This window comes from Symphalangus syndactylus, chromosome 20 (genome assembly GCF_028878055.3).
Source record: "Symphalangus syndactylus isolate Jambi chromosome 20, NHGRI_mSymSyn1-v2.1_pri, whole genome shotgun sequence".
In the NCBI taxonomy this organism is placed as follows: Eukaryota; Metazoa; Chordata; class Mammalia; order Primates; family Hylobatidae; genus Symphalangus; species Symphalangus syndactylus.
Window position 1 is genome coordinate 23,272,987 of NC_072442.2, and position 69,058 is coordinate 23,342,044.

Genomic DNA, 69,058 nt, shown 5'->3' on the forward strand with positions numbered 1-69,058 from the left:
ATTTTAAAAACCATACAACAAATTTATTTTGCTATAAGTAAACATGTATGTAGGCAAATGAAAAAAGTCTGGAAGCAGAAGGATATATACTAAATGCAGAGTGATGTTACCTTAGGGATGAGGGAGTAGGGCACAAGGATGGTTTTTGTTATATCTGTTCTTTCTCTTTTTTTGAGACAGAGTCTAGCTCTGTCACCTGGCTGGAGTTCAGAGTCGCTATCTCAGCTCACTGCAACCTCCGCCTCCCAGGTTCAAGCGATTCTCCTGCCTTAGCCTCCCGAGTAGCTGGGATTACAGGCATGCGCTGCCACGCCCATCTAATTTTTGTGTTTTTAGTAGAAATGGAGTTTCACCTTATTGGCCAGCATGTTCTCTATCTCCTGATCTCGTGATCAGCCTGCCTCGGCCTCCCAAAGTGCTGAGATTACAGGCGTGAGCCACCGCACCTATATTTTTAATGTATAAAAATGCAATAGGCCGTCTCTACTAAAAAAATGCAAAAAATTAGCTGGGCGTGGTGGCAAGCATCTGTAGTCCCAGCTACTCAGGAGGCTGAGGTAGGAGAATGGCATGAACCTGGAAGGTGGAGCTTGCAGTGAGCTGAGATCACACCACTGCACTCCAGCCTGGGAGACAGAGCGAGACTCCATCTCAAAAAAGAAGAGAGAGAGAAAAAAAAAAAAAAAAAATATATATATATATATATATATATATATATATATATATATATATATATAGAAAATCATGGGCTGGGTGCGGTGGCTCATGCCTGTAATCTCAACACTTTGGGAAGCCAAAGCGGGAGGATCTCTTGAGCCCAGGAGTTCCAGACCAGCCTAAGCAACATAGGGAGACCCTGTCTCCACAAAAAATAAAAAATTAGGTGGGTGTGGTGGCATGCACCTGTGGTCCTAGCTAATTGGGAGGCTGAGGTGGGAGGATCACTTGGGCCTGGGAGGTGGAGGCTGCAGTGAGCCATGATTGTGCCACTGCACTCCAGCCAGGGAGATACAGTAAGACCCTTTCTCTGAAAAATGAAAAGAAGAAAATAAAAGAATATAACCATGTATTACTTGTATAATAAAAAATAAATTTAAATTGCCTCTTATTTTAAAGACAGTGTACCAAATTTAATTTAAAAATAACCATAGGATTGCAAACAACAGAGGTTGATTTGGGGTATGGAGGGGAAATGTCTTTTCTCAGAGGTACCAACCTGAAAATTCTGGACCAAAAATGGCCTTACAATACAGATAGTTTTTTGTCATATTTGGAGAGAATATATTCACAGGTTCCCAGTCCAACTGTATGCTTTCCATATATTTGCATCAATGTAAGAAATATAGTTCCCTTGAAAATGTCTGTGAAGAAACAGTTTATATCCTTGAATAGGTAGGAAAAGAATAAACAGGATAAGTAAAAGTATCTTGGCAACCTTGTGGGAAATATTTAGACATAGAAAATAACACCTGCTTTCTAATTTCCAGAGGTATAAACTTCCCAGTTTGCACAATTCATCAAGAAATAATGTGGAGCCACTGGCACAAATGATGAGGCATCTCCCCAAAGCATAACTTCCTATCTGTCCAATCTCTTGGACAGATAATGGCAGTTAATTACTTTGAATGCCTTTGCCTAGACTGTACTCCCATTTGTTTTCTATTTAACAAATTATAGCTACACTTTAAGCCCCAAGTAAGTTTTAGCTTATTGATGTAGCTTTCCCTGATCTCCACACCTCAAGGATCACAGATTCTGGCGAATTCTAGCACCAATGGTCTGCATTATCTTGTAGTACTTCATTATATATACCTCCTTTTTATGCCTATTCTCTTTCTTCCCTCCTATCATTTTCATGTTCTGAAGACAGTATCATACTTGGCCCAGGGTTGACCGAAAATGACTGCTACATATAGAAAGTCAGGGACAAAGATGAGTTCTGGACATAACTAAAGGACTGAGTAATCATGTTGGCAGCCAACACTCCCACATATGCTAGGCACCGATTTAAGTAATACATGTATTCACCCACTTAAATCTCACAACAATCCTATGGCATGGTAAGGAGCATAATCCCGTTTAAAGATGAGGAAATTGAGTCACAGAGAAGAATAACTTGCTCAGGGTAACCAAGCTAATAAATGACAGGCCTGCGTTCAAACCCAGGCAGCCTGGCTACAGAATCAACTCTTAACCACTTAGAGCATCATCACTGAGATGGCAAGAGGGACAGGCTGCTGTAAAGAGGGTGAAGTGAAAATGGGAGGAGAGACGCTGTTAAGCAATGATGTGATGGGGCTAAAGGAAAGTGGATAAGAAAAGGATTAAGAGCAATCACAAGTAAAAGACCAGAGAAGGGGCCTAACAGTAAAGGAGAACCAGGAGAAGGAAGAATTGACAAGCAAGGTGAAAGCAAAAAGTCAGTTGTCAGTTCAGTTTGGTGAGATAAAGGAGGCCCAGGAAGGCCTCCACGAAAAGGCTGTCAAGTCAGGCAAGATACAGAGAACAATTGAGGAAAGATGATTCTTACAAGATGGTGAAGGTGTCATTGTAGGTGCTGGGGTCTGCTACAGGCACTTGGTGGAGCCTCTGCTTTGGGCTGAGATCAATACATGACAGTGTCTCATCTCTGCAGGTACAGAGCTCACATATGTTGGTGCCTGTAGAGGCCTTCTGTTCCTTTTGTGCAGTTAAAGCCTTATTTTGGGCATAACTTTCAGACTGCACCAGTGAATTCTGAGTAGGTTCCAGTTCGGAAGGTGAAAGTGTGATTTCGGTCAGCTTTCAATGCTGAGTCTGAACTTGGTCTGGATGTGGAGCTGTAGTCTTGTCCAGGCCTGCAGAATGTTCAGTCTCTGTAGTGGGTTCTGGAGTTAGGGCGAGCCCCAGGTCTCAAGGCTGAGTTGAGGTCTCCTCCATGGTTGGAGAAGTTTTAACCTCTGTAGTAGGTTCTGCAGTTATGGTAAGCTCCAGGTCCAAAGACTGAACTGTGAATTGAGTCAGGTTTGGATGCTGAGCCTGGTTCTTGTCTGGAGGTGGATGTGTCACCTCAGGATGCTTTGGAGGAGCAGCTGTAGTCATCAGGGCTGTAGAAGGGCAGAGCTTGATCCTGGCTTGGTGTTGGGATGGGTATCTGATGAAAATACACAGGCGGTTGAGCTACAAACTCCTTAGGTAGCTCTGGAGGCCGAGTTGGGCTCTTCTGCATGGTTGGAGAAGGTTCAACCTCCATAGAGGATTCAACTTCCATAGAGTTAAGGTAAGTTCCAGACCCAAAGGTTGAACTGTGACTTGAATCACGTTTGAATGTAGAGTCTGAACCTGGTGTAGATGTGGAAGTGTCATCTCAGGGTGCTTTGGAGGAACTATAGTCTTTTCAAGGGGTGTAGAATGTTCAACCTCTGTAGTGGGTTCTGGAGTTACGGTAAGTCCACCAGGTCCAGAGGTTGAACTGTAACGCTAGGTGACATTGGATGCTGAGCTTGATCCTGACCTGGTGTTAGAAGACTCATCTCTTGATATACTGGAGGTTGGGGTACAACTTCCTTAGGAGGCTGAGTTGGGGTCTCCTGCATGGTTGGAGAAAGTTCAATTTCTGTAGTGGATTCTGGAGTGATGATAAACCCCAGGTCCAAAAGTTGAAGTGTGACACTGGCCAGTGTTGAATACTGAGCTTCATCCCGACCTTGTGTTGGAACTGTCACCTCATAATGTTGGAAGTTGAGCTACAACCTCCATAGGTGGTTCTGGAAGTTGATTTGAGTTCTCCATGGTTGGAGGAAATATACCCTCTGTAGTAGGTTGTGGAGTTGTGGTAAGCTTCAGATCCAAATTTAAACTGGGACCTCAGTTAGGTTTATGTGCTGAGCCTGCACATGGTCTGGAGTTGGAAGAGTCACTTCAGGGTGTTTTGGAGGAACTGCAGTTTTCCTCAGGGTTGTCAAATGCTCAGCCTCCTTCGTGGATACTGGAGTTATGGTAAGCCCTAGGTCTAAAGGTCGAAATGTGACACTGGGTGATAATGGATACTGAGCTTGGTCCTGCCTTGCTGTTGAAATTATCATCTCATAATGCATTGGAGGTTGAGCTGCAACCTGCTTAGGTGGCTCTGAAAGCTGACCTGGGACCATCTGCTGGCTTGAAAGTTCTATATTTCTGGGGGGCTCTGAAGCCTGAACTGTGGCCTCCTGCTGCTTTGGAGAAGGCTCTGCCTCCTTAGGGGGTATGGAGTCTGAGCTGGAAAGTTTTGCTGAGTTAGAGAGGGTTCCACTTGCTGAGGGAGCTGTGGAGGCAAAGATGGGCTATCTGCTGGACTGGAGAGGGTTCTACCACGATAGAGGGCTCTGAAGACTGAGCAGGGACTGCCTGCTGGACTGGAGAAGATTCTACCCTTTTAAGTGGCTCTAAAATCTGAGTTGGGGCCTGCTGTAGGACTGGAGATAGTTCAACCTTCTCAGGTGGCTCTGATGGCTGAGCTGGTATCTCCTGCTTTGGTGGAGGACTGACCTCTTTCGTGGACTTCAGAGGATGACCTGAGGCTTCCTGCTGGGTTGTAGATGGTTCAACCTCCTTAACAGGCTCTGTTGGCTCAGCTGGAAACTCTCGCTGGACTGCAGAAGGTTCTACCTCCTTAGGGGGATTTGGAGTCTGAGCTGTAGCCTCTTGCTGGGCTGAAGATTCACTCTCTTCAGGAGACTCCAGAGGTAGGAAAGGGGAATCAGGCTGGGCTAGAGAAAAGTCAGTCTGCTCACTGGAAATAGGAGGGTTGTCCTGCTGGACTGGAGAAGGTTCAACCTCTATAGTGACTGCTGTAGGTATGGTAAACTCTACATCCACATTTTTACCGTGATTTTAGGCAAAGTTGAATTATTTCTGAATATTGAAGACAGATCTTCAGGTGAAAAATTCCATCTCATCATTCAATGGACTTACAATGTCTGAGGAGAGCTGAGCTGGAGACCAAGTTGTGGGCTTTTGAGCAAGTGGAGAAAGTTCATCATTTTCAGGGGTAGTTAACTGCTGAATGATAATCTCTTGCTCATCTTTCAAATGGTTAAACTTCTCAGGGGACATTAAGGAGTGAGCTTGATGGTGACCTGGAAAACTGTTACCTCATAATGTTTTCAAGGCTGAGCTGGAATCTTCTGCTGGGTTGGAGAAAATTCAACCTCCCAGGAGACTCAGGAGGCTGGGCTGACTGCTCATGCTCACCGGGAAAAGGATCAGTCTCCACAGGAGAACATGGAGGCTCAGTTGGGGCCTCCTCTTGGGTTGTGGAAGTTTCCACCTCCTCTGCAGGCTAGGTTGGGGCCTCCTGCTGGACTGGAGAAGATTCGTTATCCTTTGTAGGCTCTGAAGTTACGCTAATCTCTACATCCACAGGCTTAACTGTAATGCTTGGCAAGGTATAATGAGCTCCATCCTCACCCTGAGGTCAAATTGTCACCCATGATTCGGTGGAGTTTGAACTGCACTCTCCATAGAAGACTCTGGAGGCTGAACTGGGGTCTCCTGCTGGGTCTGAGAAGGTTCAACCTCCCCAGGAAACTCAGAAGGCTGAGCTGGCTGCTCCTGCTTACTGGAGGAAGGTTCAGCTGCCACAGGAGGACCTGGAGGCTCAGCCGGAGTCACTTGCTGGGTTGCTGAAGATGTAATCTCCTCAGGGTGCTCTGGTGTCTGAGCTGGGGCCTCTAATTGGGTTGAGGAAGAGTCTACCTCCTCGGGTTTCTCTGGAGGCTGAGCTGTGGGTCGTTCTACTCAATTTTGACAATACCTGTAACTATGCCTTTGCCTAGACTGTACTCCTATTTTTTCTTATTTAACAAGTTATAGCTAATTTTTAAGCCCCAGGTAAAGTTTTAATTTACTGATGCAGCTTCCCCTGACCTCCATAATTCAAGGATCACAGATTCTGGTGAATTCTAGCACTGATGGTCTGCATTATGTTTTGGTACTTTATTATTTACACCTCCATTTTTATGCTTATTCTTTTTCTTCTATCATTTTCATGTTCCGGAGACAGTGTCATACTTGTCCCTGGGTTGGACACAAAATGGGTGCTACACATAGAAAGTCAGGGACAAAATGAGTTCTGGACATAACTAAAGAGCTAAGTAACCATGTTAACAGCCACCACTCCTACATATACTAGGCAGTGATGCAAGTATCACAGGTATTCACTCACCTAAATTTCACAACAATCCTATGAAATGTTAACTAGCATAATCCCCAGTTTAAAGATGAGGAAACTGAGTCACAGAGAAGAATAACTTGTTCAGGGTAACCAAGCTAACAAATGACAGACCGGGGTTCAAACCCAGTAACCTGGCTTCAGAATCAACTCTTAACCACCTAGAGCACTATCACTGAGATGGAGAGACAGACTGCTGTAAAGAGGGTGAAGTGCACATAGGAGGAGAGCAGCAGTTAAGCAAATGATGTGATGGGGCTAAAGAAAAATGGATAAGAAAAGGATTAAGAGCAATCACAAGTAAAAGATCAGAGAAGGGTCCTAACAGTAAAGGAGAGTGAAGAGAAGGAAGAGATGACAGGCAAAAGCAGAAAGTCAGTTGTCCATGTGGTTTGGTGAGATAAAGAAGGTCCAGGAAGGCCTCCAGGAAAAAGCTGCCATGTCAGGCAAGACACAGAGAACAACTGAGGAAAGGTGATTCTTACAAGATGATGAAGGTGCCATTGTAGGTGCTGAGCTCTGGCACAGGCACTTGGTGGAGCCTCTGCTTTGGGCTGATGTCAATACATGACAGTGTCTTATCTCCGCAGGTACAGAGATCACATATGTTGGTGCTTGTGGAAGCCTTCTGTTTCTCTTGTGCAGTTAAAGCCTTATTTTGGGCATAACTTTCAGACTGAACCAATGAATCCTGAGTAGGTTCTAGTTGAAAGGTGGACCTCTGACTTCCGTCAGGTTTTGATGCTGAGTCTGACCCTGGTCTGGACGTGGAGCTGTAGTCTTGTCCAGGGCTGTAGAATGTTCAATGTCTGTATGGGGTCTAGAGTTATGGCAAGCCCCAGGTCTGGAGGCTGAGTTGAGGTCTCCTCTGTGGTTGGAAAAGGTTCACCCCCGTAGTAGGTTTTGTATTTATGGTAAGTTCCAAGTCCAAAAGTTGATCTGTGACTTGGGTCTGGTTTGAATGCTGAGCATTGACCCTTGTCTCGTGGTGGAAGTGTCACCTTAGGGTGCTTTGGCAGAGAAGCTGTAGTCATCATGGCTCTAGAAGGTTCAACCTTTGTAGTGAATTGTGGAGTAATGGTAAGCCCCAGATCCAAAGGTTGAACTGTGACACTGGGTGATGTTGGATGATTAGCTTGATCCTGGCCTTGTGTTGGAACAGACATCTCATAATAATACCCAGGAGGGTGAATTACAACCTCCTTAGGTAGCCCTGGAGGCTGAGTTGGGGTCTTATCCATGGTTGAAGAAGGTTCAACCTCCATAGAGTATTCTGGAGTTAAGTTTCAGATCCAAAGGTTGAAATGTGACTTGAGTCAGGTTTGAATGCTAAGTCTGAACCTGGTGTGGATGTGGAAGTGTCACCTCAGGGTGCTTTGGAGGAATTATAGTCTTCTTCAGGGGTGTAGAATGTTCAACCTCTGTAGTGGGTTCTGGAGTTATGGTAAGTCCCAGGTCCAGAAATTTAACTGTAATCATGGGTGATATTCAATGCTGAGGTTGATCCTGACCTGGTGTTGAAATTGTTACCTCTTGAAATACTGGAGTTAAGGTATAACTTCCTGAGGATGCTGAGTTGCGGTCTCCTGAATGGCTGGAGAAAGTTCAACCTCTGTAGTGGATTCTGGAGCGATGGTAAGCCCCAGGTCCAAAGGTTGAAGTGTGACACTGGCCAGTGTTGAATGCTGAGCTTGATCCTGACCTTGTATTGGAACTGTCACCTCATAATGAGCTGGAGGTTGAGTTACAACCTCCATAGGTGGCTCTGGAAGCTGAGTTGAATTCTCCATGGTTGGAGAAAATATACCCTCTGTATAGGTTGTTGATTCGTGGCAAATTTCAGATCCAAAGGTTGCACTGTGGCCTCAGGTTTGTGTGCTAAGCCTGCACATGGTCTGAAGGTGGAAGGGTCACCTCAGGGTGTTTTGGAGGAGCTGTAGTCATCCTCAGCATTATATAATGATCAGCCCCCATAGTGGGTTCTGGAGTTATGGTAAGCTCCAGGTGTAAAGGTTGAAATGTGACACTGGGTGACAGTGGATACTGAGCTTGGTCTTGGCCTGCTGTTGGAATTGTCATCTCATAATGTTGGATACTGAGCTTGGTCCTGGCTTGCTGTTACAATTGTCATCTCATAATGCATTAGAGGTTGAGCTGCAACCCCCTTAGGGGGCTCTGGAAGCTGAGCTGGGACCATCTGCTGACTTGAAGGTTCTGCCTCCTTAGGAGGCTCCGGAGCCTGAACTGTGGCCTCCTGCTGAGCTGGAGAAGGTTTTGTCTCCATAGGGGGCTCTGGAGTCTGAGTTGGAACCTCCTGCTGAGTCAGAAATGGTTCCACCTCCTGAGGGAGATTTGGAGGCAAAGATGGGGCCATCTGCTCTGTCAAAGAGGATTCTACCACCATAGGGGGCTCTGAAGACTGAGCAGGCACTGTCTACTGGACTAGAGAGGATTCTACCTCTTCAGGTGGCTCTAAAAGCTGAGTTGAGACCTGCTGTAGGACTGAAGATGGTTTGACCTTCTCAGGTGGCTGATGGCTGAGCTGGTATCTCCAGCTATGGTGGACTGACCTCTGCAGTGGACTTTGGAGGATGACCTGAGGCTTCCTGCTGGGTTGCAGATGGTTCAACCTCCTTAGGGAGCTCTGGTGCCTCAGCTGGGGACTCTTGCTGGACTGGAGAAAATTCCACCCCTTTAGGGGAATCTGGGGTCTGAGCTGTGGCCTCTTGCTGTGATGGAGATTCAATCTTTTCAGGAGAATCCAGAGGTGGGGAAGGGGTATCATGCTGTTGGAGAAAAGTCAGCCTACTTAGTGGGAATAGGAGGATTGTCCTGCTGGACTGGGGAAGGTTCAACCTCCATAGTGACTTCTGTAGGTATGGTGAGGTCCATATCCATATTTTTAACTGTGGTATTAGGGAAAGTTGAATTATTTCTGAATATTCAAGATAGATCTAGAGGTGAAAATACCATCTCATCATTCAATGACCTTACAAAGTCTGAGGAGAGCTGAGTTGGAGACTGAGTTTTGGGCTCTTGAGGGACTGGAGGAAGTTCATCATTTTCAGGGGTATTTAGCTGCTGAGTAATCATTTCTTGCTGGTCTTTCAAATGCTGAAATTGCTAAAGGAACATTGAGGACTGAGCTGGGGCCCTGTGTTTGGTTAAAATTTCAACCTGTTAGGTGAACTCTGGAGTCATGGTTACCATGTGATCCACAGGTTTCACAGTGTCATTGTGCAATGTTGGAGGCTGAATTTGATCATGACTTACAGAAACTGTTACCTCATGATGCGCTGGAGATTAGCTACAACTTCATTAGGGATCTCTGAAGGCTAAGCTGGGGCCTATTGCTGTGTTAGAGAAGACTCAACCTCCTCAGGCATCTGTGGATACTCAGCAGCAGCCTTCTGCTGGGCTGGAGAGAGGTTCTCATCTTTAATAGCTGGAGATTGAACTGAAGTCTCCTGTTGAACTGGTAAAGTCACCTTCTGATGACTATGGAGGCAGAGTTGGGCCCCCGTGCTGGGTCGTGTAAGGTTCCACGTCATTAACTGGCCCTGAGAGCTGAGCTGTAGCCTCCTGGTGGATTGGAGAAGTTCCCACCTCTGCAGTAGGCTCTGTTGCTGTGGTGAGCTGTATAACTGGAGGCTTAACAGTGACATTGGGCAAATCTGAATGCTGAGCTCGATGGTGACCTGGAGGTGAAACTGTTACTTCATGATGTTCTGGAGGCTGAGCTGGGGTCTTGTGCTGGGCTGGAGAAGATTCAACCTCCCCTGAAGACTCAGAAGTCTGAGCTGTCTCTTCTTGCTCACTCGGGGGAGATTCATCCTCCACAGGACTTGGAAGCTCAGTTAAATCCTGTTGGTTTGCAGAAGTTTCCACTCCCTCTGGAGGCTGGGTTGGGACCTCCTGCTGGGCTGCAGAATATTTAATCTCTTTGATAGGTTCTGAAGTTATGGTAATCTCTACATCCACAGGTTTAACTGTCATGTTGTAAAATGAGCTTGATTCTCACCCTGAGTTTGAACTGTCACCTCATGATTCAGTGCAGTTTGATCTGCACTCTCCATAGAGGACTTTGGAGGCTGAGCGGTGGCCTCCTGCTGGGTCCGGGAAGGTTCAACCTCCCCAGGAAACTCAGAAGGCTGATCTGGCTGTTCCTGCTTACTTGGAGAAGGTTTGGCCTCCACAGGAGGAACTGGAGGCTCAGCTGGGTTTCCTTGCTGGGTTACAGATGGCTTCGTCTCCTCAGGGTGGTCTGGTGTCTGAGCTGGGTCCTCTAATTGAGGTTGAGGAAGGGTCCATCTCCTCGGGATGCTCTGGAGGCTGAGCTGCGGCTTGTTCCTGGCTTGATGTAAGTTCCTTACCTGGCTGTTGAATTACTGTAAGCTCCACATCCACAGGTTTGACTGTGACATTGGGCAAGTGTGAGTGCTGAGCTTCACTCCAACTTTTAATGGAACATTTACCTGATGATGTATTGATGGCTGAGCTACAGTCTCTTGAGACAGGTAGCTGCTGTGCTGGGGCCTCCTGCTCTGTTGAAGAGTGGAGCCCCTTAAGGGACTGTGAAGGCAGAGCTGGGGCCTCCTGCTGGGTTGAAGAAGGTTCTACCTCCTCAGGGAGCTATGGAAGCTGCACTGGGGCTTTTTGCTGGAGTGAAGATGACTGGATCTGTTCAAGGGTCTCTGGATTTTGAGTTTCAGGCTCTAGATGGAATTGAGAGCCCAACTTGCTCAGAGGGCCCTGGAGGCTCATCTGAGTTCACCTGGAGTTCTGGAGACAGGCTTCCCAGATATTGTATATCCATACTTGAATCTAAATGCTCATCCTGTAAAGTTTGTTTCTGATGCTGAGGTTTTGATATAAATCGGTGTGGAATTTCAACAAAAACCTTAGCAAGCCTCTGATGCTTAGCTAGATCTTTCTTCAGGTTTTTGGGCGAAACACTAATCTTCATTGCTTTTGAATTCTGACTATCTAGAGGTGGAACAAGTATTTCATATGCCTGATCATCTGCAGCCTGATCTAGACCTACAGTTTGAACCTTACTTTTGAGGCAAAGAGGCCGAGCTAGCATCTGGTTCTGATCCCAGTCTAGCATTGCAACCAACTCTGGGAGCCTTTCTTGTGAGTCAGCTTATCATCCTGGTGTGCAGCAGCGAACTTCTCTGGCCCCAGGGACAGCTCTCCAGCTGAATCCGTGTCCAGAAATGGAACCAAAGTCTCAGTCGGTTGCTGAGGTGAGGCTGACATCTGGGTAGGAGTACCCCAGGTTATCAAAGCCCCCCGGGTCTGTATGGGGGTGGGGGTGGATAAGCGCATGGGGGAGATTCCGGGAGGGGGGATCAGAGGAGCGCCAAGACCAGGGCTCAGTTGGCCTCAGGGGGTCAGAGGTCAGCTGGAGTGGGCCCTGGACCCACTCGAGAGGCTGAGCCTCCTGGACTAGTAGCCACAGTAGTTGTCACGTGAGGAGGGGCCATAGGAACCAGAGACGCAGCCAGTATATGACATACGTTGGCGTCCCGCACTGAGTGGAAACCATTATGGCAGCCCCCAGACGCCCGCACCCCTAGCAACCTCGTGCCCCTAGCAACCGCGGCCCCACCTTGTCCGTTATTTACGATATCTTTATCTAGGCAACCTTTATCAAAGTTCCGTTCCAGATCCGCTCATCACCAGGGCGATCTTATCCCACAATCCTACCCAAGCCTCCCTTCCCGCTCCACCAGAACACCCCTTCCCTCCCCTTCACCAGGAAAGATTTGGGCGGCTGACCCAGGTGGTTCCAGGACTCACTCCTGCAGCCTATAGTGGTGGGGCAGGGTGGGGTAGGGTCATGGCAAAGCTTCCCAAGGCGACCTCGCCTGGGGATATTCAGAAATGCTAGTCAAGTTCTGGCAGCCTGAACTCTTCCTCCTCCAAGCTGAAATCCGAGAGATACTCTTCCTCCTCTTGGCCATACTGCTTCCAGGGAGAGCAACGGACCTGCAAAATGTACGCTAGTTAGGGTGGCAGGCAGAACGCACATTACGGTCATTCATTCCAAAATGTTGCCATTTTTGCTAAACTTTCCATATCCTTTGTTGCATGTTTGATAATTCACCACTCTATTAGATAGGGTCTCCCAGGGAATAAATGAGGACTCCAAATTTTCTGTATGAGGGGTTTTGGGAGGTGGGCAATTCAGTCTGGGAGAGAAGTCTGAACTGTCATCCTGCCTTGACTTAACACAGCCATTACCCTAGAAATTACAGCGCCACTCTTCAGAGGTCTACCCTGTGTGCACACATGGAGAAGAGGCTTAGGTTGTTCAAGTCAGCATGTTAAATAATTTCCTGAAATGCGACTCTAAGTAGAACCCAGCTGACTTCCTCCATAGCCATTGTTACCTATTTTATTACTCATTGTCTGGCACAATCACCAGCATGTGAACTCTAAGAAGGTGCTTCATCTTATGCCAGTGCCTAGCATAGGTATATGGTGCAGATTAATGGTTTTACAATGGAAGGGATTCCAAGACTTGCCTCATTTAGGGATGGATCTATTGTTATAATCAGATTTCTGAAATCAGTGCTTTCTCTCACATTTCACAGGAAGCCAGACTTCTTAAAGCTTGAAGTTTCCTTGATGGGTTTTATTTAAATTGAATTAAAATAACTATTTTACAGGGAAAAACTTCAAAACACTTTGCAACTTTGGGGTGAAAGTTAAATAAAACACTCTAGCCCCAAATTAAGTTCCTACTGAAATAAAACACTTTTGCTACTTTTTAAAAAAACATTCCATATGTAGTAAATAATGACTGCTTTCTTTCAGAGATTAATTTAGAAACTTAATCCCTATTTAAGAGCTTTCATATACAGTCATGCGTTGCTTGCCATGTGAGGAGAAGCTTGAGAAATATGTCATTAGGTGATTTCACCCTTGTGCTAACATCATAGCATATACTTCCACAAACCTACATGGTATAGCCTACAGCACACCTAGGCTACATGGTATGGCCTATGGCTCCTAGGCTATAAACCTGTACTGTATGTTACTATAGTGAATACTGAAGGCAATTGTAACATAATGGCAGGTATTTGTGTATGTAAAATGGAAAATGTACAGTAAAAATACTGTTTAAAAGATAAAAAATGGTATAGCTGTATAGGGATAGCTCCACTATACTCTTATGGAACCACCATCATATATGTGGTCTATTGTTGACCAAAACATCATTTTGCAGCACATGATTGTAGTTGATTTACAGAAAGATCTCAGCAAAATATTCTACCCAAGATATATGGGAGATATTGAGATCCAGGTAATAAACTGTATTTGAAAGGCATTATCGTTTTCGAAAGCTGTAGCACAATCATTCTTAAGGCCGGTTACTTTCTCCCCATATCTCTGGGATCCTGTTTGAAGAAAGTTCTAAAAAGGCCTGTGTTCAAGCAGCCTTGCATCCCTAACTCCTGGGGGAAGACTAATCCCTCTCCTGTGTCCACAACTGTAGTAATACTCTAATAGTCCTCAGTTCTGCTCTCCAAACTTCAAGTAAGGGGTCAGAGCCAAAGGTCAAGACTTCAGGAAAAGCCCCAGAAATGCTCTGCACTCAAAAGTAGTATCAGTTTCACATTTTCCTAAGAATGAAACAAATTATCCTCTAAATTATGCTGCTTTTTTTGAATTATGGTTACACTGGCTATGTTACCCCTAAGTTTTTATCTTCACCTACTTGAATTAAACCGTGTAGTTCTTCTTCACATCTGACATCTACGATGTCTTCACTGGGTCTGTACTCCACAGCTATTTTACCACTTTCTGAAATAAAGTTAGTGAGGATCAATTCAGAATCTTTTTCATTCTAAAACTTCCTGCATATAATGGTAGCACCCCATGATGAAATATTCTTTTGGTTTCTAAAAGCAGAAAATAAGAGCATTTTCCTGGAAGTTTCCTTATCTCCTCATCTCACACTTCAGTTTTTTTCTTTCCTTTTTTTTTTTTTTTTCTTTAGAAGACAGGGTCTTACTCTGTTACCCAGGCTGGAGTGCAATGGCACTGTCATAGCTCACTGCAGCCTGGAATTCCTGGTATCAAGTGATCCCCCTGGCTCAGCCTCCAGAGTAGCAGGGACTACAGGTACACACCACTGTCCCCGCCTAATTTTTTTTTTAGAGACATGGTCTTGCTTTGTTGCCCAGGCTGGTCTCGAACTCCTGGCTTTAAGTGGTCTTCCTGCCTTGGCCTCCCAAAATGCTGAGATTACAGGTGTGAGTCACCATGTCTGGCCTCACACCTCAGTTTTTAACATATGTATGAAATATCAACTATATTCGGTACAAAGGACTTTATGATCTTACAGATAGGAACTAAGGAATAACATAAGAAATAAAAAATGTGGGAACCAAAATGTTCAATCATAATATGACTAAATCGTAAGGCATCAGATGGGAGTCAAAGCAAGTTCAAATTTAGAATAGAGACCACTGGGCTAGTAGACACTTCACATTAGAAGCAAGGGCCAGGTGTCTACTCCCTTTGAACCAAAATTCGTTCCACCAGATACAATGAACAAAGCTTCTGAGAGAGAGAACATTTGAATATTTTATTGGCAGACACAGGCCCACATACCCTTATAGACAATAGAACTACCTTCAAGGCAAACCAGAGCCATAAGGCTTTTGGTCTAAGAAGTTTTCAGTGTGTGCAAGAGAGGTAACAACCCACACACTTCGTTTGGTTCTTAAAGGTTGTTACTCAGACTTGACAGTTGATGACCAACGAAGTAAGACTTTCACTAGAAGGGCTGTTGCCCAGGTTGGAAAGCTGAGAGCAATCAAGGCCACCCCCTACAAGCAAATAAAGGTCTGTGGTAACTTAATTAGGACCTCTCAGTCTCTAAGACTTTAGGGCTGTGAAGCCGAAGAGCAACTCTGTTCAGGGACTCTTTGCTAATCATCAGGCTTCCTTTGGGCACAGCCTGTAAGATTCGTGCCACTGTTGAACTCAATAGGGAATACAAGCAATGGCATTCAATAGCATGACCAATTCCAAGGCTCACAGCAAAGCAGCTGATTGTTGTATAAGAATCATACTTGCCCAATGTGTCAGTGCCAGAAATGAAAGCTGAAATCGAATTCTTGATTCAGGAAACATAATCTAATAAACTCTTCAGCAGAGAGTTTATTTATTCAGAGAGAAATCAATAATGACAATAATAGTTAGTATGTCTGCTTATCTTGTAAGTGTAGTTCCGAGTTTTTACATTTGTCATCTCATTTACTCTTACAATACCCTCCATAAGGCTGACTGAATTACTAACCCCAGTTTGTAGATGAAGAGACTGCAGCTTAGAAATATTAAGTATATTCAAATCTCTCTGGCTATAAGACCTAAAATTGCATTAAAAAATCTTTTTTTTTTTTTCTTTGAGATGGAGTCTCGCTCTGTCAACCAGGCTGGAGTGCAGTGGCGCGATCTCAGCTCACTGTAAGCTCCACCTCCCAGGTTCACGCCATTCTCCTGCCTCAGCCTCCCGAGTAGCTGGGACTACAGGCGCCCACCACTATGCCCGGCTAATTTTTTTGTATTTTTAGTAGAGATGGGGTTTCATCGTGTTAGCCAGGATGGTCTTGATCTCCTGACCTCGTGATCTACCCTTCTCGGCCTCCCAAAGTTTTGGTATTACAGGCGTGAGCCACTGCACCTGGCCTAATTGCATTAAAAATTTAAGAGACAAGAGTTAGGACTCAAATCCATGCATCCAAAACTTATCATCACTATTCTGTATGATAGGCAAGCAATTAAAGAAGACCTGGCTTAAACATTTTCTGTGGGAACTGAGGCAAGTCCTTTCACATCTGTAAACTAGGGACAATATTTGCTGTCATTTTTTTTCACAAATGTCACACAGAACAAATTTGAGCCTGTTGCTGTGAAATAATTTAGCAAATGAAAGCATACTATAGAGTGCTTTAGATATCAATATTTTTATCCAGTTAACTTTTCAAAATGAGTTTATTTGCTCATTGAAACTGAAGTACTTCAAGGATGATCAAGAGAGTCTTACCTAGAACAACAATCAACAGTTTCTGGAATGCGTCTGACAAAGCCTTCTGAATAGCAAGCTTCTGGGCTGTCTTCCTTTTCATAAGGAATGATAACGGTCCTAAATCCAACCAAAACAAATGGATTTAAGATGCCTATTTGAATGATAATTGCTATATGTTTCAAAAGTAAAAAAGCATCCATGGTTCTTAGCTCATAACCTTCATGATTAAGGGCAGACAGCACAAGGGTAGGGTTGAATGGCTCTGTTATAGGTACATCCTGGCAGGGCCCATTTTTACTACCTCCATCTAGTAGGGAGATAAGAGCCAAGAAGTACTAGAAGGTAGATAAGAGCCAAGAACCTGGCACATGTCTCACATCACCCAGATATTTCAAATTGATTAGTTAAGGCTACACTCCTACAGACCCTACCCTATGCATCAAGGGCTGGAATCACTCCTCGAAAAAGGTTTGGTTGGCTGGACGTGGTGACTCATGCCTGTAATCCCAGCACTTGGGGAGGCTGAGGCAGGTGGAGGCCAGGAGTTCAAGAACAGCCTGGTCAATGTGGTGAAACTTGAGGCCAGGAGTTCAAAAACAGCCTAGCCAACATGGTGAAACCCTGTCTCTACTAAAAATGCAAAAATCAGCCAGGTGTGGTGGCACACATGTGTAATCCCAGCTACCTGGGAGTCTGAGGCACAAGAATAGCTTGAACCAGGAGGCGGAGGTTGCAGTGAGCTGAGATCATGCCACTGCACTCCAGCCTGGGCGACAGAGTGAGACTGTCTCAAAAAAAAAAAAGGCTAGGTGTGGTGGCTCACGCCTGTAATCCCAGCACTTTGGGAGGCCAAGGTCGGCAGATAACTTCAGGTCAGGAGTTTGAGAGCAGCCTGGGCAACATGGTGAAACCCTGTCTCTAATAAAAATACAACCACAAGAAAATAGCCAGGTGTGGTGGTAGGCACCTGTAACCCCAGCTACTTGGGAGGCTGAGGCAGGAGAATCGCTTGAACCTGGGAGGTGGAGGTTGCTGTGAGCCGAGATCACGCCAGTGCACTTCAGCCTGGGCGACTGAGTGAGACTCCATCTCAAAAAAGAAAAAACTTTGGTACAGATAATCTGGCTCCTCCCTGGGCATCACCCCCGGGAGCCCACTCCACTCCATTAGCCTACAGCCCTGCCTCTGACTTCCAACCCTAAGCCTGATGGCCATGAATACTAAAAAAATACTCAACATCAGTATCAATTGAGTACCCTTTCTAGGTATCTATATTAGACTCTTTTTCTGCTGAAACCCTTTTATGAGTAAAAAAAAGAACCGAATGTTTACACAAAAGTTTATGTAAATCTAGGCCGGGCGCGGTGCCTCACGCTTGTAATCCCAGCACTTTGGGAGGCCGAGGCGGGCGGATCACGAGGTCAGCAGATCGAGACCATGGTGAAACCCCGTCTCTACTAAAAATACAAAAAATTAGCCGGGCGTGGTGGCGGGCGCCTGTAGTCCCAGCTACTCGGAGAGGCTGAGGCAGGAGAATGGCGTGAACCCGGGAGGCGGAGCTTGCAGTGAGCCGAGATCGCGCCACTGCACTCCAGCCTGGGTGACAGAGCGAGACTCCGTCTCAAAAAAAAAAAAGTTTATGTAAATCTTTAGATGATGACCTGGCATGGTGGCTCATGCCTATAACCCCAGCAACTTGGGATCCTGAGGCAAGAGGATCACTTGAGGCCAGGAGTTGGAGACCAGGTGGGACAACACAGAAAGACCCCATCTCTAAAAATAATAATAATAATTAGCCAGGTGTGGTGGTGCACACCTATAGTCCTGGCTACAGGAGGATCCCTTGAGCCCAGAAGTTGGAGGTTACAGTGAGCTATGATCATGCTACTGCATTCTAGCCTGGGCAACAGAGCAAGATCCTGTCTCTAAAAAATAATAAATAAAAAGAAAAATCTTTAGATGGTTTTGCTGGGATAACCAAGAGCTACAAGAGACACGTATTTGAAGGGCTATTTTAGTTCGAAGCAGGTTCTTAACCAAAAACTGTAAAAACATTACTTCCTTCTTCCTCCTAAGCTTCTGGGCAGGAAGTCAGCTGTACAATTTTAAATTTAAAGGTTCAATCTGGTATTGCCTACAGTAAAACCCTATATTGCAAGACAGAAAAACTCTGCCCAGGACTTCAGTAGCTCAGAGAGGGAAGGGCTTGATATGTATCTGAAAAGATAAGTTTTGGAAAGTAAGAAAAAAAGAAAGATCCTTTCCACTCCAAATCCCTATCCTCCTCCACTCCCAGTGAAAACAGACCTTCCTCCACCTTATCCATAGGCTCCTCCACCAAGCCAGTGCCAGGACTCCTGCAATCATAGGATGGCAACACCACCTCTAAAGCACAGAAGAACTTCAGGCTTTGCTTCGGAAGTGGCACCATGCTATCTTCATTTTCCCTTTCTTCAAGGTCAGAAAGCTCCTGAAGCTGTAAGGATATTTAATGTAAGGTCCTTCCTAGGATCTTAATGTAGGCTTCAAAATGTTTTGTTATTAAAAGTAAAAACTTGGCCGGGCGTGGTGGTTCACGCCTATAATCCCAGTACTTTGGGAGGCCGAAGTGGGCGGATCATGAGGTCAAGAGATTGAGACCATCCTGGCCAACATGGTGAAACCCCATCTCTACTAAAAATACAAAAATTAGCCAGGCATGGTGGTGGGCTCCTGTAGTCCCAGCTACTTGGGAGGCTGAGGCAGGAGAATTGCATGTACCCAGGAGGCAGATATTGCAGTGAGCTGAGATAGCGCCACTGCACTCCAGCCTGGCGACAGAGCGAGACTGTCTCAAAAAAAAAAAAAAAAAAAAAACCCAATAAAAAAAAGAAAACCCAAAAAACAACTACACTCCAGTCATTCAAGCTAACAGTTGAGGTGTCCTATGGCTTCAAAATCAAGTTAGATTTGCAAATGAATTGCTAGATAGAGACAACCATTTTTTATTATATGCCACAAAAACAGAGGAGAAAATTATGGATACCACCATCCGAGTGACTGAGATTATTAATTCTAGGTAGCAGGCCAATTCAGACATGTCAATTTATCCTTAACGATAGAGGCCTCTCACATCTCCTCCCTACAATCCAGTTCAATACTTCTGTCCAAAATCTAGGATTTCAATGTTGAAAGGAGAGTGTGGTTAGTGAAAAAAAATCTACAAGGTTTACCTTGATGATCCTTTTGGACCACCCATTGAAACCAAAGTAGTAATTTGCCAGTTCTTGGCATTGGGAACTGTTCAGGGCAAGGGCTTGATGTTGAACTGCCTTATGTCTGGTGCCAAGACAAACCTAAAATCATAAGAGATAGACCTATAAATATCACAACCGCTAGAGATTTTATTTTGGATACATCTGAGATTTGTCAATACCAAGTGTGCAATGAAAAATTGTTTCGGTCTTCCCATTTAGTAGTATCTGCTTGAGAATATGACCTGAATATAGACAAGATGAACCCACCACCCATCCCCCTCCCCAAGTTACTAACTCGTTAAAAGATGAAATAACACCGGGTGCAGTCGCTCACGCTTGTAATCCCAGCACTTTGGGAGGCTGAGGCAGGTGGATCACAAGGTCAGGATATTGAGACCATCCTGGCTAACATAGTGAAACCCTGTCTCTACTAAAAATACTAAAAATTAGCCAGGCATGGTGGCACATGCCTGTAGTCCCAGCTACTCGGGAGGCTGAGGCAGGGGAATCGCTTGAACCTGGGAGGCAGAGGTTGCAGTGAGCCAAGATGGTGCCACTGCACTCCACCCTAGGCGACAGAGTGAGACTCTGTCTCAAAAAAAAAAAAAAAAGGAAATACAAATACTTCTATAAACTTTACAAGCAACTGAAGCAACTAGAGGTTTATCTACATTTATATGCTTCTTTGAGAACACAAATATCTACTGAGTGTTAATTCTTAAAACATTTTATCCATTTTTGTGGATTTCTTACATCACAAGTTCTTTCCTATATGTCTATTTCGTTTTTAAGTGTAGTATATTATATTCATGAAATTCAAATGATACAAATAAAGTCAAATTTACTTGTATTAGAAATTAATAAGAATTAACAGTAAAGTTTTTTTTTTTGTTTTTTTTTTTTTGAGACGGAGTCTCGCTCTGTCGCCCAGGCTGGAGTGTAGTGGCGTGATCTCAGCTCACTGCAAGCTCCGCCTGCCAGGTTCACGCCATTCTCCTGCCTCAGCCTCCCGAGTAGTTGGGACTACAGGCGCCTGCCACCACGCCCAGCTAATTTTTTGTATTTTTTAGTAGAGACGGGGTTTCACCATGTTAGCTAGAATGGTCTTGATCTCCTGACCTTGTGATCCGCCTGCCTTGGCCTCCCAAAGTGCTGGGTTTACAGGCGTGAGCCACCGCGCTCAACCATAAAGTTAATTCTTTATTGATTTGTTTATGCACCTTCCTCTATCACTGGTTTATAAGCTCCTTAAGTCCCAGATGAAACCATGGCTTATTCTTTTTTCATTTCCAGAACAAAGCATAGTTCTTGGCATATAATAGAGCACAGATGATCTGTCGATTGAATGAATAAAACAATGAGCAAGTAAAAAATGAAATTACTTTCTCCAACTGAAAAGAAGGAGAAATGCCTGTTGGGAAAGAGAAATGAAGACCAATTTTTAAACGTTGAGTGCTACTGGTGAGACCGGCCTGTATCATGAGTCACAGTGGAGCCTTTCTGGACAACCAGGAAGCTTCAGAAAAACTCTGAGCCCCTGGGTGGCACAGACAGCTGTCAGCTTGGATAACCTTGCCACAGTTCTTGGCAGCAACCATTTTCCTTCATTTCACCAAAAAAAAAAAACCCAAAAAACCCTCTTGGCCGGGTGCGATAGCTCACACCTGTAATCCCGGCACTTTGGGAGGCTGAGGCGGGCAGATCACTTGAGGTCAGGAGTTCAAGACCAGCCTGGCCAACATGGAGAAATCTTGTCTCTACCAAAAATACAAAAATTAGCTGGGCATGGTGGTGCATGCCTGTAATCTCAGCTACTCTAGAGGCTGAGGCAGGAGAATCAGTTAAACCTGGGAGGCAGAGGCTGCAGTGAGCTGAGATCATGCCATTGCACTCCAGCCTGGGTGACAGAGCAAGACTCCATCTCAAAAAACAAAACAAAAAAAACAACAACAAAAAAAACAAAAACCCAAAAAGCAAAAACAAAACCCTCTCAGGTGCCTTAGGCCTTTCCTTGATTTTATTTTAAAACATTATGGCTGGGCGCGGTGGCTCACGCTTGTAATCCCAGCACTTTGGGAGGCCGAGGCGGGTGGATCACGAGGTCAGGAGATCGAGACCACGGTGAAACCCCGTCTCTACTAAAAATACAAAAAAAAATTAGCCGGGCATGGTGGCGGGCGCCTGTAGTCCCAGCTACTCGGAGAGGCTGAGGCAGGAGAATGGTGTGAACCCGGGAGGCGGAGCTTGCAGTGAGCGGAGATCGCGCCACTGCACTCCAGCCTGGGCGACAGAGCGAGACTCCGTCTCAAAAAAAAAAAAAAAAAAAAATTATTCTCTTTTCTGTATTTAGAAGGGCAAAAAAGACAGGAACTAAGTGTATGTGCTAAAGTAGAAAAGAACACTTAAACTAGATTATAGTGGGGGGTGAGTAGTAGCCAAAAGCTTTGAGTTTAGTAATAAATCTAGTATGAGCGCCCTCTCTTCTCACCTACCTATTGAGTTGTAGAACATTTCCTTCATTACTGTCTCAGTGATAGGCTTTATGCTGTGAAATTCTCAAAACCTAAAGCTTATGAAATGGTCTCAATGTCCAAAGAGCACTAAAAACTCATTACTTGCAAAATGATACCAAGTAAATATTTCATAATCTTAGTTGTACCTTTATAATATTTGAGTGGCTATGTGAAATGGTCACAGGTTAGAAACAGACCATAGTTCAAAAGTTAAATAATATCTCACAGGTAATCAGTTCAGTCACAGGAAGTGGAACCAGGATTGAAGAGGGTGTTGAACAGGCTACCGAAGTGGGAGTAGTATACCTGGAGTCATTACTAAGCAGAGTTCTCAGATTTGATCAAGGTTAATTCAATGAGGAATGGAATATAGACAAGAATAGGCAGCAAGATTAGTAGGAAGCAGTCAGATCAAGTAGCCAATCAGGAATTCAAACGGTCCTTGAAAAGGGAAAGGTGACTGAATTGAGGCATACAATGAGATATCATTCTGTGGCTCTGGGAAAGTAAAATTGGTTGGCATGTTAATATGGAATAGGGTTTCTACAATGCCGCTTAAAAATGTTCCCATCCTCTCAGAACTGAAGGGAGTTTCAAATAGGCAGTTTGTGAGCCATGGTGAGCATGATGATGATGATGATATGATGATGATGATACAGTCTCCTTTATGTAACAGCTGGCAGAAAACCTGGTCACACCCACACATTTTAAATTCACATAAAAGTAAGTACATAGGCTGGGCACGGTGGCTCACGCCTGTAATCCCAGCACTTTGGGAGGCCAAGGCGGGTGTATCACCTGAGTTCAGGAGTTCGAGACCAGCCTGACCAACATGGAGAAACCCTGTCTCTACCAAAAATACAAAATCAGCCAGGCGTGGTGGTGCATGCCTGTAATCCCTGCTACTTGAGAGGCTGAGGCAGGAGAATTGCTTGAACCCAAGAGGCAGAGGTTGTGGTGAGCTGAGATCACACCATTGCACTCCAGCCTGGGCAAGAAGAGCAAAACTCCATCTTAAAAAAAAAAAAAAAAGTAAATATATAATACATGGCTGGGCGCGGTGGCTCACACCTGCAGTCCCAGCACTTTGGGAGGCTGAGGCGGGTGGATCACTTGAGGTCAGGAATTCAAGACCAGACTGGCCAACATGGCGAAACCCCATCTCTACTAAAATACAAAAATTAGCCAAGTATGGTTGCAGGCGCCTGTAGTCCCAGCTACTCAGGAGGTTGAGGCAGGAGAATCGCTTCAACCCGGAAGGCAAAGGTTGCAGTGAGCCAAGATCATGCCACTGCTCTCCAGCCTGGGTGACAAAATGAGACTCCATCTCAAAAAATAAAAATAAAAAGTAAATATAGCTGGGCATGGTGGCCTGTACCTAGCTACTTAAGAGGCTGAGGCAGGAGGACTGCTTGAGGCCAGGATTTAGAGACCAGCCTGGGCAACACAGGGATACTCTTGTCTCTAAAAAAATTAAAAAGTAAATATAAGCAGAAGTCTTCTGGCGAAGATTTCATTCATTCACTCATTTTTTAGAGATAGGGTTTCCCTCTGTGGCCCAGGTAGGAGTGCAGTGATGCAATTATTACTCACTGCACCCTCAAACTCCTGGGCTCAAGCGATCCTCCCACCTCAGTCTCCCAAGTAGCTGGGACTACACGTGCATGCCACATCTGGCTGATATTTAATTTTTTATTTTTCTTTCTTTTTTTGAGATGGAGTCTCACTCTGTCACCCAGGCTAGAGTGCAGTGGCACAATCTCGGCTCACTGCAGCCTCTACCTCCTGGGTTCAAGTAATTCTCATGCTTCAGCCTCCCGAGTAGCTGGGACTACAGGCGCATGCCACCATGCCCGGCTAGTTTTTGTATTTTTAGTACAGATGGAGTTTTGCTATGTTGCCCAGGCTGGTCTCAAACTGCTGGCCTCAAGTGATCCGCCCACCTCGATCTCCCAAAGTGCTGGGATTACAGGCATGAGCCACGGTGCCCAGCCTTATCTTTACATTCTTTTATAGAGATGGGGTCTCACTTTGTTGCCCAAGCTGAGATTTCTTAAAAAGGGACAGCATAAAGTCACATGAGGTTTACCATCAGTAGGTTTTAGTTCAATCTCAAGTTTCCATAATTCTTGTCAGGAACCTTAAACAAGTCCCTCAACCATCTTGAGTTTGAGTTTCTTCATCTAAAAAACCCAGAGAACTGGAAGATTAGTGTGGCAATGCATCTGAAAATATTCTGTAAACCAGAGTGCTAGACAAATGCCAACCTATTATTGAATTCAGCACTTCATTTCAGCGGAGCTAGGAATTCCATATTTGGACCCACCTTGACTGGAGAGTTCTGAAAAAGCTGCTTCCGGTCGCATGCCTTTTGGGCTCTGTGGGCAGCCCTTGCAGAATAAAACTTAATGACGGCATAGAAACCAGGATGGGCCACTGCAGCATTTGGGAAGACCCGGACTGAATACAGAAGGCCAAACTGGGAAAATGCTGTGAACAGAGAATGCTGTGGGGGTGGGACAAGTAAGTGCATGCAGTCTCACGCCCAGAAAACAAAACCGCACATGCCCTCATATTCCCCAAACCCCTCTTCGCGAAGGATGCGATTCAACACACTTCTCACTTAACAGGTTTTCCTCTTAAAATCCTAAACTTTAAGAAGCACTGGAAGGTAAAACGTGCTGACAGTGGAGAGATCCCTCTCTGGGACTCTAAAAATCTGTTGGGGTCGTTAGTTGTCAGTTGGGATCCCCTTTAGAATTAAGAGTCCTTCAGCGGAGGCTGAGCCAGGTGAGGGTCTGAGGCAGGACTCCGGCACTGCCAGTCAGCGGGTGGGCAGCTTTCTCCATCCCTCCCTCCATCCTGGCCCCGGCTCACATGCAAAGCCTCGGCCGTGGGTCCGGAGCTCAGCTCCCACACTAACAAGGTTTTGTCACTCTCAGTGGGAACCGCAAAAGGTACCAACTCCGCCATCCTCCCTTCACCGCACCTGCGCGGCTAACCGTCGCCCCAGCACTGCGCCTGCGCAAGGCACGCCCGCGCTTTTTTTAAAAAGAGGCGCATGCGAGGGGCGGGGCCGGGGCTCGGATCGCTCCCTCGCCCCTCCTTCCTAGGGCCGGCCTCTGAGTCTTTTCCCCTCCTCCAGCCACAGCCCCAAGATCCCTGAGTTTAGAGCTTCCGTTCAATGCATGTTTAGCGTAAAGTCCCAAAATAGGCTGACAGGATGGAAGGGCAGGGACATGTTTATAGCAGCCAGCTTCATCTTCACTCCTGAAGGAGATTAGGGTACTAAGTATTAGCACTATCTACTGAGCGTGTAGGAAATAACCACGAAAGATGCAATCTTTTGACTTGAGGTTTTTTTAAGAGTTTAAAATTGCAAATAAAAGTATAACTCACTAGGCCGGGCGCGGTGGCTCACGCTTGTAATCCCAGCACTTTGGGAGGCCGAGGCGGGCGGATCACGAGGTCAGGAGATCGAGACCACGGTGAAACCACGTCTCTACTAAAAATACAAAAAATTAGCCGGGCGTGGTGGCGGGCGCCTGTAGTCCCAGCTACTCGGAGAGGCTGAGGCAGGACAATGGCATGAACCCAGGAGGCGGAGCTTGCAGTGAGCCGAGATTGCGCCACTGCACTCCAGCCTGGGCGACAGAGCCAGACTCCGTCTCAAAAAAAAAAAAAAAAAAATGTATAACTCACTAAACCGTTAACAGTCTGGCATGAAATCCTTAAAAAGAATTCCCTGGTTGTCCTACGTCCTTCTGGTGAATCGTATATGTGTACTCGTGGGAGTCAGATGATGTGAGAGGTTGGAGGTACGAGTGAGAAGGATAGATTAATTTTGAAAAAAGAAAAACAAACCAACAAACAAAACCACAAAGAATAAGTCCAAATAGGGCACCAGCATTGGAGCTGATGGTGTCTGAGAAGGGTAGGTGTCATAATCAGCTACATGGTGGAGGAGTGTAATTAACTGGTGGGTTCATCATACCCACTACCCAGAAAAGCTGATTTACTGAGACAGTGTTATTGAAGTAGAGAAAGAGTTTCATAAGCACAGAACCAGTGAAATAGAAGACTGGAGTTTTACTATTACTCAACTTAGCCTCCCTGAAAATTTGGAAGCTGGTGTTTTTTAAAGGGTAATTTGGCAGTCAGGGGGCCAGGGAATAGGAAATGCTGACTGGTTGGGTCAAGGATGAAATCATAGAGAGTCAGAGCTTGTGTTCTTGTGCTGAGTGAATTCCTGGTTGGGGGCCGCAAGAGCAGATGAGCCAGTTTGCCCATCTGAGTGGTGCCAGCTGGTCCATCAGAATAAAGGGTCTGAAAAATATCTAGAACGTCAATATTCGGTTTTACAATAGTAACGTTGAAAGGAGTTAGTTAGCTTGGACACAAAGCAAGGGAAGGGTCCCCGGAGAGATCCCGGCCCACAGGGTCAGTGCCTTACCCCCACATAACATAAAAAGCAGCCTGGGAAAAAATTCAGGCTACTGGCACCCATAAGGGAACTAGCATAGGAACTAGCATAGAACTAGCATGTGCCTGGAGACATGCCCACGGCTGCACAGATGGAAAAGCCTCTGGCCCATTTGGATAAAAGCTTGCACAAAACTTCAGCTCACTCAGACAAAAGAACAAGGCCTGGCATAGAAATGCCTTTGTCCTTTGTATAGTCAGTTGACTTCCAGGATGAAGTTGCTTCTACTTTTGTGGGCATGGGCATAGTGGGCTCTGGTGGGTTCCAGTGGGCACTCTACTTTCCTTTTTGGACTCTAAGTCCAGCCTCTATGAGTCATCACTTCAGCCCCTGATATGTCTTTGGCCAAGCTAAGCAGCATCTAAGAATCATCATTGCAGCTCCTGACTGGTCCTGGGCCAAGGCTCCTTGCCAAGCTGTGTTCTCCAAGACAGCTGGCGGACTAAGCACATTGCTTCCCCTTTGCAGTCCATAAAGACCCCAGCCTCACAGGGGACACCCCTTCTGGCCCCCACGCTCTGCTGGCAGAGAGCTTTCTTCTTTCGCTGATTAAACTTTCGCTGTAACCCCACCTTTGTGGGGCGCCGGGCAGAGGCGCTCCTCACTTCTTCCTGGACGGGGCGGCCGGGCAGAGGCGCTCCTCACTTCCCAGACGATGGGTGGCCGGGCAGAGGCGCTCCTCACATCCCAGACGGGGTGGCCGGGCAGAGGCGCTCCTCACTTCCCAGACGGTGGGTGGCCGGGCAGAGGCGCTCCTCACTTCTTCCTGGATGGGGCGGCCGGGCAGAGGCCTGAGCCATAATTTCTAATCTTATGGTTAATTTGTTAGTTTTACAAAGGAGATCTAATTCCCAAGCAGGGAGGTGGTTGTTTCAGGAAGGGACTATTATCTTTGTTTCAGAGTTAAACAGCAAAAATTCCTCTCATAGTTAGCTTGGCCTGTGTCCAGGAATGAGCAAGGGCAGCTTGGAGGTTAGAAGCAAAATGGAATCAGTTAGGTCAGATTTGTCATAATTTTTATAAAGGCAGTTTCAGTAACACAAGAAATAAAGCGAGTCCTACTACTGTTTATTTTAATCCTAGAATGTCAGAGCCAGAAGAGACCCTGCAGGACAAATCTCTTGTGGTTTCCGAATAATGATCCTCAGACTCATGCTGTGATAAAGTTTTCACCCCTACTCTACAAAATGAGGACAATATGGAAAATATAATCAGGTTTTTTATAATTTCATAAAATAAAATAGATTCCACTCCATTCTTCTATAAGTATGACCTCCCTATAATGTTGATACTAAAAATTTTTCTATGAAAAGATGCTAATAGAGGATAGTTGCTTTAATGCCCTTACTTGGACATTAAAATTAAAAATTAGAAATCTCAGCTGGGCCTGGTGGCTCACGTCCGTAATGCCAGCACTTGGGAGGCCGAGGCAGATGGATTACTTGAGGTCAGGAGTTTGAGACCAGGCTGGCCAACATGGTGAAACCCTGTCTCTACTAAAAATACAAAATAGCTGGGCAAGGTGACTCATGCCTGTAATTCCAGCATTTTGGGAGGCTGAGGTGGGTGGATCACCTGAGGTCAAAAGTTCGAGACCAGCCTAGCCAACATGGTGAAACCCCGTCTCTACTAAAAATATAAAAATTAGCCGGGTGTGGTCTTGGGCGCCTGTAATCCCAGCTACTGGGGAGGCTGAGGCAGGATAATTGCTTGAACCCAGGAGGCGGAGGTTGCAGTGAGTGGAGATCATGCCACTGCACTCCAGCCTGGGTGACAGAGTGAGACTCCATTTCAAAAAAAAAAAAAGTTAGCTAGGTGTAGTAGCACACACTTGTAGTCCCACCTACTTCGAGCCTGAGGTAGGAGAATTGCTTGAGCTTGGGAGTTGGAGGTTGCAGTGAGCCAAGATCCTGCCATTGCATTCCAGCCTGGGCTACACAGTGAGACTCTGTCTCAAAAAAAAAAAAAATTAAGAAATCTCAGGTTTAATTATTTTTTACATTTTATCACCTGTGAAATACAAAAGTCTGGCAACTACTGAATAGTCAAATCCCTCCTTCTATAGTAGAAATCCCGGGCTGGGCGCGGTGGCTCACGCCTGTAATCCCAGCACTTTGGGAGGCCGAGGCAGGCGGATCACGAGGTCAGGAGATCGAGACCATCCTGGCTAACACGGTGAAACCCCGTCTCTACTAAAAATACAAAAATTAGCCAGGCGAGGTGGCAGGCGCCTGTAGTCCCAGCTACGCGGGAGGCTGAGGCAGGAGAATGGCGTGAACCCCGGGGGGCGGAGCCTGCAGTGAGCAGAGATCGCACCACTGCACTCCAGCCTGGGTGAAAGAGCAAGACTCTGTCTCAAAAAAAAAAAGAAATCCCTCCTTCTATAGTAGAAATCCCTCCTTCTGTAGTAGAAATCCCTCCTTCTGTAGTAGAAATCCCTCCTTCTGTAGTAGAAATCCCTCCTTCTGTAGTAGAAATCCCTCCTTCTGTAGTAGAAATCCCTCCTTCTGTAGTAGAAATCCCTCCTTCTGTAGTAGAAATCCCTCCTTCTGTAGTAGAAATCCCTCCTTCTGTAGTAGAAATCCCTCCTTCTGTAGTAGAAATCCCTCCTTCTATAGTTAAGGCTCAGTGGTAGAGAAATAAGTGGTCCAAGATAAAACCCCAGTTTGGTCAGACACTGCTGGCGGTGACTATGTGTAGGACATTCCTTTAACTGTCTCTTTTCTGATTTTGCCTTTTCTTTAAGCATGTTCTACTCCACATGAGCACCCTCCAGGCAAACCAGATCCTGTCCAGAGCAGCTTTTTTAATCATCTAGATCCTAGCTTATTCCCCCAAAGCACCCCCAAATTATTGGTATCTGCCACTATTTCTCCATCCCATCACTACTTTCCCCACATCAATACCAGACCCCACCCATTGCCTACTTCTGAGTTTTCTCTTTTACTTCAAAAATTGTTCTTTGGAGAAATTACTTGGATGCTGATACTGTTTCGAAGCAATAATTATGGATTTTATTATACATTTAATTACCTATTGTAATGTTTGTGGATGTCTCTGCTTCTCCACCTAGATTATGAACACCTAAAGAGCAATAGTTGTGTTTTCTCTTCCTTCTAGTACCTAGTACACTCCCACTGTCTTAGGCACTCAAATATATGTAGACTAATGAATAAATGGACACAGTCTTTGCAGAGTGAGTGCTTTAATATTTTGATAAATATAGAGATTTCTTTATTGTGCTCCTCAGTTTACAAATGACAGACATGAACCAGGGGACTGGGTCCAGATGGGAGTAAGGAGGAAGCCAAGAAAATCATTTATCCTTAGGGCTCTGGTCAGTTTTAGTTGTAAATGAGAAGGGAAGAAAATAACACGAAGTTGAGGCAGTAGGAAGAAGAAATGAAGAATCCCTGAGTGAGGACAGGAGTCTGGGAATGACTCCACGGTGCACCCGCACCCTGTTTCATCTCAGGCGGCATCCTGTCAGCCAGTAGGAGAGTGGCCGGCCTGAACAGTGCAACCTCCATTCTACCCTGTGGAGAAAAAAGACATGGTTCTCGCCTCACACTCAGTAACTCCTCCACACACATGACCCAGTTCGTGGTGAGTCTCGCATGTGGAGCATCGCCCAGAATCCCCGTCATTGCTAGCCCTCTGGTCTGTCCTCCACTGTCCCCTCTGACGAATCCTGTAAAACTCTCTCATCTCTGGTGTTTGCCTGCTTCCCTGGATCAACGTTTCTACATTTTAAAATCTTCATATCTCCCTGAAGGGGTAAGCACTGTTTTATAGGGCTGAGAGTTACTTATTAAAAAAAAAAAAAAAAAAGTCCCAGGTACAACCATTGATTCTCCCTCCAGAAGGGATCAGCATAATGATCGCTGTCAATTCTTTTCTGTGGTGTTTTGAGTATGCAAGGGATTTGACTCCTTCCACGGTCGCCTACAGAGGCAGCCATTTGTGTTACTTATATATCTAGTTTGAAGCTCAGAAAAGGTGACTATCTGAATGTCCACCGTTGGTGAGCTCACAGCTTTGTGGGTGTCTGCCCAGCTGATGAACGCCACATTTTTGCTGTTGTTGTCGTTTTTTGTTTCTTTTTTTGAGACGGATTCTTTGTCGCCCAGGCTGGAGTGCAGTGGCGCGATCTCAGCTCACTGCAACCTCTGGCACCGGGTTCAAGCAATTCTCCTGCCTCAGCCTCCCAAGCAGCTTGCCTTAAGGAGCATGGACGCAAAGCAAGGGAACGGTCCCCAGAGAGATCCCGGCCCACAGGGTCAGTGCCTCATCCCCACATAACATAAAAAGCAGCCTGGGACAGGCGTCCACCACCACACCCGGCTAATTTTTGTATTTTTTAGTAGAGACAAGGTTTCACCATATTGCCCAGGCTGGTCTCGAACTCCTGACTTTGGGATCCACCCAACTCAGCCTCCCAAAGTGCTGGGATTACAGGAGTGAGCCACCGCGCCTGGGAGTCACTTTTTTTTTTTCTTTTTTTTTAAACTAAAGTCTCACTCTGCCGCCCAGGCTGCAGTGCAGTGGCGTGATCTCGGCTCACTGCAGCCTCCACCTCCCAGGTTCAAGCGATTCTTCTGCCCCAGCCTCCCGAGTAGCTGGGACAACAGGTATGCGCCACCATGACCGACTAATTTTTTGTATTTTTAATAGAGACGGGGTTTCACCATGTTGGCCAGGCTGGTCTCGAACTCCTGACCTCAAGTGATCCACCAGCCTCGGCTTCCCAAATGCTGGGATTACAGGCTTGAGCCACCATGCCCGGTCCACAATTTTAATTAAAAAAAATTGTCAATTATGGCCACAGGGCCCATGCAGCAGCCATAATTGTATTGCTTAACTCCTCCCATCCCTACAGTTGATTGGACCAAGGAGGCACACGTGGTCCAAGTGGAACCAATCAGATTCTCTATCCCAGGAACTTGGACCGGGACTGAGCCTAGCCAGTCCCTGTGGTTGCTTAGGACTTTCGCCCATTAACTTTGCAGCACCCTTTGTCCTTTAGACTGTGGAGCAGAGAAAGTTAGTCTGCAGAGAGAGTAGTGAAGCAAATGCACCAAGAGAAGCTGAAACCTGCTATGGAAAGCTTGCTGAAAATTTCCAGCCCTGGGTCCATGCTCTTCCTGAGGCCCAGCTGCAGCCCTTGAGTGGGCTCAGTGAGACATCTGGGCCTCCCAGAATAAATTTCCCCCAGCTAGCTCAAGTTGTTTTCTGTTACTGCAACCAGAAGAGTTTTGTTTAATACAATATCATAGAAGAACCAGATCTCGGAGTTCCAAGCCCGTCCACTATCCTACATCTTTCTAGATACTGCAAGCACATGCCCGTGAGTCCTTGCCTACTGCCCTTTTCTCTGTCACGCCCTCCTTCGTGGGACTCTGCCCGCTGAGTCCCACCGTGTCCTCCTCACCAGTTGTTCATCCCCCGTGCACCGGACACAATCCTTTTTGCGCAGTGGATGCCTGCAAGAAGGTTGGGATTCAGCAGATCTGAAAGGGAGGAAGAGAAAACCTGTGAGGGCACAGAAGACAGTCCCAAAGATGGGGCAGACACCAGCCCTCCCTGGACAGGCCTATGCCACCTAGGGGCTTCCAGTTGAGGCAAAGGCTCTCTCCCAGGGTCCCATTTAGACATCCCTACAATGGCTGCTAGAGGTTGGAGGTGAAAGGGGGTGTGGGCAGAAGGGGCAAGAGGCCTGAGATTTGGGCCTGTTCACTACTATTCTTCCTAACCAGAGTAGTTGGTGGTTCACTCAAAGTTTGTGGGAGGTTTCTAGGAAGAGGAAATGCGAAAACACCACAGAGGTATGTCCCACCTAGTGAGCGGGGGTCTTCAGGTGAGGAGCCCAGGGACATTAGTCAGTGTGCAAAGGCAGAGGTGAGGGGCAGAGTCATGGGCCCTGTCGAGCCTCCTGGATCAGCTCTGAGGAAGGGAGTTTGCACTTGGCCTTTGGTCAGATCATTAGCTGAAGATGGTACTCCAGAATGGTTAAGAGCCTGTGAGGCCACTAGTCTGGTATTCAATGCTGGTTCTCTTTCTGAGTTTGCTGTTTTGTAAAGTGGGGATCAAAAATGGTTTCTACTGCATGAAAGTTGGATGAAATAAGCTAAATACTTAAAGGGCTTAGTGTATAATATTCTCTCAATAAACATTGGCTGCTGCAACTGTTCTACTACTACCAGCTGTGTACGGAGCCTTCCTGGATCCTACTCAGGGACTCTATAGAATCTCCTAACTGGATGGGCATTAGGGAAACTACTCCAGCCCTCTGCTCAGTAAAGGGATTCCCTGATTTTTTGAACCATATCTCTGGGGCCATTCCCAGGCTGTGTGTGGGAAGAGAAGTTCTGTGAGCAGAGCCTGGTTGCCGCTCTCTTCTCTCCCACCCTGGGGCCCTGGCCAGACCTTGACAGTCTACGTGGCAAAGGTTTTCTGAGTAACTCTTATAATCGTTGCACCAGTAGTGGCTGTTGATCTGGAAGAGGCCATAGTCAAAGCTTCCATCTGCATTTTCATTGATCTTTGATATGTTGAACTTGCTTTCCACAAAAGCCAGGCACAGCCCTTAGAGTAGGGAGAAGAAGGTCAGGATTTAGAGGGGACCAAGCTGAGTGAGAAGGGAGATGGAGGAGAAAGGCAGGCAAGGTATCAGACAAAAGGAACAAGGCCTGGGAGGCAAGATAGGACTAGAGGGCTTGAAACCTCCATTGACTTGCCCTCTTATCCTGTGGTCCATCCACCCACTCATAAGTACAACCACTCATCTGTCCATCTATACATGTGTTTTGCACTTACTGAGCACCTACTGTGTGCCAGGAACTGTGCAAAGCCCAGTGAGGGACATTTCAGTTGGGTCAAACACAGATGCTGCCTTCAAGGGGCCTATATTACAAGCTTAAAAATATGTACCTAAGGCCGGGCGCGGTGGCTTAAGCCTGTAATCCTAGCACTTTGGGAGGCTGAGGCGGGCGGATCACGAGGTCAGGAGATCGAGACCATCCTGGCTAACACGGTGAAACCCTGTCTCTACTAAAAATACAAAAATTAGCTGGGCTTGGTGATGGGTGCCTGTAGTCCTAGCTACTGGGGAGGCTGAGGCAGGAGAATGGTGTGAACCCAGGAGGCGGAGCTTGCAGTGAGCCAAGATTGCGCCACTGCACTCCAGCCTGGGTGACAGAGCGAGACTCTGTCTAAAAAAAAAAAAAAAAAAGGTACCTAAAAAACCCTACAAAGCAAGATAAAAGGACAAAAGTGTGTTGCAAGACAGGTGCACACAAATCCTGGGCAAAAGGGAGATATCCCTTCCATGCAGGAGGAGAAAGCCTTTGTACTAGCTGTCCCCTCTGCCTGGAGTGTTCTTCCCCCAGACATTTGGTGCTGCTCAATGTCACCTCCTCAGAGAGGCCTTCCCTGACTTCCCCATCTAAACAGTGTCACCATTGCTCCCCCTGCTTTATTGTTCTTCATAGCATTGATCACCACCAGGCAGTACGTTATGAGTGTGTTTGTTGCTGCTCTCTTCCCCTAGGATGTGAACATTACAAGGGAAGGGAATTTGTTTATCTCTACATCCCCAGCGCCTAAAACGTAATAAGTGCTCAGAAAATAACTTGAGTGAATACAGCGTGTTGGGAAAGGCTTTTTTGAAGGGGGCTGCTTTTTGAACTTGGCTTTGAAAGATGAACAGGAGAGAAAGAAGCTGGCCGTATAGGACATGACTAGGAGAGGAGGAGAAATGGCAGGGGAGGGGCCGATGGTACTCACAGTCACTCAGGGAGTAACCCTCAAACCCATCCAAGTCCTCCAGCTGCAGCACCTGGGCCAAGTCACAGCGACTGATGAGGCTGGCCTGATTTAGGGCAAGAAAGCTGCTGACCAAGTAGATGAGTAGCACCTTTGTCATCCTTGGAGGGGAGGAGGTGCAGCTGAGGGCTGACGGTTCTTAGGGTCTTGCAGACTTTCTGCTGTTCTTCTCTGAGATCCTGGGGAATCTGGAGAAGGCAGCCAGATTTCCTTACTCACTCACTGCTCCAACCTGGCTGTTTCCAATCTCTTTTCTCTTGTTTATTATTTTATAGATTTTTATTTATCATGGAAAATTAAACATTTAAAAAAGGAAAGAGAATAGTATCATGAACCTCCATACACCCACTTCTGAGCTTCAACATTTAAAAACCAAGGCCAATCTTTCTTTGTTGTTGTTTTTTAGTTTTTTATTTTTTAGAGATGGGGGTCTCACTCTGTTGACCAGGCTGGTCTTGAACTCCTGGCCTCAAATGATCCTCCCATCTCAGCCTCCCAAAGTGCTGGGATTATAGGTATGAGCCACCACACCTGGCCAATCTCATTTCATCCATAGGTCCTCTTATATGGGCACCCAGCTATGGGTAGTATTTGGATATTGGGATGGGGAGTGAGGTTGGCAAAGGAGATTACTGAAGACTATCTTCACCAGCATATGTGTGTATGTATCTGAGCATGTGCTTTTAGAAGGAGGGCCAGGACACTGGGTGAAAATATTTTAGAATATTTTCATCAATCCAAAACAAAACCCTGCACCCATTTAGCAGTCACTGCCCATCACCCTCCTCCCAACCCCTGGCAACCACTAATCTACTTTCTGTCTCTATGGATTTGCCTCTTCTGGACATTTCATACACATGGAGTTACATAAAATATGGCATTTGTATCTGGCTTCTTTCACTCAGCATAATGTTTTCAAGGTTCATTCAGGTTTGGAGCACATAATGATACTTCATTCCTTTCTATGGTTGAATAATATTCCATTGTATGAATAGACCATACTTTGTCTATCCATTCATTAGTTGATGGACATTTGGGTTGTTTCTATTTTTGGCTATCATGAATAATGCTACTATGAACATTCACATACTAGTTTTTGTGTGGATATATGTTTTTATTTCTTTGGAGTAGAGTTGCTGGGTCATGGGGTAACCTTAGGCTTAAGCTTATGAGGCCTACCAGATTTCCAAGGTGGCTGCACCATTTTGCATTCCCATCAGCAGTGTATGAAGGTTCCAATTTCTCTACATCCTCGCCAACGCTTGTTATTATCTGTCTTCTTGACAAAAGGTACCCTAGTGGGTATGAACTGGTATCACCCTGTTGTTTTAATTTGCATTTCCCAGATGGCTACGGATGTTGATCATCTTTTTATGTGCTTATTGGCCATTGTGTATCTTTGGGAAAATGTCTATGCGGAACCTTTGCCCAGTTTCAAATTGAGTTGTCTTTTTATTACTGAGTGGGAAGAGTTCTTTATATATTCTGGATACTAGACCAGCATCAGATATATGGCAGATATTTTTTCCCATTCTGTGGGTTGCCTTTCACTTTCTTGGTGGTGTTCTTTGAGGCCCCAAAGTTTTTAATTTTGATGATGTGCAGTTTATCTATTTGTCCTTTTGTTGCGTGTGCTTTTGGTGTCATATCTAAGAAACCATTGCATACTGGTTTCCACCGTAATCTGGGACAATTAGACCATCAAAATAAATGACACTAACAGATTATACATTAAATGCAATAGGAATCCATGAGCCCGTAATAATAATAAATTGACAAAAAGATACATAGTGTGGAGCTGAAACAGAGACCTCTTCCTGACAATAAAAGGCCAATCGATAAGTGTGGAGGAAGTCACGGAGTTGAAAAATAATCACCATTTTGCAACCATCATAGATTGATTTGAGAATGAATCATCATTGCATGCTAAATCTGAGGTGGCGGGAAGACTGCTGAAGAACTGGATATATCCATGATCTTATAGGGTCTCCCCACAGATTGCTTATTAGTTGCACAGGAAGAAAAAACAAAACAGTATACAGTGGATAACCAGACAGTATTTTGACCTTGCAATCAAAATTAACATCTCCAATGAGGGACAGAGGGACATTGTGTGCCTCCAGATGTGATTCCCAAGGAGGACACATCACTTATGCAGTATTCCATCCGGGGATGCATAGCCTGTGTCTAATCCTGAGGAAAGTGAATCCCCAGCAGAAAACTTTGCTTTTAACACAAAGCAGCTCAAAGATAGCTCCCTTTCTAACCTCACGCAGTTCAAGGAAATCACTTTTCTTCTAACAACAAGCAGCCTGAAAGAGCAAAGGGTTAAACAGATAAGAGCTCAGGCACAGAAGGATGGGGGAAGTCTCCTGGGTAATCACCAAACTTCACACTTATACAATGGGCCCCAGTAAAACAGTGGGCCTTAATAACCACGTTCCTTTCCCTTTAGGTGTGCTAAGACAGGGAAGCTAAAAGCAGAATCAAGGGGTGTGCCTACAGCTGCAAGATGTGTGGGAACAGACACAGAAACTCTCCCTCCCAGATAAGCAAGACAAAGAGACACAGACTAAAAGTTGATGTGGTCGGGAATGGGGTGAGAGCCTATTAAAAACTCTGCTCTATACAGATAGCACACCTGGTCCCAACTGAACCATCGGGCCCTAGGAGGATAAGACACCCCCTCCTCATGAACGCCCCCTCACTAGCCCATTTATAAAACCCTGACATTTTTACTACCACCCGGCAACCCGCCTGGGACCTCTGTCTGTGACAGAGAGCTGTTCTTTCCTTTTGCCTATTAAACTCCTGCTCCAAACTCACTCAGTGTGTGTGTGCATCTGCGACCTCGATCTCCTTAAACGTGAGACCATGAACCTTGGTATTTACTCCAGACGACGAGGCTGCCTCTGTCTCTTGTTCTATCTGAGACTCATTCCACACCAGCCTGAGCTTCGGGCCATTCTTTTGCTTCTCCCATCTTCCTACCCCCAGAGCTGACAGATTTGGCAAATAAAATTTACCAGATTCCCTGTTAAATTAGAATTTCAGACAAACAACAACCTACTCCACACTGACTCAGGAGGGTCCCTCAGAGATAGATGTCACTGAGCCTCGGGAAGCAGGAAGCCCCATCCCTGCCCATTAAGCCCCCTCTCAGGGTCCCCTCAAGGAAGACAGTGGCTCCAGAAAGTGTGTTCCCCCCTCTTCCACAGCTTACCTCTCTCCCATCCCTCTCTGACCCCGGGTTCCAGCTGGCCCAGGGATTTCTGGGAGGATCTGTAGAACAAGGCTGTCTACAGTAGGAGCCTCTTCTTCCTCACCACCTACGCTTCAGCCCTGCCCAACTAACAGCTCTCCATGTTCTAAAGAAGGAGGGAGTGCCGGGCCACCCCAGCCTTCTGGAACCCCAGTTCTGTGATGTCATCCATCTCCTGGAAATACACGGGTTTTAACCAGGCAAATTGGCCAAGCGTCAGGCAGAAGTAGCAGCTGGGCCTGGCAGGACAGGTGACATCTGTGAGGAAAATGGCCGGGTGGGACAGGGTGGAGAGCACTGGCTGTTTCCTTCCTTTTTGGGAACAGCACCAGCTTTGGGGGGACTCCTCTCCTCATGGGGTTTTAGTGGGGTCTGTCAGTCCTGGGGTCCTGCCCCCCACCACCCCCCATAAGCATAGATGCTTGTGTGCCAGTCACTATATTTGTAAATGGAAGCTGGTGGAGCTGCTCAGCTTCCAACAGGAAGCCCGTGTGTGCAGGGCCAGAGGACACAGCCCATCTAAGGTGCTAAGCCTCTGTGAAGAGGGAGTGGAGTCTGGACAGGATTCCAGCCCCAGGGTCCACCCTTTCTGGGACCCAAACACACCCTTCCCCTCCCTTCAATTCTCAGATTCAATAAATGTCCCCACTCACAGAACACGTTTGAGTTGGGTTTCTGTCACTTGCAGCCAAAAGAGCCAGTTGTAGTTGGCATCGGGTCAACCATCTGTGATACGGTGACCTGACACCCTGTCCCCTCCGTGTGAAGACCACAACATCCCAACATCAGTAGTCACCGAGGAAGTCTGGGAGAAATTTCTACCAACTGTAGCACAAAAGAGGCAAGGGAGAAAACATCTTGTTACTGACAGCCCACTCTTCCCTCTGAAACAGGGAGGCAGGATCTGACAGAAAAAAAGGACAAGGGGCTTCTAAGTGGGCAGTGCTGCCCCGTGCCCCTCCAGACTTCTCTTCCCAGCAGGGCAGCAGTGCATGGCACCCTGGGATAGGAGACCTGCAGGGGCAGAGGGGAGGCTGAACATGCTGGGGGCACCACTTTATGAGAAACCATTTGTGGCCAAAAATCTACATGGGTTTCAGATGACCTGGATGAACTCGTCTCTGTAGAGTTGAGAGTCCTGGGCAGGAGGAAAGGTTTCCATAGCCGAGGACCACATGCTTGGAAATCTGATCTCTGAAACTTAAGATCTGAGAGAGGATGGTCTCTGCGGCATTCAAAGGGGGTCCAGAGGGACCCTCCACCTCCAGCCCCCTAGCTGTGGCAAACATGGGTAGATTCCTACGCATTCAAACAACTAGAAAACCCAAGCTGGGGCCCATGAGTCAAGTCAGCTCAGGGCAAGAGGACAGATGGATGCCACAGGCCATCTGTCTCAATATTTGCAAGTTATAAATTGAACTAACAGACTGTTAAAGTATGTCCTACCCTCATCCTCTGACAAATATTCGTTTAAAAGGATATTTAAAAAATTTTAAAATGTGTATGAAGCTATGATTTGTATTTTTTTTTTTTTTTGTTGATGGAGTCTCACTCTGGAGTGATCTCAGCTCAGCGCAACCTCTGCCTCCCGGGTTCAAGCAATTCTGCCTCAGCCTCCCGAGTAGCTGGGACTACAGGTGCATGCTGCCATGGCTGGCGAATTTTTTTTTTTTTGTATTTTAGGATAGACAGGGTTTCTCCTTGTTGCCCAGGCTGGTCTTGAGCTCCTGAGCTCAGTCAATCTGCCTGCCTTGGCCTCCCAAAGTGCTAGGATTACAGGCGTGAGCCACCACGCCTGGCTGATTATGTTATGTTATGTATCTTAAATATGTCCGACAGATATGCCTTTAAAAGGATAAAATTTTAAAATATGTATGAAGCTATGATTTGTATATGACAGAAAGTTAGCAAAATGTCAAAGATCATGAAATTTCATGTTTATTGCACATGTGTGGGTGCTCTGTTGATAATATTGGGATGAAAGATATGTGGAACTTATAAATTACTGAAACTATTCCGTGAAACGTATTTTTCTTATCTTTCTTTCAGCCAAATCGGTAATTATGTTATTATCATCAAGATTTGAAAATACATGTAAGGATTAAAACAATCATATTCAAAGTACAAATATCTTAATATTTTCATCAAAATTACGTTTATGTAAAAAATTTAATTTTATCAGGAATGTTTTTCCAAAAGTTAGTTTTCTTTTCAAACATTGAAAAGTATCTGTTAAACCAAAAGGCAACATACAAATTAGAATTAGTCAAATTTTTACGTCAAAATGATTGAAATAAATCCATTTTATTTTGATTTTTGAAAACTTGATTAATTCTTATTAAATTTAAATTCATAATTCTAGCATTCAGTGACCACCTCGTTGCCAATGTAAAGAATAGGCATCATGGTTTGTCTGAGGGCTAGACATAGATACAAATTTTAGAGTAATGTGTAATGTGATTTGTTTAACCCTTTTTCTGTTTGCCCAGAGAATACTCACTGGTGGCACCTGCAGCTGCAGTGTTTACCCCAAGATAACTTTGCCATTAAATATTTAACACAAAGGGTAAATGCTTGAGGGGATGGATACCCCATTCTCCATGATGTCATTATTATGTATTGTATGCCTGTATCAAAACATCTCAGGTGCCCCATAAATATATACACTTACTATGTACCCACAAAAACTACAACTAAAATTTTAAAAAGTAATGAACTATTGCCACACAAAACAACATGGATAAATCTCAATATAATTATACTGAGTGAAAGAAGCTTGACAAAAAAGAGTACACACTGTATGATTCCATTTCTAGAAAGCACTAGAAAATATAAACTAACCTATGATGATAGAAAGCAGATCAGGGTAGGGTGCAGTGGCTCACACCTGTAATCCCAGCACTTTAGGAGGCTGAGGTGGGCGAATCACTTGAGGTCAGGAGTTCGAGACCAGCCTGGTTAACGGAGTGAAACCCTGTCTCTACTAAAAATATAAAAATTAGCCAGGCCTGTTGGCATGCACCTGTAATCCCAGCTACTCAGGAGGCTGAGGCACAAAAATCACTTGAACCCAGGAGGTGGAGGTTGCAGTGAGCCAAGATCACGCCCCTGCACTCCAGCCTGGGAGACAGAGCAAGACTCCATCTTAAAAAAAAAAAAAAAAAAAAAAAAAAAGAAAGAAAAGAAAAAAGAAGACAGATCAGTAGTTGCTTGAGAGCAGGAAGCAGGATCACCAAGGGCAACAAGGAAACTTTTTGTGGGGATGGATATCTTCACTATCTTGATTGTGATAATCATTTCAGGTGTATACCAAGGGTCAGATGTTACCAAATTGTAATCTCTATATGCACAGTTTATTATATGCCAATACCTCAATATATCTGCCTAAAATGTTTAAAAATTACTGTAATTATACAAAATATATTTTATGAAAAGGAAGTTATGGGTGGGCATGGTTGAGAACCACAGCATCAGGTAGATTCAGAAGTGGGGAAAAGCATCTCCCACTTCCCCTTCTTCAGGCCAGCGTGCTGTGCAGTTTACCCAGTGGACACTAGTGGACAGCAGCGACTCAGGTAGAGGAAGTGGGCGTTTCAGGGCTTGAATACTTAGAATTCTCTGCTCTGTGCTCCCTATCCTGGGTGGTGGGCGGTGGGTGTTAATACCCCCATAATACCCAGTTACAGCTGGGACTTGGGCCCTGGTCTCTGGCTCCTGATTCCACCTTGTTGGTCCCCCAACACCAGGAGAGCTCCCTGTCCTCCCAGATTTTATTTTATTTTTTTTGAGATGGGGTTTCGCTCCTGTTGCCCAGGCTGGAGTGCATTGGCGTGATCTCGGCTCACCGCAACTTCTGTCCCCGGGTTGAAGCGATTCTCCTGCCTCAGCCTCCTGAGTAGCTGGGATTACAGGCATGCACCACCACCCCCAGCTAATTTTGTATTTTTAGTAGAGACGGGGTTTCTCCATGTTGGTCAGGCTGGTCTCGAACTCCCGACCTCAGGTGATCTGCCCCCCACCTTGGCCTCCCAAAATGCTGGGATTACAGGCGTGAGCCATGGTGCCTGGTGCTCCCATTTCTTTTTAAAAGGATATCCTGACTCCAGTGAGATAGCAGCCATAGTTCCCTGTCTGTTATCTGCAGGGCTGATATGGAGGATTGCAGATGTCACCAAAGAGTTGTGGTTCTCAGGCTGGGCACAGTGGCTCACGCCTGTAATCCCAACACTTTGGGAGACCCAGGCGGGTGGATCACATGAGGTCAGGAGTTTGAGATCAGCCTGGCCAACATGGCAAAACCCATCTCTCCTAAGAACACAAAAAATTATCTGGGCGTGGTGGCACACACCTGTAGTCCCAGCTACTCAGAAGGCTAAGGCAGGAGATTTGCTTAAGCCCAGGAGGTGAAGGTTGCAGTGAGCTGAGATCGCACCACTGCACTCCAGCCTGAGCGACAAGAGTGAGACTTGGTTTCAAAAATAAAAAATAAAAAAAGTTGTGGTTCTCAAGGGCCTTTGGAAGGCCTCCCAGCTTGCCTGAAATCCATGATTATAAAGCCCGTCAAAATTGCATCATCAGACGCTGCAACATCACAGGTTAGCATGTCACTGAGAAAACGACACACTGAAAGGTCATTTTTATGAGAGAGGGAAAGGAGAGAAGGTTCAATTGAGGGGTAGGAAAATATGATGGTGGAGCCCCCTTAGGGTGCTGCGATGGAAGCTTCCCCTCAAAAAGCAATAGTGGTCTGGGCACTGTGGCTCAGGCCTGTAATCCCAGCACTTTGGGAGACTGAGGCCGGTGGATCACTTGAGCTCAGGAGTTCGAGACCAGCCTGACCAACATGGCGAAACCCCGTCCCTACTAAAAATACAAAAATTAGCTGGGTGTGGTGGCGTGTGCCTGTAATCCCAGCTACTCGGGAGGCTGAGGCAGGAGAATCACTTAAACCTGGGAGGCGGAGGTTGCAGTGAGCCCAGATCACGCCACCGCACTCCAGCCTGGGTGACAGAGTGAGACTCCCTCTCAAAGAAAAAAAAAAAAAAGAAAGAAAAAGAAAAAAAGCAAATTGTGAGCATACATTGAGCCATCCCAGTGTGTGAGGCATGATGCGGAACACTCTCTGCAGGGAGTCATCTCATCTTCACAGCACTCTTACTAAATAAACTGCAGAGAGGTGGCCGGGCGCGATGGCTCTTGCCTGTAATCCCAGCACTTTGGGAGGCCAAGGCGAGTGGATCATGAGGTCAGGAGATCAAGACCATCCTGGCCAACATGATGAAACCCCGTCTCTACTAAAAATCCAAAAAATTAGCCGAGTGTGGTGGCCGGCGCCTGTAGTCCCATCTACTCCTGAGGCTGAGGCAGGAGAATGGCGTGAACCCGGGAGGTGGAGCTTGCAGTGAGCCGAGATTGCGTCACTGCACTCCAGCCTGGGCTACAGAGTGAGACTCTGTCTCAAAAAAAAAAAAAAAAAAAATATGACTAAAAACTCATAAACTCGTAAATATGATTAACTAACTAACTTACAAATCCTGGAGGGATAGCAGGCCTTCAAATGAATTCTTATGTAACTCAGTCAAAGAATTTTCACTGAGAATTCTGAAAAATGAAACAGTTATGTCTACGTCAAAATGCAAACTACAATTATTTGCTACACAGGACTAACTCCTGTATGTGGAGGAAAGCCAGGTAATGGTAATTTCTTTCTCTTTCTTTCTTTCTTTCTTTCTCTTTCTTTCTTTCTTCTTTTCTTTCCTTTCTTTCTTTCTTTCCTTTCTTTTCTTTCTTTCTTTCTTTCTTTCTTTCTTTCTTTCTTCCTTTCTTTCTTTTCTTTCCTTTCTTTCTTTCTTTCCTTTCTTTCTTCCTCTTTCTTTCTTTCTTTCTTTCTTTCTTTCTTTCTTTCTTTCTTTCTTTCTTTCTTTCTTTCTTTCTTCTTTCCCTCCCTCCCTCCCTCTCTCTCTCTCTTTCTTTCTTTCTTCCTTTCTTTCAACAGAGTTTCCCTCCATTGCACTCCATCACCCAGGCTGGAGTGCAATGGTACAATCTCAGCTCACTGCAGCCTCTGCCTCCCAGATTCAAACGATTCTCATCTCTCAGCTTCCTGGGTAGCTGGGATTACAGGCATGTGCCACCAGGCCCAATTAATTTCTGCATTTTTAGTAGAGACACCTCACCTGGCTAATTTTTTCTTTTTTCTTTTTTTTGAGATGGAGTCTCCCTGTGTCACCAGGCTAGAGTACAGTGGGACGATCTCCGCTCACTGCAACCTCTGCCTCCCAGGTTCAAGCGATTGTCCTGCCTCAGCCTCCCTAGTAGCTGGGATTACAGGCACATGCCATCATGCCTAGCTAATTTTTGTATTTTTTATTTTTTAGTAGAGACGGGGTTTCAACATGTTGGCCAGACTGGTTTCTATCTCCTGACCTCGTGATCTGCCCACCTCAGCCTTCCAAAGTGCTGGGATTACAGGCGTGAGCCACTGCGCCCGGCCTAATTTTTGTATTTTTAGTAGAAACGGGGTTTTATCATGTTGGCCAGACTGATCACAAACTCCTGACCTCAGGTAATCAGCCCACCTTGGTCTTTCAAAGTGTTGGGATTTCAGATATGAGCCACTGTGCCCAGCCCGCTAACTTTCTGTTAGGTTTAGCCAACCCTGTGGCATCCTCCGCAGCAACTGCCGTTGCCCTTAGGCCAAGGCCACAAAAAATAAGAACTCCCTAAATGCCTGTTGCTGGTTCCAGTTTTCAGTGTCCCTCTGACATCTGTCCACTTTTGTGTAGACACCCAAGTTCTCAGTTATATTTTAAATTTTTGTCTACAGTCGATGGCTTTGACTTGCAGAACGGTCAGTTTGTTAAGCGTGTGAGGGGCTCAGTTCCCCATGCCGGAAGTGACAAGTTTAATATGAACTTTAATCAGATTCTTATTAATTTTTTTTTTCCAGAGGGAGTCTTGCTCTGTTGCCTAGGATGGAGTGCAATGCCACGATCTCAGCTCACTGCAACCTCCGCCTCCCAGGCTCAAGCGATTCTCCTGCCTCAGCCTCCCAAGTAGCTAGGATTACAGGCACACACCACCATGCCCAGCTAATTTTTGTATTTTTAGTGGAGATAGGGTTTCACCATGTTGTGTACATGTTGGTCAGGCTGGTCTCAAACTCCTGACCTCAGATGAACCACCCACTTCGGCCTCCCAAAGAAAATTGTTCTTCTTGGTGGGTCCTATCAAACAGTACAAAGATGTTTTGTGTACTCCTTGCCATCACTTTTACTCTGCTCTATTCTTCATTATAGAACCTGATGATGTGTATGTTTGTGCGTGGTCTCTCTTCCCACTTTTAGTGGGAAGGAAAGCTCCTTGAAAGCATTGTGCCCTCAGTGTGTACTGAAAACCTCAGCTCTCTTCAAAAGGGGAGAAAACAAGGAGAGGTGGGAAGGTGGAAGATGTGCACACCAGGAGGGGCTATCTCAGCAACTAGGCTTATGTACGAGCCAGCCCAGTGAGCACACACAGAGATTAGTCATTGCGGCTTTTAACCACTGGGTGGCGCTGCTCACTAATTTTCCTAAGATCAAGTCCCCCAACAATTGCTTTTCAGTAACTCAATCCAGAACTCCAGGACCTAAATCCACACTCCAGGACCCAGCTTAAACTGCCATCTCGGTGGAGACACATCCCTGCACTGATCCCCTCACTCACAGCCAAGGGGCTTCATCACATTGACTTCCAACCCCTGCCCCCATGCCTTTGTGTGAAATTCATGATTAGACATTTAGTGAGGCCCCCCAGGTACAAAGGGCCCTGGATGGGAGCAGGGTAAATTAGAAAAAGTGGTCCCTGCCCTGAGAGAGGCTTTTTGAACTGGCTTAAGATAAGCAGTAGATGTAATGGATTAACCTCCCTCCTATGCATCCAGAGTGGTGTTGGTTATGTATCATCCCAGGAGAACTGAGAAAGCAGTCACAAGTTGTCTGTGTTCTGTGGCTCGGATAAGAAACCTCACGCATATGGTCTGGAGGGGACAGGGAGGATTCCTTTTTTTTTTTTTTTTTTGGAGACGGAGTTTCACTCTTGTTGCCCAGGCTGGAGTGCAGTGGCGCAATCTCGGCTCACAGCCACCTCCACCTCCTGGGTTCAAGCAATTTTCCTGCCTCAGCCTCCTGAGTAGCTGGGATTAGAGGCATGTGCCATCACACCTGGCTAATTTTGTATTTTTAGTAGAGAGAGGTTTTCTCCATGTTGGTCAGGCTGGTCTCGAAATCCCGACCTCAGGTGATCTGCCCGCCTAGGCCTCCTAAAGCTCTGGAATTACAGGTGTGAACCGCCGCGCCTGGCCAAGACTCATTTTTTGATCAGAATGCAAGGGAGGAGCGAGGGAGGAGTTCTGAGTGTGTGCTAGGGGTGGAAATAACTGTTTCTTGATTCAAGTGATTTCTTGATTCTTTTGCTCATTACATGATTCCTTTTCCATCAGCTTTTGTGTTGTAGTTGTGGGAACTGGTAAGTGTCACCTGACTCTGTCTTGCCTCTTCCGGCAGAACTTGCAAGACAGAAGCAGCATTTCTCTGGCAAGGGAACCCATAAGTACTAAATCTCTGCTGTGAGCCAGGCCCAATACTAGGCACTTTACTTATGTTAACCAGTGTAATTCTCCCAATAACCTGTAATTGTTGGTGTTTCTGTCTCCATTTTTTTTTTTTTTTTCCGAGACGGAGTCTGGCTCTGTTACCCAGGCTGGAGTGCAGTGGCATGATCTCGGCTTGCTGCAAGCTCCGCCACCTGGGTTCAAGGGATTCTCCTGCCTCAGCCTCCTGAGTAGCTGGGATTACAGGCACGCACCACCACGCCCAGCTAATTTTTGTATTTTTAGTAGAGATGGGGTTTCACCATGTTGGCCAGAATGGTCTCAAGCTCCTGACTTCAGGCGATCCTCCCACCTTGGCCTCTCAAAGTGCTGTGGTTACAAACAAGAGCCACCGCGCCAGCCAGGAAGCAAAATAATTGATGGCACTTTTGAGGACTCCAGGAAGGAGGGTGGTCCTGCCGCTCATTGCACAGCCTCTATCCCCTTCTCCAGCCCCCTGTCTCCCTCCCCTCTGGCTCTCAGGGGCAAAGCTGTTTCTCCTGGTTTGCTTGGAACAACTTCAGCCCTTCCTGTGAAGTCTCAGCTCCATGTCCTGGGGGAGTGTCCTTCCTTAACCAGGGTTGCCAATTCATTTTCTTAACAAAGGCTATTTCCTCCATGATAGGAATTCCTGCTTTAGCTGCTAAGAGATTAATACTGTTTTCCATTTTATTATGATGTTTGTTCCAGATCCTGTACCAGAAGCTGGCAGTTGTCATAGCAGCCCTGTAAGGTATCAGCTCCATTTTGCAGAAGAGGAAACTGGGCTCAGAAAGTTTAAGGCTATTGCTCATAAATACCAGGCTCTGGAGAGAGTTGAGGTCCCTTTCCACATTTGCCCATTCCTTCTTCAAAGTCTCCTTGGCGGGAATCAAAGATACATGAATGGAGGCCAGGCTCTCCAGGGAGACCAGGTCATGCAAAAGGAGGTCTCAGGCTTTGAACTATTGCTTCTTTAGTCAGATGACCCCAATCTTTCACATATTCATAGCAGCCTCAGGCTTGTGTAGATCAGAGGTTTCTTCTTTTTAAAGTATAGCCTCCAGTTCTAGTGCCAGATCTGCTGTAATTTGTAGCATGACCTTCGCTAAATAGCTTTCCATCTTTGGGCTTTAATTCCCTTATCTTCACAATGACAGAAAGCTCCTTTCTGTCTTATGTTCTGTGGTCCTAGAGAAAAGTCAGATACTAGAACAATAGGCCTGTTGGGCACTTATCTGCTAAGCACTCTCTCACACTGCCTTTTCATCCTTTCAACACTGGGGGGTAGGTATTATAATTGATCTATTTTACAAATGAGGAAACCAAAGCTTTGGAGGATTAGTAGTTACCCAAGACCTCACAGTGAGTGACAGCGTTGGGACTCAAACATAGATGGTCTGTCAGAGTTTGAGTTTGGAGATAATACTTTTTTTTTTTAATAAAAGATATGAGGTCTTATTGCTGCGTCGCCCAGGCTGGAGTGCAGTGGCTATTCACAGGCACAATCATGGCGCATGACAGCCTCGAACTCCTGGGCTCAAGTGATCCTCCTGCCTCAGCCTCTTGAGTTACTGGGACTATAGGCATGCACCATTGCACCTGGCTTGGAGACAGTGCTTTTAAACCGTTGCATCGGCTGTGTCCCCACGTGCCAGTTCAGGCTGCTGATGACTCTCAATAGTTGCTCTCACACATGCAAGCACATATATGCTCTCATGGGAAGAAAATATGTGTTCACGCAGCCCATCCCAGAAAGCCTAATAATATTTCAAACAGGCCTGCTGAAATCAGCCACAGGACATCTGGTTATCTGCTTCAAGGACTCATGGTTCTAAGATGGCTGTATAGAAAGAGGACATGTGAGCCGTCCTCTGTGACTCCCAGTAAAATGCTCTTTGTACTATCCAGAGTTGTTCTCTCATTTTCTTCCCTTCCTGTTGCAGTTGGTTCCCCCATGTACCCAGCCACCTGTATTCTACAAGGCAAATGGTCAGTCATACAAGTTGTTCGAGAATAGGTTTATTTGCTTTAGGATGACCACAGCTGGAAAACTCTGTATATCAGAATGACTGAAGTCCTTTGTGTATTTGTGTGTGTTTAAGGTCAGCCATCTATTTGCCTATCTTGAAAAGACTAGGAACTTCCTTTCTGAAAAGCAACTGAATGCATGTGAGAAAATCTCTTCCAGTTCCGAACCATCAGGAGTTTCTGGCAAACTCTTTATTATGTGCTAGGGTAGGGATTTGACTTTGTGTATATAGACTCTCAATTAGTCAGGTTTTCAGACTGACACCTCAGCGCTCCTGAATTTAAAAACAAAACAAAACAAAACAAAACAAAACAAAACACAAGACAACGACATTCTGTTCCAGCTTGCCAGAACCCCGGCCCTGAGCTTCCTGTTTTCAGCCTTGTCCTGTTTTTTAGGCCTTTGAACTCTGACTGCCTGGCTTTGACCCTGGTGCTGGCTAAGGACTTTGAAACTTCTTGCCACATCTGATGTTGTTCTGACTTTTCTGTCAACCTAGGCCCTGCCGGCCTCACTCCCACCCCCGTGTTTGCTTTGGCCTCTGCAAGCAAAGGTCTGGGCCTGACTACATTGTATGTTAGTGATTCTGTCATCCCCAGGCTGGGAGCTCCTGGAGGAAGGAGTTTGATCATATTTAGCTGTAACCCCTGATAGCAAGGACGGTGGAGAGAAATTCCTGGATCAAGGAGCAGGGACTCACAGTCCAGGGAAGGACCAAAGCAGGTAGTACTGCCCCTGTGGAGGAGCAAGAGCAGCAAGCACATGGGGCTCCTCTGAGTCAATGCCCGGGTGATTGATGGGTTGTTGCTCAAGTTCAGGTGCTTTCAGTGCAAGTAACAGAAACCAAGATCTGCAAGCTCTGGCTAGCAAGAAAAGAGAGATACCCACACGTCCATCAACAGATAGCTGGATAAACAAAATGTGGCAGATACATACAATGGAATGTTAGCCTAATGACTAACAGGAATGACGTTCTGAAGCATGCTACAACTTGGATGAACCTGGACGACACTATGCTGGTGAAATAAGCCAGTCACAAAAGGACAAATGCTATGTGATTCCCCTTACATGAAATACCTGGAGCTGTCAAATTCATAGTGACAGAAAGAAGAATAGTGGTTACCAGAGACTGGGGGAGGAGAGAATGGTGAGTTAGCATTTAATGGGTACAGAGTCTCAGGTTGGGACGATGAAAAAAGTCTGAAGATGGATAGTGGTGATGTTTGCCTAACAAAGTGAATGTACTGGATTGTACACATAAAAATGTTTAGAATGGTAAATTTTGTCTCTCTATATATGTATATATATATATATACGTGTGTATATATATATGTATGTGTATATATATGTATATATGTATATATACGTATATATGTGTGTGTGTATATATATACGTATATATGTATATATACGTATATATATATGTATATATGTATATATACGTATATATATGTATATGTATATATGTATATATACGTATATATATGTGTGTGTATATATATATATGTATATATATATATATGTGTGTATATATATATATGTATATATATATATATATATGTATATATATATATATATACGTATATATATATATTTTTAGGCAGAGTCTTGCTCTGTCATCCAGCCTGGAGTGCAGTGGTGATATTATGGCTCACTGCAGTGCAGCCTCAACCTCCTGGGCTCAAGCAATCCTCCTACCTCAGCCTCCTGAGTACCTGTGACCACAGGCACACACCACCATGCCCGGCTAATTGTTTTGTTTTCTGTAGAGATAAAAAATACATAAGATCTCACCATACTGCCCAGGCTGATCTCAAATTCCTGGACTCAAATGATTCTCCTGCTTTGGCCTCCTAAAGTGCTGGGTTTACAGGCATAAGCCATTGTGCGTGGCCCTGTTGTGTGTGTACGTACACAGACACACAGGCACACACATCTTTTGAGACAGGGTCTCATTCTGTCACACAGGCTGCAGAGCAGTGGCGCGATCTCAGCTGACTCCCAGCTCAAGCGATCCTCCTGCCTCAGCCTCTCGAGCAGCTGGGACCATAGGCGCAGGCCACCATGCTCGGCTAATTTTTTTTTTTTTTTTTGTATTTTTGGTAGAAGTGGGGTTTCGCCATGTTGTCCAGGCTGGTCTCGAACTCCTGGCCTCAAGTGATCCACCCACCTCAGACTCTGGAAGTGCTGGGATTACAGGTGTTAGCCACCTTGCCCAGCCCCTGTTATGTCTATTTTAACACACATACATCCCCAATCCCCCACCAAGAACTTACCTAAACCAATAAGTTATTCCTGAGGTGCTAAATTGCCACCATGGCCCTTTAGGATTTTATTTTTTAATTGAGATGGAGTCTCACTCTGTTGCCCAGGCTGGAGTGTAGTGGCATGATCTCAGCTCACTGCAACCTCTGCCTCCTGGGTTCAAGCGATTCTCATGCCTCAGCCATCTGAGTGGTTGGGATTACAGGCGAGCACCACCATGCTCAGCTAATTTTTGTATTTTTAGTAGAGATGGGCCATGTTGTCCAGGCTGGTCTCAGACTCCTGGCCTCAAGTGATCTACCCGCCTTGGGCTCCCAAAGGGCTGGGATTACAAGCGTGAGCCATCGCACCTGGTCTAGAAATTTTTTTAAAGGAAAGATGCCGGGACATCTCACGGAACTGAAAGACCAGCTGAAGGCCCCACAGCCTGGAGCTGGGGCAGGAAGTGAGGCAGTTCCAGGGACCTCAGGACAGAAGTTCATAGACCTCTTTCCTTGGGACACTGCCAGAAACTCACTTCTGCTCTAGCAGCAACCAGACTGAGTTTCTCAGGTCCAAATTTCAAATCTCTCCGAGAGTCTGATTGGCCAGCTAGATGAGATGGCCATCGTGGGAAGATGAGCTTGGGCTGGGGAGGCGGCTCGTTTGTTTTTTTTTTTTTTTTTAAGACAGAGTCTCACTCAGTCGCCCAGGCTGGAGTGCAGTGGCATGATCTCGGCTCACTGCAAGCTCCGCCTCCTGGGTTCATGCCATTCTCCTGCCTCAGCCTCCCGAGTAGCTGGGACTACAGGTGCCCGCCACCATGACCGGCTAATTTTTTTTGTATTTTTAGTAGAGACGGGGTTTCACCGTATCAGCCAGGATGGTCTCGGTCCCCTCACCTAGTGATCTGCCCACCTTGGCCTTCCAAAGTGCTCGGGTTACAGGCGTGAGCCACCGTGCCCGGCCAAGGGATGAGGCTCGGGTTTTAACAACATGGCCACTGGGGGGCAGTTATGAGTCAGTTTACCAGAATCCAATTCATTGGTTTTCAGCTTGACACTTCACCGCATTTATTTGTTTCTCTTAACCATCAGGTCTTCATTACCTGGCTTTTGTTTTGTCTTCACAACAGCATTCTGGGAGAATGTTGAATGCAAGGGAGCTGACTCAGCTGTCTGCTGTTGAGCTGGAGACAGAGTGGGAGATTGAATATAAATGGCCCCCAGCCTTGACAAAAGTGTCAAGAAATGTGGAGAAGCCCCTGAAAAAAACTGAGATTAAGCTTCTTTCACCCTAGCAGAAAAAAAGCAGGAAGTTAGGAATCAAGCTGTCAAATAAGGAAGTTTTATTTATTGCATGCTTGGGTTTTGGACTAAGAGTTTACCCCTAGCCATGTCTCATACCCTTTCTTTCCCGGTCCTGCAAAGCTTAACATGGGAGGTAGAGATTTTTGTCTCTTCTTCTTCTTCTCTCTCTCTCTCTTTTTTTTTTTTTTTTTTTCCAATCAGGCACTCTCTGTACCCATGCCACCCTGAGGAAGACAAAATATGAGAGGATCTAGCAAAGCCTCTGCAAAAATGATTAATGTGAATATTCCCATCCCGACTTCCTAGGAAAAAGTTGTATTATAAAATGAAAGAATAATTGAAGAAAATATAGCTCCCGAAAAATCCATAAAGATGGACAGGAAAAATCAAGAATTCTATGGGGCTCTTAATGGGTCAAGACCCAGAGGGCAGAGATCATCCGGCAGGCTGGAAACCGGCTAAGTGTTTAGAATGGCTTGTGTACTGGTGTGAAGTGAGGAATTGAAAGAGAGCAGGAGAAGGATGTGAAAGATATTTTTCTATGTATTAAGAGTGCACTGGCCAGATGTGGTGGCTCACGCCTGTAATCCCAGCACTTTTGGGAGGCTGAGGCAGGTGGATTGCTTGGGCACAGGAGTTTGAGACCAGTCTGGGCACCATGGTAGAATCCCATCTCTATCAAAAATACAAAAATTAGCCAGGTGTGGTGGTGCAAGCCTGTAGTCCCAGCTACTCTGGAGGCTGGGGTGGGAGGATCACTTGGACCTGGGAGGTGATGGTTACAGTGAGCCAAGATCAAGTGAGCCAAGATCACACCACTGCCCTCCAGCCTGAGTGACAGTAAGACCCTATCTCAAAAAAAAAAATAAAAATAAAAATAAAAATAAAAGAGTGTACCTCTGCCCATGTCCCTTAACTTTGGTATTTCCTCCTGAGATTGAGAAAATATTAGAAATACTTCTCCTTTATTTTGATCATTGTTCTGTTTCTCTCAATGTGACTGGCTAGTTTCAGACTAATAAGGCTTCCCCTGTTTTCATAGGTTTACCCCTCTCTTCTGTAAACAAGGGCTTCCACTCAAGCCTGGTCATCACTGGGAGTTGAGGAGCTGGGGTTGACCATTCTTTGCTGTAATAATTTTAACCGTGGCCAAGTTCCTGGTGGGCAGCAAAGGTAGGTTGGGATCCTTGATGTACTCTTGGACCCAGTCGTCACTGGGGTTGGTGCAGACTTCTCGGTTCCTTTTGGTGACGAAGCTGCAGAGGCAGAATTAGACCGTCATGGGCTGCAGACTTGGGCAGGGGTCCGGTGCACACCCCCACCTCTGGTTCATATGGAGCTCACTTTATGTTCTTTAAAGCTTCCCTGGGCCTCTCCTGGCTGTGTTCCCTCAGAGAGCCTCTCTCTCTGGCCTCAGAACCTTACCATCCCTTCTCTCAGTTCCTTCTCTACTCAGCCTAGACCCTCAAGCTTGGGTTTCATAATGGACCACATAGCTAAAAGTGGCAAAATTAGGAATTAATCCCAGGCCCCTGAGAGCCAAAGGCCAAACTCTTAGCCACTACTCCACTGCTTCTAGCATGGAGACCTTAGCCATTACCCCACTGCTTCTAGTATGGAGACCTTAGCCATTACCCCACTGCTTCTAGCATGGAGACCTTAGCCATTACCCCACTGCTTCTAGCTTGGAGATCTCTTGGTCCCGTGTATTTCATTCCTGCCCCTGAGCTCCCTGTCCCTCTCCACAGAAATATCTACAAGGACTTGCTTACATGATTGCTGGCAGGTGGCAGTTGAGGGCCTTTCTGTATCCCACCACCAGTCTCCTTGGCAACACTTTCTCATAATACTTCAGGCAGCAGGTGGATGGGGTGTTCACCCACTCAGGAACTTCTGAAGGAATCATATTGCAAGCTGAGCCAGGGAAGCAGAGGGGAGACCACAGCTGCCCACCTCTGACTCCCACCATTTGCGTTTCACTCCTCTGATAGCAAAGCCGTCTGTTAGAGGAGACCAATGATAGCTTGACTTGTAATGGAGAAAGTGCAAAAGATGAATCCCTTTGGGGGACATACATTTAGAACCCTCAGCCTCTGAGCTGAGTGTCAACTGCAAATGACTTGGTTATTCACACTTGCCAAGGAACCGGGAGGAAGCTGGCTCACTCTTTTGTTTATTGGTGACTTGATCTGGCAAACGTGTTGAGCTAGTATTATATGCTGGGCTCTATGGGGGTAAAAACATGAGGAAAATACAGTCACTACCCTTAAGTAACTTACAGACTAGTCAGGGTTGAAAGAGAAATTGAAAAGTTAAACAAACACTACCATAGAATGTGGTCCAGGATAGAACAGACTTTGGCATAAGGTGCTATGGGAACAGAATGAGGGGCCCCTAACCCATCCTTGGTGGTTGAGGAAGAAGTCTCAAAGCAAGTGAGGCCTGCATTGATTCGTAAAGGATGAGTAGGATTTAGACACACAGCTGGGTGTGGTGGCTCATGCCTGTAATCCCAGCACTTTGGGAGGCCGAGGCGGGCAGATCACCTGAGGTCAGAAGTTTGAGACCAGCCTGGCCAACATGGTGAAACCCCATCTCTACTAACAAAAATTAGCCGGGCATGGTGGTGCATGCCTGTAATCCCAGCTACTCGGGAGGCTGAGGCAGGAGAATCACTTAAACCTGGGAGTCAGAGGTTGCGGTGAGCCAAGATTGTGCCACTGCACCGCAGCCTGGGCGAAAGAGTGACTCCATCTCAAAAGAAAAAAAAAAAAAAGGATTTAGACACACAAAGGACTTATAGAATCTGGAAGAAAGAAATTCAGGAAAGCCTGAAGGTAGGGGAAGCTCAGTGTGTCTTGGGAGTGCTGGGCAGTTTGGGTGGCTGGCATACAAGGTAGGAAGGAATGAATGGGCAGAGATGAAACTGGAGAGAGAGGAGGGTCTGGTCACACACCTGCTGAGCTACTGAGGAATTTGGACTCTATCTTAGAGGTATTGGAGAGGCGGAGGTTAGGGGGAAGGGTGAGAGAGTAGAGCCATTAGAGACAGAAGTTAGAGCAGAAGGAAAAAGTATATGATTTAGGCTTTGGGGTCAGACAGCTTGGGTTGGAATTTTGACTTGACTGGAATTTTGATTTGAATCATGGGCAAATTTCTTAATCTCCCTAGGTTTCAGTTTCCTCATCTATTAAGTCGGGGTAAATGATACTTACTTGTATCCTAGGATCATGGTTAGAATTCGGTGAGAAAATGATTGGAAAACCCTTAACTCAGAGCCTGGCACACAGAAAGGCTCAATCAGTGCTTATTATAATTAAGAGCCAATGGTAGTAATGACTGCTCTTCTTGCCTTGGAAATGGCTCTTCCCCCCCCACCCCCATCTCTTTGATGTATGTAGGATACTGGACTTGATTGGTTATTGTTGCTGTGTTTCCTCTGAGCTGTCCTGACTACACATCAATTGGGGATACTACACAAGAGGTCAGTCCAGAGATCTCTCCCAGCCCCCAAACCTTCAGAGTGCAAATCTTTTTGTAGCTTGACCCCTTTGCCTCCAGTGAGTGGCAAAGCTTGGGACATCTTGAGAGCACCATCTTGCTGATCCATGCTTTGGGTGGGCCATTTTCTCTTTCTTGAAGCCTGAACCCACTGCACTGGCCTCATTGACTCTCCCAAAGAGCCTTGTTTCCCCCTCCCACACAGTCCCTCTGTAAGTGATGCTCATATCACTGGTTCTCTCTTTTTTTTTTTTTTTTTGAGACAGAGTCTCGCTCTGTCGCCCAGGCTGGAGTGCAGTGGCGCAATCTCAGCTCACTGCAAGCTCCGCCTCCCAGGTTCACGCCATTCTCCTGCCTCAGCCTCTCCGAGTAGCTGGGACTACAGGCGCCCACCACCACGCCCGGCTAATTTTTTGTATTTTTAGTAGAGACAGGGTTTCACCATGGTCTCGATCTCCTGACCTCGTGATCCGCCCGCCTCGGCCTCCCAAAGTGCTGGGATTACAAGTGTGAGCCACCGCGCCTGGCTATCATTGGTTCTCAAAGCAAAGTTTACAAAGACCAGGGTCATCCTGAGAGTATGTGGGCAGATTACATGGTGCACCTGACCCTTGCTCCTTTGTGTTTACACAGGCAGAGTCAGGCCAGACTACATGCCAGGGTGACTTTAAGAGAGAAAAGAGGCCAGGCATGGTGGCTTATACCTGTAATCCTAGCACTTTGGGAGGCTGAGGTGGGCAGATCACCAGGTCAGGAGTTCGAGACCAGCCTGACCAACATGGTGAAACCCCGTCTCTACTAAAAATACAAAAATTAGCTGGGCGTGGTGGTGTGTGCCTGTGATCCCAGCTACTCAGGAGGCTGAGGCAGGAGAATCACTTGAACCCGGGAGGCGGAGGTTATGGTGAGCTGAGATCATGCCACTGCACTCCAGCCTAGGCAACAAGAGTGAAACGCCATCACAAAACAAAACAAAACAAAAAACCCAAAAACAAAAAAACAAAACAGAAAAGAATGGCTGGGGCAGCCTAGGGCATGTACACGTCTTTGTCCCCCCAACCCCCATCACCAGGTCCTCATAAACAATGATAGAGGGAGGAGATACCGAGGGGTAAAACAAACCCCATCTGCCATAGGCCCCAATTCTCCCTTTCCCCACAGCTCCAAAACCTTTCAACCCCTTTCCTCTTTTCTGCAGATTTTATTTAGTCACAGGCTGGGGGATGGAGAAGGGGACCATAGATTCCCAAACAGCCATTCCACTGGGACTCATTTTGGTTGTCTGATAGTCCCAGCAACCTGTGCCAGCCTTGATGAGGAAGGGGTGTCTCGGTTCAGACTCCCAATTCCTGGGCTTAGATCCACATGATTGTTTGAACCTTCCATCCTCTCGCAACTCATTCTTCCAGGGCACCTGCCACTTTTCTTTCTCATCCGCGTGCCTCCCCGTCCCTTTCATTGCATGCACTTCTTGTTGCATTTTCTGCTGCTTTCTTAGCCTCGCCTCCTGAATGATCATTCCTGTTCACCACGCTTGGGACTCCTGAGGAAATGGTGACCGTTTCCTGGAACTACTTACCCCAGAAAGATCCGGACCAACCCCAGCTCTACTTACCAAGGGGAGAATTGGAGGTCAGGAGCTATGCATGAAGGTGGGGAGAGCCCACAGGGTCTTATGAGGCCAGAGACCCAACAGCGCCCTTGGCACCACCTCCCTCCCAGCTGCTCCATCCCCCTTTCTCCTTCCTGCCCTACAGAGACAAGTAGACTCACTTGGCTGGCTGCAAGAAGCCGAAGTAATGATAAGGATGAGGACAAGGAGAGACAGGGCAGCCTCAGAGACCTTCATCCTCTCAGCGGGGCAGTACAGCTTCAGGGAGAGCTGAATGAAGATGTTGTCTGCTGCTGGTGGTCCGCTTGCCAACTACTCAGCTCTCTGGACCTTGACCGCATCAGAGCCGATAGAGGAGGAGAAACAACAGGCCTCAGTGTTTGCTGAAACAGAGGGCAGCAGAGGATGGGACTTGGTGCAGAGTTGAATTCAATAGAATCTGAATTCATGTGAAGAAATGGACGAATGTGTGTCAGCTACCTTACATGCCCTATCTTATATAATCCTTAAAATAGTGAAGTAGCGATTATTACTTCCCTGGGACTACTGAGGCTTAGAGGCTAAATAAATTGTCCAAGGTCACCTGGGTGGATAGGCAGGATGAAAAACCAGATCTGTTTGATTTCACCATGTTACCTGCCACCATTTGTATGTTGGGGAAGGGCAGGCAGGGTTGAACCACACCAGCTTCCCCCAGGTGATCAGTCTTGGGGAGAATGAGCGCAAAGCAGGATTACAGAGCCCAGACTGAGGCAAGGGTAGGGCTTAGTTGCCTCTAAGAAGGATATGCCCCCTCCCAGTCCAAGGCCATATGATTGAACTCACACTCTTTCATGTCACAGCGTATGCTAATACTCCAAAAAAAAAAAAAAAAAATGTGCCTGATCCTTGGGTCCCCATTTGTTGCTGGACCATTTGACTTATTTGTCAGTGTTTTTACTTATCTCTTTGGACCTCGGACTTTGGACTAATTTTTAGGTGTAGCCAGCCCGCTGATCCCTCCTGGGTGCCCCCATGGCCAACCATGACCAGCAGGGGACCCTCCAACTCTGTGCACTTGACAACCTGCATCTGTGCTCCAGGACTCCAGCTTCTGCCCTTCTGGCCTGGGCTCTGGCTGGACCTGTCCCACAGCCTCCTGTCTCTTCAGGTGCCTCAGGACCCTTTCCCATGTTGAAAGCTGCATTTAGAGAAGAGTTCAAAGATATAAGGGATTTTGCTGTTGATGGACAGCGAGCTTTAGAGGCATAGGTGATGTGTTTCAGGCGTTGAGGGCAGTGGGAGGCAGAGGCAGAAACAGGGACTGTGCAGATCCTTATGGGGCTTTCTGCTTGGCATGACTGCTCATAGATACGTAAACCATATAATGCAGTTAGTCCTGGTGGGTTCAAGGCTTCACCTGGTGGTGAAGCTGTGGCTTTTTGTGAGGGCAGGGAGGTACGTATGTGGGGCATCCTCTTGACCTCTGTTTTTGGAGGTGACAAGGCCTGAGAAGCCTGGTCGTAACTTTGGCATGCAGGTCCCCGTATGGCCCTTACTGTGGCCCACAAGCCCTTGTCTGTGGAAGGCTGGAGGCCAGGAAATGGTGGTCATAATCCCTACTCTGGGCAAGCTCTTATTCCAAGTACACAGAGCTACTCCTTGGGCGCTGAAGATGGGTTTGAGAGCTTATTCTTGGAGCATAGGCCTCCTCTTGATTCCTGTCTTATTCCATCTGTCCCTCCCTCCCTCCCTCCCTCTTTCTCTCCATCCATCCATCCATCCATCCATCCATCCCTCCCTCCCTCCCTTCCTCCCTCCCTCCTTCCCTCCCTCCATCCCTCCCTCTCTCCATCCCTCCATCCATTTCTCCCTCCCTTCATCCTTCCATCCACCCATTCCTCCCTTCCTTCATCCATCCATCCACCCATCCATCCATCCATCCATCCATCCATTTCCTGAATACCTGGTATGGGCCAGGCTCTCTGCTAAGCCTTCTAGGGGATAAAAAAATTAGTAAAACAATATAGTATAATCTGGTGTATGTAAGCGAAGGGGAGGGATTGGGTAAAATGTCTTCATGAATCATTCCTATTCCAGACAGCAATGAGGAAAGGCCTTGGAAACAGCACAGAAAAAAGGACTATGGAGTTTGCCTGCTATAGAGAGCCCTTTATGAAGTGTTACCTAAAAAATCAAATGATGATTCCTAGCTTTTACACTTGTCATGAAGCTTAAATAAGATAACGCATACAGACTGCCTAGCAGAGTGCTTGGAGTATAGAAAGCATTAAGAAAATGGGGTCTGCTACTGTTGTTGTTGAGGAGGAGACGGTCTTTAGAGAGATTTTCTTTCTCACTTTCTGCTTCTCACTACCTGCATTGCGGGCCTGACCTATTTTTTGTACCAGGCTCCAGCGAAACTTCTGCAGAGCGAGGCTTGATGCTGAGGGTGCCACACCCAGGCTGGACTCCCTGGTGTCCTCAGTGCATGGCCAATGAGTAAATCCAGCAGAAAGGAATGAGGCCGGGGAAGGGCATGAGTGGTCTTTAATTCAAGGCAGGGAAGCTCCAAGAGGGTGACTGGGGCTGAGAGTTAGGGGTGGGTGGAGGAGGGGCCTTGGCATCTTCTCTTTAGGTCTCTGAGCTGTGCCTTCGCCACCCCCCAGGTCACTCAGTTCTCCTCCATGTCCTTGATGTAGTCCTGGACCCACTCGTCACTGGGGTTGGTACAGATGGAATGGCCCCTTTTGGTGATGAAGCTGTGGAGCAAGAGGGAGAAGGATCACAAACCAAGGGGCCCAGGGGCCGGAAGAGAGAGCCCATCTTCCCTCCCTCCTAAATTCCCCACCTGACCTAGACTGCTTTTCCATTCTTCCATAGAGGCAGCTTAGAGCCAGCCTCCTTCTGAGACATACTCTTTTGTTCCTAGGGCCCCTAGACCCATCTAGTCTCTGTGTCCCCCTGAGGAAGTGCCCTCTTGCCTTCTTCTCCCTTCTCTGTCACCTCCCCATCCATGGGGTAAGTTTCCCCATGGCTCCTGCAGGCTCCAGCCAGAAAGTGCCCAGATTGCCCCTCAGCTCCCTCTCCCCATGTAGTCACACCTGGGAGGTACGCTGGGGGTCCCCATTCCACCACTCCCTGCCTCCCTCCAGGAGGCCCTGCTGGCTCCCTCTCCCCCCAGTGTGATGTGTGTGTGCCACCTACACAATTCCAGGCTTGGAGCACTGGCTGTTGGTCTCATAGTAATCCATAATCCGCTGACGCGGGATCTTGTAGGTAGTGTAGGTGAAGCAGCACTCTGAGGGGTGGTAAGGTCCCCCTGAGGAGAGAGCATCAGATGCTGAGGAGGGGCCCCTTGTTAAAGGCCATACCGTTGGCTGCTCCTGCAAGCTGAGGGCATGGAGGAGGGAAGGAAGGAGGAGACAGCCCCACAGAACTTGGAGGGGAAAGTAGGCTTTCCTCATCTTCTCCTTCTCCATGGTACTCCCGGGCTCTTCTTTTTCTCCTCCCTCATCAGCAATCACCCTCCCTCCTTTTCTTCAACCCCTCTTGGAAAGACTGGTGGATGACTTTCAACTCCAGGGTTGAAGAGCAGCACACTCAGATCTTCTTACACCATCTCTGGGGGCCCACTGGCAGAGAAGGCTAGGGACTTGGCCAATATCATGCAGCCTTCATGCCTTATTCGGGAAAGGTGCTCCAAACAGGAGGAATATTTGGAAGAAATCCCAATAGGGGTTTGGAGACATGCCATTTGGGAATGCAGACCCAGCCTCTCCTAGTGCTCCACCCTGCCCATGTCCCCTCTGAACCGACAACCTGCAGAGAGAGCAGGATGCCCACAGCAAGCCCCAAGGACAATGGCCACAGAGTCAGGGCACCCAAATCCTAACCTAACCTTGCCTGTGCTTCCTGTGTACTGTGGCCATTTTACTTTCCCCCATTCCCTCCTCTGCAAATGAGGCCCTTGGACTGGATCAGTGGTTTTTACACTGAGCTCCCTGGAGCTCTGGGGGCCTCAGGGACTATTGTGGAGGCCCTGCTGCATTTGAGAGTGGTGTCTTGTACCCTACTCAACCCATTTTTTTCTGTTTGACATATTGGGCCTCTGTGGAAGATTTTGCTTGAAGAAAAGGTTTTGTGGTCTAAAAAGTTTTAAAAATCACTGGATTAGGTGATTTTTCATCCATTTTCTGATTGAGAAGTTTCATGGCTCTTATAGGAGAAGCAAGGAGGTGACAGCAGTCACCCCAAGCTTGAATTATAGAGGTAGCAGGAAGGACATTGTAGGCCAAGAGCCCTGTACAAACAGGCACATGTTGTGGTTATGGAGTGGAGAAATCAGGTGTGTGCCTGTTATGCCACCCTGCTGAATAGAATCATGGGTGTGCATCACAATGGCCTCAGAGGTCACTGAGGGTGGCCAGATGTCTGGGTGGAAGGGCCTCATCCTGTTTTCCAGCTCCATTCCAGGCAGCATCCTCACGATCCAAAGAATGGCATAAGGGGCCCCTGTTTCCTGAGACCCAGTCAGAGCTCCTATACTCTCCCACCTTGTTCCTCTGAGCTGACAAATGACATCGGAGAGGGCAGGTCAAACTGTGCACATACCCACCAACTTTAGCTGTATTTTAACAACCTTCTGTTTCCCCCTAGTTTCTGAAAAGGAGAGTAGGTAAAATGGAAGAGTGATAAATAGTTTTGGTTATCTCTAAAGGCAGCTTATTCTAAGAACTCAGCTGAGAAAAGGGGGCCTAGGATGGACCCCACACTATCGTGTTTCCCCCCAGCCCATACCCAAGCGATGCTGCACTCACCGGGCACAGGTGACGTTGGAAGCAGGCTGGGCCCAAACCTCAGGAGGCCAATGGAAAAATGCCCTTGAGGGGCTCAAGACACTTCTCCTAATCTCCCTGAGGAAATATCCCCCAAATGGGGTGGGCCACTCTTTTTTTTTTTTTTTTTTTTTTTGAGACGGAGTCTCGCTCTGTCGCCCAGGCTGGAGTGCAGTGGCGCAGTCTCGGCTCACTGCAAGCTCCGCCTCCCGGGTTCACGCCATTCTCCCGTCTCAGCCTCTCCGAGTAGCTGGGACTACAGGCGCCCGCCACCACGCCCGGCTAATTTTTTTGTAGTTTTTAGTAGAGACGGGGTTTCACCGTGGTCTCGATCTCCTGACCTCGTGATCCGCCCGCCTCGGCCTCCCAAAGTGCTGGGACTACAAGCGTGAGCCACCGCGCCCGGCCGCCACTCTTTTGCTTAGCGGCAAAGAGAGGGAAATTGAGGGAGTAGAGAGGCAGGCTGTTCTCACTTCATGTCCTTGAGGGCAAGGGAGGACTGGTTCTGGGGTGCAGTGATAAGAGATCAAGGCCATGTGAGGCCTGGAGATTCAGGATCTGTTTATCTGGAGACTAGAGGGCATTTGGGATAGTGGAATGAAGCCTGGAGTCTCCCAAGTCAAGTCTCATTGGTCAAGGCTGGGAGATCCCAACTTAAACTCTTAAGCAGAACCTACAGTCCTAAGTCTCATCTCCATCCTGCTCACCACACCATGGGGTGAAATGCTGTGGTGCTCAGTAGGTAATTCATTTACATAATGGTTGCTATACACACAATTTCAAGAAGATACCAGCCCTCCTTTTCGAGTCCCTGCTCCTGGTCTCCCCCTGAGTCCCAACCTCACTCCTGCTTATTTCCCTGCAGGGACTAGGTTGGAAGGAAGACAAGGCATTGCACTCACGCGAGGAGGATTCAGTCTTGGTCCCTAGGGCGATGGTGATGAGGAGGAAGAAGGGAATGGCAGCCACAGAGACCTTCATGCTGTGGGAAGCTGTTGCAGGAGGATAACTCGCCTGGTGGGGGCTTCAGAGGCTCCTGTGGTGAGGAATTGTTGAGAAATGATCATTGAGGCCAAATATTTTTTTAAAATAAGGGAGCTGAGATTTGGAAGGGAAGTAGGAAAGCAGTGATGCCTCAGCGATTTCATATCCTGCACGTGTGTTGTCAGTGGCCTGAAGGAAGCAGGGAGAGCCAAGGTTTAAGGGAGGAAATGGTCTTCCATCCCCAGTGGGAAGAAGTTCAACTCTTTTGATATAAGCCTTTCCCTAGGCAAGAACATGAGCACAGGGCTGGGGGCATTGTCTCACACTTAGCAAAAGATCTCAAGGCTGGATGTGTCCTGTATCCAATTCCATCTCAGGCCTTAGAACAGGCCACGTGGGGCCTGGACATCCAGGATCTGTTCATCTAGAGACTAGAGGGTGTTTGGGGTAACGGAGTGAGGCCTGGACTCCTCCAAGTCAGGTCTCATTGGTCAAGGCTGGGAAATCCTAACTTAAACTCGAAGCAGAACCTGCAGTTCTCAGTCTCATCTCCACTCTGGTCACCACACCATGGGGTGAAGAAGTGCTGTGGTGCTCAGTAGATAATTCACTTATATAACGGTTGCTATACACACAAGCCACTGTCCCAGATGCCTTATGAATATTAGCCCATTTAATCTTTAGAACAGCAGTTGAGGAAACAGACTCAGAATAAAAGCCTAAGCTTTTGACAGTTGGTAAATGGAACCGGGGTTCAAATTCAGGTGGCCTGGCTTCCAAGTCTGTGTTCTCACCCATTACGCCATAAAGAAACATGGGACTCCCAACAGAGCTCTGTAAAAGCGTATGGGTTTGCTATAAAGCCTTTAGTCTTAGTCCTTTCTGAAATCAGATAGTGGATCTCTTTGGGACCTTCTCCTGGTTTCTCTGACTTTTGCTACAAAGAAGCTTGGTGGGAACCCTGGAAAATGTCTAATTCAGGGATAGCTAGTAGGTTTCATTGATTAGTGGTGGACTAGAGCTCTGTGTTGGAAATGATTCTGAGGCCATGTCCAGGCACATTGGGAAGATACGCTGTGACCGACGTGCAGTTTCTGTTGCAGTGCAGCTTGCATGCTATGTATTTGCCATTTGATTCGTCTAAACTGGCCATTTACTGAATGGAGGCTGGGAATCAGAAAGGACCAGTGACTTGCTCATGTTCACACAGTGATCTGGATGCAGGACAGATCTCATCTCTGCAGACTCTCAGCTTAATGCCCTCACCATGCTGCTCTTGGAGGCACATCCCCCATTCTGCTTGCTGATGTGGTTAGATGGTTATTTAATCTCCTCTCCTCATCTGAATCATCAGGATGGAGAACATCTATTATTTATCTTTGCCCATTCACACAGAACCTAGTGTGTAACAGGGGCTTTATGAATATACATTTTAAAGGAAGGATGAATAAACAAATTGAGCCAGTTCTACATATGTGCATCTTATAGGAAATGGCTGAAATCTCATGGTTAGTTGTGGAGACAGTCATTGATTAAAAATTTTCTATATTTCTTATCATCAATAACAACATTATGTAAACGCTTCAAGTTAAATGATAACAATTGTTATTAGGAACAATCTCAGGAAACAAGTTGTTTATGGGAAAAGTGAGTTGGAAAGAAATAATGCTTACTTCTTGTTTTTGTGGAAACTAGCCAACCTGCCAAGCTGTTTCTAGGAGGCTTACAGGAAGTTCCTGTACTTTTCCAGCAAGCATTGCGTTCCTACCTACATTAGTCTGTATATGCCAACTGCTATCATAAACAATCCAGCAGACTAATTAAATAACAGTTTATTTCTTGCTCATGTTACAGTCCAGTGTGGGTCAGTAGTGGGATGACGGTGTGTGTGTGTTTGGATCCTCCATGTACTCATTCAGGAACCAGGCCTTTTTCTACCTTGGATGCCACCATTTTCAGCACAAGGCCTCCAAGCTTGATACAAAAAGGGAGAGGCAGAGGAGGATTGGGAGATTTTTGTGGATAAATTCTGAAAATGGTACAAATTACTTTCACCCACATTCCATGGCCAGCGTCAAGTAACCTGGCTCCAACATAATGACAAAGGGATGGAAAATATACATCATCCGTATGCTTAGGAAGAAAAAGGAATAGGTTTTGTGACCACATCACTTCTTTAACACAGTATCATATGCCAAGTCCTGAGCTAGGCTTGGAGGGAGAGAATGAAGATGACCCTGATCCCAGAGGTCTCAGAACTCAAAGAGGGACTAAAAAAAGTAAAGGAGAATTGCAATACAACCAGATGAATGAAATTTGATGGCAACATAATTAGAGAACTTAAATGTCCTCCCATTGCCCCCTATTGAGTATGAAGAGCCTATTTTAAAAATATTTAAAATGTTTTTCAAAGCAACACATACATATATTGGTTTAAAAAATTGAATAGTACAGGAAGGATCTGTAGGACATAAACCTTCTGAGTTCGTGCTTGTCTGAAGAAGTCATTATTTAGCCTTCATACTTGATTGATATTTTTGTTGGGTATAGAATTCTACAATGGAATATAAGAATATGTTTCTTCTGAAACTCATTTGTGGTGATCTGGGGTTTCCCCTCTCTAGAAAGTTTTAGGGTTTATTCTTTAATCTTGTTTTCTTACTTTTTGGCACAAATAGATGTTCCAGACTCATCTTGTACTTTCCTTGGCCCAGCTCTGAAATTAGCCATGTCTTCCATGAGTCTCAGTTTCTTTTACTGAAAAATGATTTTGAGAATCCAAAACCTGAGTGCTTTGTGTGTTCATTGCTATGGGAATGGCATCACTTTTAGATCTGAGCTTTCAGTGGCTAGAACTTGGAAATATATCTAAGCATATGTGTATAAGTATGTATTTAAATTTATGTCTATTTCAAGTATATCTATTTCATATATTATTAGCAATTTCTTTTTGTTTTTGTTTTTGTTTTTTTTTGAGATAGAGCCTCACTCTGTCACCCAGGAGTGAGGTGGTGCAATCTCGGCTCACTGCAACCTCTACCTCTGGGGTTCAAGTGATCCTCCTGCCTCACCCTCCAGAGTAGCTGGGACTACAGGTACAGGTCACCATGCCCAGGTAATTTTTGTATTTTTAGAGATGGGGTTTCGCCATGTTGGCCAGGCTGGTCTTGAACTTCTGACCTCAGGTGATCCACCCACCTTGGCCTCCCAAAGTGCTGGGATTACAGGCATGAGCCACTGCGCTTGGCCTATTATTAGTAATTTCTATATCCTCTTTCTAGCTATATGAAAAAACAAAAGTTTATACCACTATGTCCAATTCCAAGTAAACACCACAGAGTTATTTCAGTCTTTCCGTCTTTCTCGTTTCTATGTTTCCCTCCCTCCTCTAACAATAGGGACTCCTGCTCCCATTAACCTCAATGTATGTACTTACTTGCTGAGTTCCTGTATATAACAAATCTCCTGGCCACACTGGCTGTATTCTGGCCTCTGGTCCCACTGGCCTCAACCATGTGTATCATCTCCTCTGCCTTGGCCCTGGTTGAGCCCTCAGTTGAGGGGATGAGTTATATTACTTTTAAATCTCGTCTCTGGTTCTAAAAAGAATAAAAATATGGAGGTTTCTATTTCCTATTTTATGTCTTGATGATTTCTGTGAAGCTCTGTTTAGATTTTTTTTTTTTTCTTTGAGACGAGTTTTGCTTTGTTGCCCAGACTGGAGTGCAGTGGTGTGATCTCAGCTCACCACAACCTCCGCCTTCCATGTTCAAGTGATTCTTCTGCCTCAGCCTCCCGAGTAGCTGGGATTACAGGCACCTGCCTCCACATCTGGCTAATTTTTGTATTTTAGTAGAGACGGGGTTTCACCATGTTGGCCAGGCTGGTCTTGAACTCCTGGTTTCCCAAAGTGCTGGGATTACAGGCATGAGCCACTGTGCCCAGCCCTCTATTTAGATTTTTAAGATGACTTTTATGCACTTATTTTTCTAGCTATTTTGTACAAATTCATATATATATGTATTTTTTTTTTTTGAGACAGCGTCTCACTCTGTCACTGTCACTCCAGGCTGGAGTACAGTGGTGTGATCTTGCCTCACTGCAGCCTTTGCCTCTCGGGCTCAAATGATCCTTCCACCTCAGCCTTCCAAGTAACTGGAACTACAAGTGCGCACCATTACACCTGGCTTATTTTTGTATTTTTAGTAGAGAGGAGGTTTTTGCCATGTTGGCCAGGCTGATCTCAAACTCCTGGCCTCAAGGGATATGCCCACTTAGGCCTCCCAAAGTGCTGGGATTATAGGCATAAGCCACTGCACTTAGCTCAAGATTTCTACTTTTAAAAATTCCAAATTGATTGCCAGACTATTTAACCATGTTTAAAACATTTTCCAATTTTATATTTCTTTTATAATTAAACAGCTTTGATGAGCTTCATCATAAAAAAATCAAACATCAACACAAGTGAAGAGCTGGCCCATTTTGTTACACATCCTTGAAAAGACAATGAAGATGCATTTTTCAACTCTTTTATTTTTTGATTACTAAAGAAATATGTGCCTTTCAGAATACTGCAAACAATGGTGAAGTTACAAAGTCCTCTTCAAATTTCCACTGCATTCTGCAGCATCAGCGTTACCTGGAAACTTGTTAAACATGCTGATTCTTTGGCCCTACCCCTGTCCTACTGAACCAGATTTCTAGGGGTGGGAGCCCACAGTCTGTGTTTTCACAAGCCGTCCTGGTGACTTTTCTGCATGCTAAAGTTTCAGAAGCCCTATCTATCACACAGCTTTCTAAATATGCTGTGCTTCAATATTATGTTGGTCTCTTCAGTCACTGGCCAGTCCAACTAGGGCCTGAGGAGACTCAAGTCCCAGGTTGGTTGCCTCTAGTATAAATGTCCTCCTCTTTTTGCTCCAATGTTGCATAAAAATTTGGAGACTTAGCAGTGAATTAGATATGACTTTTTGCACTCAAGCATCATTCTTATTCTTATTTTCAGTCTTCTCTATAAACTGACATATTCTTTTTTATTTTATTTTTTTTGAGACAGAGTCTCACTCTGTCACCCAGGCTGGAGTGCAGTGGCATGATCTCGACTCACTGCAACCTCTGCCGTCCGGGTTCAAGCAAGTCTCCTGCCTCAGCCTCCCGAGTAGCGGGATTACAGTTGCGCACCACCACGCCTGGCTAATTTTTGTATTTTTAGTACAGACCGGGTTTCACCACGTTGGAACAGGCTGATCTTGAACTCCTGACCTCAGGTGATCTGCCCACCATGGCCTCCCAAAGTGCTAGGATTACAGGTGTGAGCTACCCTGCCCGGCCCTGGACTGACATATTCTTGAAGGGCAATAGTCTACTTTGTTTGGTTTTCATGGTTTTCCTAATGCCTAGCACAATGCATAACCTAAAGTAGCCACTCAATAATAATATTTTTGAGTGGCAATAAATATATGTTTCAAGATTCCAGAGAAACAGAGTTGGGTCCTTCTGGCTGGGATGAAGGGGGAAGGTTTTATGGTAGCATCTAATCTAAGCCATTGAGGTTGGGTTGAGTTTTGCTGGGCAGAGTTGAGAGGAGGGCATGCCTGGCAGAGGGCACCTCACAAAGCAAGGAAGCAAAAAAGAACATGCTGTTTCTGAGGAACTGCGAGAACAGAGTATGTATTATGCAGTTAACCTGCACATACATGTTTTTTTCCCTTCCAAGACCTCAAAGACCTTCTGTGAGTGGCTAGATGCTTGGTTAGAACAGAAAATCTTGGGCTGGGTCTGGTGGGTGGCTCACGCCTATAATCCCAGAACTTTGGGAGGCTGAGGCAGGCATATCATTTGAGGCCAGGAGTTTGAGACCAGCCCAGCCAACATGGAAAAACCCTGTCTCTACTAAAAATACAAAAATCTGCTGGGTGTGGTGGTGGGTCCCTGTAATCCCAGCTACTTGGGAGGCTGAGGCAGGAGAATCACTTGAACCCAAGAGGTAGAGGTTGCAGTGAGCCGAGATTGCACCCCTGCACTGCAGCCTGGGTGACAGAGTGAGACTCCATCTAAAAAAAAAAAAAAAAAAAAGAATGGAAAGTCTTGGTTTTCATCCCTCATTTCTGTTGAGTTGCCATTGTCATGACCCAACACCTTCATAAGTGGCCCTTTGGCATCCACACCGCCCAGACGCTCTCCCTCCTCATTTCATCCTTCTAAGCTAAAAACTTGACCTGTCAGAGAGAACCCAGTGAAACCACATGAATCCTACTTAGGTCTAGGACAATTTTAATTGAATAACTGTTTAAATTTTTTTCTAAGGCTCTGAGACAAAATCTCCATGGAGAATCCAGAAGCTTCCGGATTGCCATCCCCTAGTCATATATTTAGGTACCAGTGAGCTGCTTTC

General features: G+C 46.2%; 4 protein-coding genes, 1 long non-coding RNA gene and 1 pseudogene across 12 annotated transcripts; 1 reads left to right on the forward strand and 5 right to left on the reverse strand.

Annotated features, from left to right (window-relative positions):
* Positions 1-752: 752 nt before the first annotated feature.
* Positions 753-11,679, reverse strand: LOC129470065 (leucine-rich repeat-containing protein 37B-like; annotated as a pseudogene).
* Positions 2,510-25,012, reverse strand: RDM1 (RAD52 motif containing 1). Of its 5 annotated transcripts, XM_055257423.2 has the most exons (7): positions 24,865-25,012; positions 24,314-24,493; positions 19,451-19,573; positions 18,546-18,714; positions 16,257-16,355; positions 13,920-14,005; positions 2,510-12,184 (listed from the first exon to the last, which is right to left on the reverse strand). In XM_055257423.2, the coding sequence occupies exons 1-7, from the start codon at positions 24,958-24,960 to the stop codon at positions 12,083-12,085; spliced, it is 855 nt and encodes a 284-aa protein (XP_055113398.1). In that variant the 5' UTR covers positions 24,961-25,012; the 3' UTR covers positions 2,510-12,082. The 5 variants fall into 5 exon arrangements, 4 of the variants coding, with proteins under 4 accessions (XP_055113398.1, XP_063484667.1, XP_055113399.1 ...); XM_063628597.1 differs by lacking the exon at positions 19,451-19,573; XM_055257424.2 differs by lacking the exon at positions 16,257-16,355 and having other exon boundaries at positions 11,811-12,184; positions 24,865-25,006.
* Positions 25,013-29,658: 4,646 nt separating this feature from the next.
* Positions 29,659-37,664, reverse strand: LYZL6 (lysozyme like 6). Of its 2 annotated transcripts, none has more exons than XM_055257426.2 (5): positions 37,518-37,664; positions 34,256-34,482; positions 32,897-33,055; positions 31,902-31,980; positions 29,659-30,006 (listed from the first exon to the last, which is right to left on the reverse strand). In XM_055257426.2, the coding sequence occupies exons 2-5, from the start codon at positions 34,392-34,394 to the stop codon at positions 29,937-29,939; spliced, it is 447 nt and encodes a 148-aa protein (XP_055113401.1). In that variant the 5' UTR covers positions 34,395-34,482; positions 37,518-37,664; the 3' UTR covers positions 29,659-29,936. The 2 variants fall into 2 exon arrangements, with proteins under 2 accessions (XP_055113401.1, XP_055113403.1); XM_055257428.2 differs by having other exon boundaries at positions 31,902-31,953; positions 37,518-37,662.
* A 14,107-nt stretch (positions 37,665-51,771) lies between these two features.
* On the reverse strand, positions 51,772-57,177 carry CCL16 (C-C motif chemokine ligand 16). Its single transcript, XM_055256967.2, has 3 exons — positions 57,025-57,177; positions 53,523-53,643; positions 51,772-53,006 (listed from the first exon to the last, which is right to left on the reverse strand). The coding sequence occupies exons 1-3, from the start codon at positions 57,098-57,100 to the stop codon at positions 52,841-52,843; spliced, it is 363 nt and encodes a 120-aa protein (XP_055112942.1). The 5' UTR covers positions 57,101-57,177; the 3' UTR covers positions 51,772-52,840.
* Positions 52,891-57,252, forward strand: LOC134735199 (uncharacterized). Its single transcript, XR_010118026.1, has 3 exons — positions 52,891-52,923; positions 56,750-56,883; positions 57,009-57,252. It is a non-coding gene; the product is annotated as an uncharacterized lncRNA (long non-coding RNA).
* Positions 57,253-58,993: 1,741 nt separating this feature from the next.
* On the reverse strand, positions 58,994-62,741 carry CCL14 (C-C motif chemokine ligand 14). 3 transcript variants are annotated; one of them, XM_055256969.2, is made up of 4 exons: positions 62,583-62,741; positions 61,457-61,504; positions 60,050-60,164; positions 58,994-59,604 (listed from the first exon to the last, which is right to left on the reverse strand). In XM_055256969.2, the coding sequence occupies exons 1-4, from the start codon at positions 62,659-62,661 to the stop codon at positions 59,517-59,519; spliced, it is 330 nt and encodes a 109-aa protein (XP_055112944.1). In that variant the 5' UTR covers positions 62,662-62,741; the 3' UTR covers positions 58,994-59,516. The 3 variants fall into 3 exon arrangements, with proteins under 3 accessions (XP_055112944.1, XP_055112945.1, XP_063484669.1); XM_055256970.2 differs by lacking the exon at positions 61,457-61,504; XM_063628599.1 differs by lacking the exons at positions 61,457-61,504; positions 62,583-62,741 and having other exon boundaries at positions 59,397-59,604; positions 60,050-60,726.
* Between the last annotated feature and the right edge of the window lie 6,317 nt (positions 62,742-69,058).

Coding starts and splice junctions, on each gene's coding strand:
- LYZL6 (XM_055257426.2), bottom strand. CDS start 34,394: ATGACAAAGGTGCTACTCATCTACTTGGTCAGCAGCTTTCTTGCCCTA. Junction 33,056..34,255: donor GGGTTACTCCCTGAGTGACT/GTGAGTACCATC, acceptor CCCTACTCTAAG/GGCTGTGCCTGGCTTTTGTG. Junction 30,007..31,901: donor GCACGGGGGATGAACAACTG/GTGAGGAGGACA, acceptor TTTTCTCCACAG/GGTAGAATGGAGGTTGCACT.
- RDM1 (XM_055257423.2), bottom strand. CDS start 24,960: ATGGCGGAGTTGGTACCTTTTGCGGTTCCCACTGAGAGTGACAAAACC. Junction 24,494..24,864: donor CCACGGCCGAGGCTTTGCAT/GTGAGCCGGGGC, acceptor CCACCCCCACAG/CATTCTCTGTTCACAGCATT. Junction 12,185..13,919: donor AACTACACGGTTTAATTCAA/GTAGGTGAAGAT, acceptor TACATTTTGCAG/GTCCGTTGCTCTCCCTGGAA.
- CCL16 (XM_055256967.2), bottom strand. CDS start 57,100: ATGAAGGTCTCTGAGGCTGCCCTGTCTCTCCTTGTCCTCATCCTTATC. Junction 53,644..57,024: donor GGCTTCTTGCAGCCAGCCAA/GTGAGTCTACTT, acceptor TGATTCCTTCAG/AAGTTCCTGAGTGGGTGAAC. Junction 53,007..53,522: donor TGCCACCTGCCAGCAATCAT/GTAAGCAAGTCC, acceptor CTGCCTCTGCAG/CTTCGTCACCAAAAGGAACC.
- CCL14 (XM_063628599.1), bottom strand. CDS start 60,324: ATGGAGAAGGAGAAGATGAGGAAAGCCTACTTTCCCCTCCAAGTTCTG. Junction 59,605..60,049: donor TGCTCCAAGCCTGGAATTGT/GTAGGTGGCACA, acceptor CTTGCTCCACAG/CTTCATCACCAAAAGGGGCC.